The sequence below is a fragment of the Martes martes genome (genome assembly GCF_963455335.1).
Source record: "Martes martes genome assembly, chromosome: 17".
NCBI lineage: Eukaryota > Metazoa > Chordata > Mammalia > Carnivora > Mustelidae > Martes > Martes martes.
Window position 1 is genome coordinate 56,605,299 of NC_137905.1, and position 68,982 is coordinate 56,674,280.

At 47.8% G+C, this 68,982-nt stretch overlaps 2 protein-coding genes and 1 pseudogene across 3 annotated transcripts; all 3 read left to right on the forward strand.

Annotated features, from left to right (window-relative positions):
* Positions 1-616: 616 nt before the first annotated feature.
* Positions 617-23,499, forward strand: LOC308358442 (immunoglobulin superfamily member 1-like; the record flags this gene model as incomplete). Its single annotated transcript, XM_080828621.1, is given in 19 exon segments — positions 617-650; positions 806-841; positions 1,019-1,306; positions 1,451-1,753; positions 1,976-2,272; positions 2,485-2,787; positions 3,116-3,166; positions 4,028-4,156; positions 4,858-4,910; positions 5,906-6,027; positions 13,537-13,705; positions 19,575-19,641; positions 19,644-19,691; positions 19,869-20,156; positions 20,300-20,602; positions 20,825-21,121; positions 21,333-21,635; positions 23,168-23,215; positions 23,306-23,499. Coding segments are annotated over 19 exon segments (3,333 nt in total).
* A 132-nt stretch (positions 23,500-23,631) lies between these two features.
* On the forward strand, positions 23,632-35,335 carry LOC308358443 (leukocyte immunoglobulin-like receptor subfamily A member 6; annotated as a pseudogene). Its single transcript has 4 exons — positions 23,632-23,695; positions 33,721-34,014; positions 34,160-34,460; positions 35,181-35,335. The product of its transcript is annotated as a leukocyte immunoglobulin-like receptor subfamily A member 6 (transcript).
* A 1,374-nt stretch (positions 35,336-36,709) lies between these two features.
* On the forward strand, positions 36,710-60,437 carry LOC308358444 (leukocyte immunoglobulin-like receptor subfamily A member 6; the record flags this gene model as incomplete). The annotated part of the gene is made up of 8 exons (XM_080828622.1): positions 36,710-36,842; positions 56,340-56,417; positions 56,574-56,609; positions 56,790-57,077; positions 57,223-57,525; positions 57,748-58,044; positions 58,259-58,561; positions 60,301-60,437. 8 exons carry the CDS (start codon positions 36,710-36,712, stop codon positions 60,435-60,437), a joined length of 1,575 nt encoding a protein of 524 aa, XP_080684748.1.
* Between the last annotated feature and the right edge of the window lie 8,545 nt (positions 60,438-68,982).

Genomic DNA, 68,982 nt, shown 5'->3' on the forward strand with positions numbered 1-68,982 from the left:
GCCTTCGGCTCAGGTCATGATCCCAGGGTCCTGGGATCAAGCCCCACATCGGGCTCTCTGCTCAGCAGGGAGGCTGCTTCCTCCTCTCTCTCTCTGCCTGCCTCTCCGCCTCCTTGTGGTCTCTCTCTGTCAAAAAAACAAAACAAAAAAAACGCAACAGGAAAATAATACACCAGACAGTCCTTTTTTGATGGGGCTTCTTTTTTGCTTTTAGTTTTCTGTTTTGCTAATCTGAACTCCACAAACTAGTTCGAATCAGACTAGTCCAGTCTAGTGTTTCTGGACCAGACAAAATGCAAACATTCAATAAAACCTGTTGAAGCTTGGTCCACAAGGGGAGTATCGGGCCAGGAAGACAGGTGTTCGTGGGTCGGGAGGAGCCTCAGACGTGGTCAGAAACATCTGCAAAGCCATTGCCTGCCCCAGCCTCAGCCCTGGGGAAATGACAGCCAGGCTGTTCCCCTTCCTGTGGGGCAGCTGACGTGACAAACCCGTGATGCGGAGGGCTGGCCTCCAAGGGCTGGCCTCCAAGACACCCACACTGTGTGTGTCTGTCTGTCCTGCGGTCACAGTGGGCCCTCCGTCTGCACAGTCGGAACCAGAGAGAGGAGACGCCATGACCCCCACCCTCACGGCCCTGTTCTGTCTCGGTGAGATCTGAGGAGGGGAGGGGACTCCCTGGTCTGGGAGGGACCCGCCCCACAGCCAAACCCTGGTCTGTCAGAGGCCCCAGGCTCAGAAGGCTCACGGGAGGAGGGGATCTGCTAGGATTCGGGGCACACCTCTCACAGGGACTCTCTTCCAGGGCTGAGTGTGGACCCCAGGACCCGAGCGCAGGCAGGTGAGTCTGTCACCAGAGGTCCCAGTCCCTCCAAATGGGGACAGGGGTCACCCACCAGGCAGTAGGGGATGGAGAAAAGCACCTCTGGACTGACCGAGGGGAATGTCTGGGGGTTTGGGGCTGAGCTGGGACCAGGGGGTGGGGAAGGTCTGTGTTCCAGCCTCTGCTTCCTTCCAGGGACCCTCCACAAACCCACCATCTGGGCTGAGCCAGGCTCTGTGATGCCCTGGGGGACATCTGTGACCATCTGGTGTCAGGGGAGCCTGGAGGCCCAGGAGTACCGCCTGCATAAAGAGGGAGAGTCAAGTGCCTGGGACACACAGAAGCCACTGGAGCCCAGGGACAAGGCCAAGTTCACCATCACGTACATGACAGATAGATATCCAGGAAGATATCGCTGTAACTACCTCAGTCCCACTGGCTGGTCAGAGCCCAGTGACCCCCTGGAGCTGGTGTTGGTGACAGGTGCGAGCCCACTCAGGGTCCCAGCCCCAGGCTCTGCCCTCAGGAAGGGGGTGGGCTCTCAGGGGTCTCCCTCACACAGCCCAGCCTGGGGATAATGTGGGGGGTCTGAGCTCCATTTAACACCAGCCCCTCCTCCTCTCCTAGGATCCCAGGGCAAACCCAGGCTCTCAGCCCTGCCCAGCCCTGTCGTGACCTCGGGAGGGAACGTGACCCTCCAGTGTGCCTCACGGACAGGATCCCACAGGTTTGTCCTGATGAAGGAAGGAGAGCGCCAGCCCTCCTGGACCCTGGACTCCCAGAGAGACCCCCGTGGGGGGACCCAGGCCCTGTTCCCTGTGGGCCCCGTGACCCCCAGCCTCAGGTGGTCGTTCAGATGCTACGGCTATTACAGCAACACCCCCCAGGTGTGGTCGGACCCCAGTGATCCCCTGGAGCTGCTGGTCTCAGGTGAGAAAGTCTGACTGTTGCCCCATCCGTGTTTTGAGGCACCAGACAGTTAACGGGGACTCTGCTCCCAGGGGAACCCCAATGAGAGGGTGGGTGAGGGGACCACGGGGACTCACAGGTCAGAGTCATTGGGGGTGATGGACAGTGAGACCCGGGATCAGGATGGGAGAAGGGAGGTTTGAAGAGAAGCAGCCCCTGACTTCCATGGCTGGTCTCTCCCAGGTGTGTCGGGGAAGCCCTCCCTCCTGACCCAGCAGGGCTCTGTAATGACCTCTGGACAGAGCCTGACCCTCCAGTGTCGCTCTGATGTCCGCTACGACAGATTCACTCTGTCCAAGGAGGGGGCACCTGACCTTGTACGGCGGATTGGCCGGCAGCTACAGGCTGGACTCTCTGGGGCAGACTTCCCCCTGGGTCCTATGAGACCCTCCCACGGGGGCCGGTACACCTGCTACGGTGGACACACCCTCTCCTCCAAGTGGTCGGCCCCCAGTGACCCCCTGGACATCCTGCTTGCAGGTAAGGGCTCACGGCATCAGTGAGGACCCCAGACTCTGCACAGGTCCTGCCAGGGGAGCCCCAGGTGGTGGCCAGGACCAGGGGTGTGGGGTCCCCAGGGAGAGAGAGACAGAGAGAGACAGGGGATGGGAAGGGACAGACTCGGAGGACACAGACAGACTCAGTTCTGAACAAGGGCTGGACAGCCCCTCACCCGCCCTTCCTCTCTCTAGGACAGCTGCCCTACACCCCCTCCCTCTCGGTGCAGCCGGGACCCATGGTGGCCCCAGGAGAGAATGTGACCCTGCTGTGTCAGTCACGGAGCTCTGTGGACACTTTCCTTCTCTACAAGGAGGGGGCAGCCGATTCCCCCCTGCGTCTTAGAGCACAGTACCGAGCTGGGCAGCACCAGGCTGAATTCCCCATGAGTCCTGTGACCTCAGCCCACAGGGGGACCTACAGGTGCTACAGCTCCGTCAGCAGCTCCCCCTACCTGTTGTCCCACCCCAGTAACCCCCTGGAGCTCCTGGTCTCAGGTGAGGGTCGCTGACCCTGTCCCCTCTGTGTCCCAACATGTCTTCAGGGCCCTGTGTCCAGGAGGTCTCTGGTCTAGGATGGGAGTGAGGGGCTCCAAGGGAGAGTCCGCAGAGGGGTCCACCCCGCACAGTGCAGGAGGGAAACAGAGTCTTCCCACCCTTGCCCGTTCCTTGCCCACAGCACCACAGCCCACAGCACCACCACACACAGCTCCATTGTCCCAGTGGAGGAGCTTGGGGGTCAGGGCACATGAGGAGGAAATGTGTGAGCAGAGACAGGGTCTCAGGGGAAGCTCCATCACCCCCCACACCCCTGTATTTTCCCCAGGACCCTCTATGGACCCCGGCCCCCCGACCACAGGGCCAGGCTCAGCAGATGGTGAGTCACAGGGGCCGCTGTCCAGGGGATTTTCTTCTAGGCTCTCAGAGATGCCAGGGGGATGAAAGGGCTCCGGGGCTCTGAGGCTTGTGGGGGGCGGGGGTGCCCAGTGGGAGAGGAGCAGCCAGATGCAGTGGGGAGCACGGCAGGCCCCGCACCTCACCCTTACTGACCCCAGGAGGCTCTGAGGGTGAGGGTCTCTGTCAGCCTTGGTGGGTGGGTCCATGGGGAGCTCTGAGCTGCCCCCTCAGTTCAGGGTCCTCTGGAGGTGCTGGCTGGCACATGCCCCTCCCCTATGTGGGCCTCAGTTTCCCCAAGTGTAAAGGAGAGAGTCATGGACCAGAGTAGATTTCCCAGCAAACCATGACTCCGGTCCTGGGAGAGGAGGGCTCACGGGGAAGACCCCCAGGTCGTGATCTACGGGGAGTTCTGTCCCTTTGCAGCAAAGACAGTGACATTGTAGGGGGAGGGGAGGGATGACAATGGCTGGGGGCATTCAGGTAATAAGGGGAATCTGGAAGGACCCTCCGCTCCAGAAGAAGATGCTGGGACAGGCCGGGCCCCAGATGAGGCGCCCAGAGCCCTGAGCTGGTGTCCTCACAGGGGACAGCATGAGGAGAACACAGGGAACCCACAGTTGGGTTCCAGTCCCAGCCCTGCCGCCTCCACGCTGGGCGACCTGAGACAGGTGAATGACCTCTCTGTGCCTCAGTTTTCTATCTGTGGAGTGGGCGGGAGGGGCAGCAGTCGTCTGCTGGGTGATCGTTGACGGGGTCAGAGCTGAGTGCACAGAACCGAGCAGGTGCCGGGCACACAGTAGGCGCTCAGGTAAATGGCATCACTGGCTCGTTCATGGTGCAGCTCCTGCCCGAGGTCCCCACTGGTACCTGTACGTCCTCATCGGGGCCTCGGTGGCCTTCGTCCTGCTGCTCGGTCTCCTCGTCTTCCTCCTGGTCCGACACCGGCGTCGGGTCAAAGGCAGGAAGCCAGGTGAGAAGGGAAGGGGGTGACAGGTCCCAGGGGCAGTGGCTGCCCCGTGGGCCGAGAGGGTGGGCTCAGGGCAGCGGCCAGAGAGAAACCAGAGTGGTGGGAAAGGCCAGCATAGAAGGACACCTGTGCAGAATCTCAACTCAGAGAATCTAGAAAGAAACCCCCAGGTCAGCCCCCACGAGCCAGTTGAAGGTACTTCCCTCCATTGAAACTGGGGAGATGGAGAAACACACAAACAGTATGTGTGAAGGGCGCCTTTCCCTGCAATCACATGGTTGGCGGAGGGGTGGGGGTCGTACCCTCCCAGCCCAGAGGGAGACTGATCCCCAACGTCCTTCAGGGCCTACAGACCCGGAGCCCAAGGACAGAGGCCTGCACGACAGGTAACTCCTGCCCGCAGTCCCCCAGACTCCCACCCACCTGCCCCCACTATGCCCCCCTAACACCTTGTCTCCTCCCCAGCTCCAGCCCAGCCGCTGCCGCCCAGGAGGAGAGCCTCTGTGAGAGGAAGGGGGCCGCCCTGGGTTGGGCTGGGAGGGTCTTGGGTAGGGGTTGAGGACTGAATTCCCACATGCCCCTCAGCCCACTGCGGAATCCTCGGGATGGCAGATGCCCTATCTGGGAGCAGGGCGGGGTCTGTAGCGCTGAGAGGAGGGCTCAGGGGACCTTGCCAAGAGACACACCCCATTCTGTCCCAGCAGACGCGGCCATGCAAGACATTCAGCCTGAGGAGGGGGTGGAGCTGGACCATCGGGTGAGACCCCCGCTCTCGTGCAGACCCCAGGGCCCTTGTGGTGCCAAACTGATCCAGTGGACACTTCCTTGTCCTCACACCACCCAGTCTCAGTAGTGTCCCTCAGAGGCCCTCACGCTCCTTGGGCACCCTTGGTCAGTCCACTGTGACCTCATGGGGCCTCCTCTGTGCTCCCCTTGTGTGGCTCCCCAAACACTGTCTGACTTTTGGTTGTTGGGGTGCATGCCCACGTCTCAGGAGGTAGCATGAAGAAATGATTCTCCCACTGGTCACTAAGCCCCTTCATTCATTCAACCAGCAAAAGACATAGGGAGCCCACCTAGTGCCAGGCCCCACCTAGTGCTGCCGGCATAGCTCTGAGCAAATCTGACCCACCCTCTGTGAGCTTGCCTTGTGGGTGGTAGACAATATGCACAGAAGTGGGCAGCATCCTTGAGGGCAACATGTGGCCAAGGAAAATAAAACAAGGGGAGGGAGCAGCAGGTGCAAAGGTCCTGAGGCAGCAACATGCTTTATCAGGAGCATGGCCCATGCAGCTGCAACCAAATGAGCAAGAAACACTGTCTGGAAGAGAACCAGAGCCAGAGTAAGAACCACACTCCCCAAGGCTCGGGAAGCCCCTGGAGAGTTCACCAGGAAAGTGACCTAATGGGCAGGAAAGTTCTGAAGCTTCGCTCTGGCAACCATGGGGAAAATTGTCTGAGGTGGTCGAGGGGAATCAAGGAGACAAACCTCCCCCTCACTGTCTGTCCGCAGCAGAACACACAAGATGAAGACCCCCAGGGAACAACGTACGCCCAGGTGAGCCGGTCAAGATCAAGACTCAGGTGGGGACTGGCCACGTCTCCTTCCCCCGTGTCGGAGGGACTGTTGGACTCGAAGGACAGACAAGCAGAGGAAGACGGACAGCTGGACTGTCAGGTGGGTCCCTTCTTCTCCAAGCCTCCAGACTCCCCCTCCTCAATCACAAGCCTCCCCTCTCTTCCCCACTGCAGGTTGCTGCATCTGACACTCCCCAGGATGTGACCTACGCCCAGCTGAACTGCTTGACCCTCAGACAGGAGACAGGTGCATCCCCTCCTTCCCAACCAGGGGAACCCCCAGCAGAGCCCAGCGTGTATGCTGCTCTGGCCATCCACTAGCCCAGGAGGGGCCCAGACCCCACACTCTGGGGAGGGGGACCACAGGGACCTTGGAAGGCACAGGAACCACCCACAGTGGGGGCCACCTAATGACGACCCCAGCCAGCCTGGACTCCTCACATGGACCAGTAAGAACTGCTGGGACCCTCTGGGAGTCACTGATTCTGCCATCAAAGATAGTAATACCCCTACGCTTTGGAAATCAAAGCAACAGGCTTCCCAATTACCCATGAATGGAATGAGAAAATCCAAAAGGAAACGAGAGAATGTTACACTGAAGGACAGTGTAAATGCTACACATCAAACCGCTGAAATGGGAAAAGAAGAACCGAGACGCCATCGATTAGAACAGAAAAGCCCAAAATAATTAATGACAGAACCTATTCTATCCAGAATTTGGAAAGAGAATAGCAAGTTATTCAAACAAAAGTAAAGACAAGACCTAGCTAGTAATGAGGACAAATTTAAAAATAGAGAAAAATCAATGAAGCTGAAAGTGCTCCTTTTTGTAAGCAATGGTCACATTTATAAATCCCAGCCACGAAAGCAAGAGGAGAGAGAGAGAGGGGGAGGAGGTACCATTAGCATTATGAGGATGGCGTCCCATCCTACAGACTTTATTTTTTTTTTCCTACAGACTTTAAATTTAGAATGGAACATTTTTAACTCTTTTATGCTGATATATGAGACAATGTAGATGAAATGGATAAAATTCTCAAAATAGAAGCTACTAAAATGATGGAAAAGTAGTAAATATGTATCACCTTATGAATACATTGAATGCATTGACTGTGATCAAACCATCCCCCAACTGAAGTATGTGGAAACAGAGAAATGGAGAGCAGAGGGGTGGCTGGCGGGGCTGCAGTGTGGAAATGGGGAGGTGTTGGTCAGGATTATAGGTAGAAGATGAACAAGGTCTCTACAGTTATAAGACCACAAGTTCTGGGGATCTCATGTACCACATCATGACCACAGCTCATAACACCGTATCCTATTCTTGAATGTTGCAAAGAGAGTAGATCTAAATGTTCTCACCACATACAAAAAAGGCAGATACAGTATGGCATGGAAGTGTGAGCTAATGGCATGGCGCGATAATCATTTTGTTATATTTGTGTCTGTTGAGGAAGCTTCATTGGCAATTTCCTCCAAACACTGATGCCCTTAGGAAACACACACACTCTCGTACCTGCATGAATAGAATGCATACATGCACACATGCATATTCACATGCACACACATACATGCAAACACTCACACACACGCATACACTCAAACACACACATGCATACACACAATGAAACTATACGTGCCCTTCCTGAGAATAAAAAAGAAGCAGTATTGTATCAGGCTAAGAAGAAATAGAAACCACTACCAGGCATGGGAATTCCAGACTGGAAAGGCACAGAAAGTTCCCTCACATAAACTCCGATGTGAATCTCTAAACAAAACGTTCACAGATGAGAGTCAGCAATGTATAAAAAGGACATTACATGATGACGGCACTGGATTTGGAGGGAGGGGAAGGCAGAGTAGCTGAAAATTTTAAAACTCAACCAATATAATGCAATACATTATCAGTATAAGTTAAAAATGACCTTCTCACAAACCAGAGGGGAGGGAGATCGGGAGATGGGTGAACAGGTGTACAAACTTCCAGTTACATAATAAAGGTTCCCCAGGGGTGTAAAATACAGCTTAGGGAATATAATCCATTATATTGTAATAATTTTTTGTATGATACATGATAACTGCACATCTTATAGTGAGCACTGCATAATGTATATAAATGTTGGCTCATTATGTTGGACTAATATATGTCAACTATAATTAAAAACTTAGCACTGGGTGTTGTACATAAACAATGAATCTTGGAACACTGAAAAGATAAAATAAAATTTTTTAAAAACCCTATGGAATTGAAGAAGACACAAAAAGATGGAAGACCATTCCATGCTCTTGGATCGGAAGAATAAACATTGTTAAAATGTCTATACTGCCTAGAGCAATCTATATTTTTAATGCCATTCCAATCAAAATTCCACCGGTATTTTTCAAAGAGCTGGAGCAAATAATCCTAAAATTTGTATGGAATCAGAAGAGACACCGAATTGCTAAGGAAATGTTGAAAGACAAAAATAAAACTGGCGGCATCACGTTACCTGATTTCAAGCTTTACTACAAAGCTGTGATCACCAAGATAGCATGGTACTGGCATAAAAACAGACACATAGACCAGTGGAACAGAGTAGAGAGCCCAGATATGGACCCTCAACTCTATGGTCAAATCATCTTCGACAAAACAGGAAAAAATATCCAGTGGAAAAAAGACAGTCTCTTCAATAAATGGTGCTGGGAAAACTGGACAGCTATATGCAGAAGAATGAAACTCGACCATTCTCTTACACCATACACAAAGATAAACTCGAAATGGATAAAAGACCTCAACGTGAGACAGGAATCCATCAGAATCCTCGAGGAGAACATAGGGAGTAACCTCTTTGATATCAGCCACAGCAACTTCTTTCAAGATATGTCCCCAAAGGCAAAGGAAACAAAAGTGAAAATGAACTTTTGGGACTTCATCAAGATCAAAGCTTCTGCACAGCAAAGGAAACAGTCAACAAAACAAAGAGGAAACCCACGGAATGGGAGAAGATATTTGCAAATGACAATACAGACAAACGGTTGATATCCAGGATCTATAAAGAACTCCTCAAACTCAACGCACACAAAACAGACAATCATATTAAAAAATGGGCAGAAGGCATGAACAGACACTTCTCCAATGAAGACATACAAATGGCTATCAGACACATGAAAAAATGTTCATCATCACTAGCCATCAGGGAGATTCAAATTAAAACCACATTGAGATATCACCTTACACCAGTTAGAATGGCCAAGATTAGCAAGACAGGAAACAACGTGTGTTGGAGAGGATGTGGAGAAAGGGGAACCCTCTTACACGGTTGGTGGGAATGCAAGTTGGTGCAGCTACTTTGGAGAACAGTGTGGATTCCTCAAGAAATTAAAAATAGAGCTTCCCTATGACCCTACAATTGCACTACTGGGTATTGACCCCAAAGATACAGATGGAGTGAAAAGAAGAGCCATCTGTACCCCAATGTTTATAGCAGCAATGGCCACGGTCGCCAAACTGTGGAAAGAACCAAGATGCCCTTCAATGGATGAATGGATAAGGAAGATGTGGTTCATATACACTATGGAGTATTATGCCTCCATCAGAAAGGATGAATACCCAACTTTTGCAGCGACATGGATGGGACTGGAAGAGATTATGCTGAGTGAAATAAGTCAAACAGAGAGAGTCAAGTATCATATGGTTTCACTTATTTGTGGAGCATAACAAATAATATAGAGGACAAGGGTAGATGGAGAGGAGAAGGGAGTTGAGGGAAATTGGGAGGGGAGGTGAGCCATGAGAGACTATGGACTCTGAAAAACAACCTGAGGGTTTTGAAGGGGCGGGGGGTGGGAGGTTGGGGGAACCAGGTGGTGGGTGTTAGGGAGGGCACGGATTGCATGGAGCACTGGGGGTGGTGCAAAAACAATGAATACTGTTACACTGAAAAGAAATTTAAAAAAAGAAAAGAAAAAAGCCCCTATGGAATAAGAAGAATTAAAACATAAGAAATAATTTTAGCAGATGCAGACAAAGCTTTTGATAAAACACACCAGCATTTCATAATGAAAACAAAAACTCAGCAGAAATAAAAAGGTGTTTTCTTCCATTTGTGAAGGCATGATTAGCAATTAGTATCTGGATATCATCTTTTAAGGTGGGAACCCCCTTACACCATAGGTGGGAATGCAAGCTGGTGCAACCACTTTGGAAAACAGTATGGAGGTTCCCAAAAAAGTTAAAAATAGAGCTACCCTACCACCCAGCAATTGCACTACAGGGTATTTACCCTGAAGATACAGATGTAGTGAGAAGAAGGGCCATATGCACCCCAATGTTCATAGCATCGATATTCACAATAGCCAAACTGAGGAAGGAACTGAGATGCCCTTCAACAGAGGAATGGATTAAGAAGATGTGGTTCATATACACAATGGAATATTACTCAGCCATCAGAAAGGATGAATACCTACCAGTTACATAAGCATGGATGGGACTGGAGGGGATTATGCTGAGTGAAATAAGTCAAGCAGAGAAAGGCAATTATCATATGGTTTCACTGATATGAGGAACATAAAGGATAGCATGGAGGACGTTAGGAGAAGGAAGAGGAAAATAAAGGTGGTGGTGGGAATCAGAGGGTGAGATAAACCATGAGAGACTCTGGACTCTGGGAAACAAACTGAGGGTTTCAGAGGGTAGGGGTTTGGGGTAATGGGTTAGCCTGGTGATGGGTATTGAGGACAGCATGTGTTGCAGCGAGCACAGGACTGTATGTATATGCAAACAATGAATCATGGAACACTCTATCAAAAACAAATGAAGTACTGTACAGTGACCAACATGACATAATAAAAAAATTATATATAAATATAAAAAATATATGTATATATGCATATATAAATAATATGAATGTGAGAACTTAAATTCCTTCCCTCTGTGATGGGGAATGATCCAAGTATGTTTCTTTTGAGCATTTGCATTCAGCACAGCAATCAATTCGTAATTGGAGGTACCAACTAATTAAATGAAACAAAAAAAAAGGATAAGCACTGAAATGGGTAGAATAATACTTGTATTGCCCCAAAATTTCACAGTTTTGAACATAACTAATGAATCACTGAACATTGTATAAAAAACTAATGATGTACTATACCTTGACTAATTGAATTTATATTAAAAATAAATAAAATAAAAAATAATATAAAGATGAATTGCCCAAATTGAAAAGGAGAGGAGGAGATGAACCATGAGAGACTGTGGACTCCCAGAAACAAACTGAGGGTTTTGGAGGGGAGGAGATGGGGGGTTAGGTAAGCCTGGTGGTGGGTACTAAGGAGGGCATTAATTGCATGGCGCACCGGGTGTGGTGCATAAACAATGAATCTTGGAACACTAAAAAAAAAAAAAAACTAAATTAAAAAAAAAAAACCAAAAATGAAAAGGAGTTTTCCAGATTCACTATGTACATGGTCAATATTTAGAAGTCAATTGCATTTAGAATTCTGGTTGTGAATGAAGATGATGTAAATGAATGTTTCCCTATTCCTTGACTTTATACCTGTTAGACTCTATTTGTACTTCTGACTCCAGAATTTTAAGATAATCTATTTATATTGTTTAAAGACACCAAGTTTGTGGTCATTTGTGACAGCAGCAGTTGGAAGCTAATTCAATGACTTCAATATTCCTTGGATTAGTGTTTGTGTTGTACATTTTTCTTTCTCCTACTTTGTTATTTAATTTATTTTTTTAAAGATAGGGTAATTCATGTTTTTTAAAAAGATTTAATTAATTTATTTGACAGACAGAGATCGCAAGTAGGCAGAGAGGCAGGCAGAGAGAGAAAGGAAGGGAAACAGGCTCCCTGCTGTGCAGAGAGCCTGATATGGGGCTTGATATGGGGCTCAATCCCAGGACCCTGGGATCATGACCTGAGCCAAATGCAGAGGCTTTAACCCACTGAGCCACCCAGCCACCCCTCTCCTACTTTTCTTAATGTGGTTGAATATACAGAACATAAAATTTACCATTTTACCCATTACTAAGATATATAATTCAGTGGCATGAACTACATTACCAAGTTAGACAATCATCACCGCTATCCATTTCTAGAACATTCTTAATATCCCAATGGAGAGCCCCTACCCATTACATAATTACTCACATGTGCTTTTGCCATCAGCCCCTGTCAATCTCTGCTCCAATTCCTGTCTCTTGGATTTGCCTATTCAGGTCACATAAATGGAGTCACACAAGATGTGACGTCTCTGTCTGAATTTTTTTTTTTACTTAGCATAGTGTTTTTGAGGTTCATCCACATTGTTCATTCTTTTACTTTTAACCTATTTACATCATTACATTTGAAGTGAATTTCTTATAGACACAAATAGTAGAGTCTTGCTTAGAGTTGTTTTTCTTTTTTTTTTCCCAGATAAAATATTTATTTTATTTGTCATCTTTTATATTTAGAGTGCATATTTTAGAATGATTTTGCAAGAGGGTAAATAATATATAGATTACTTCATACAAAATATTTTGACATTTTGGTAATAGCCTAAAAAATGCCTATATAAATGTATACATATACAAATGCCTACAGAAATGTAAAATATCCATGGTGCAGCTTTCATTTCAGTTCATTTATCCAAATTTAATTTGTATATTCATTATTTACATCATTTTGAAAAGGTAATGTATATTTTGCTGTAACAAAAATATTTGGATTCTATTTTTCCTTTCCTGCAGTACTTTCTTTTTTTTTTCTTTTTTTTCACATTTTTTTTAAAATTTATTTTCACCATAACAGTATTCATTGTTTTTTCACCACACCCAGTGCTCCATGCAATCTGTGCCCTCCCTAATACCCACCACCTGGTTCCCCCAACCTCCCACCCCCCGCCCCTTCAAAACCCTCAGGTTGTTTTTCAGAGTCTGTAGTCTCTCATGGTTCACCTCCCCTTCCAATTTCCCTCAACTCCCTTCTCCTCTCCATCTACCCTTGTCCTCTATATTATTTGTTATGCTCCACAAATAAGTGAAACCATATGATACTTGACTCTCTCTGTTTGACTTATTTCACTCAGCATAATCTCTTCCAGTCCTGTCCATGTTGCTACAAAAGTTGGGTATTCATCCTTTCTGATGGAGGCATAATACTCCATAGTGTATATGGACCACATCTTCCTTATCCATTCATCCGTTGAAGGGCATCTTGGTTCTTTGCGCTATAGTTGTTTTTCTTGAACCCATCCTACAATCTTTCTCTTTTAAGTGTTGTGTTTAGACCGCTTACATATAATGTAAATACTGAGGAGTTGTTATTAGATCACCGTTTTATTTTTGCTTCTCCCCTCTTTTGTTTGTCCTACTATTTTCATTATCTGCCTTTTCTTGGCTTTAAGAAATCTTTTCAGGAATCCAATTGAATATCCTTATTGGAGTTTTAACTATACCTCTTGGGTGCTGTTACATGGTAATCTAGATATTATCATGTGCATACCTAATGTAACACAGTCAAGTTAGAATTAGTATTTTACCTCTTCAAGTAAAATGTAGGAACCATAAAACATCTAAATGACTGTATCCTCAAACCTTTACATTGTAGTAGTCATATGTATGACACTTTCAGGATGTGTCAGACCCTGTGGGACAAGGCACAGATGGGTAGGCCCTCCCCAGAAAACTTCCTTCAGCCCAAGAACCCCACTCGGCAGCTGGGGGACACAGAAGAGCGGGGCTGATAATGACCAACGTGGGAGGGCCCTTGGGGTTACAAGTGTGGAAATGAGAGGAGAAGGGCACCCTTACAACTCTCCCTCTGATTCCTTTCTAGGGGCCTCCCCAAACCCTTCATCTGGGCTGATCTCAGCCCCATGGCCACCAAGGGGAGCCCTGTGACCATCGGGGGACAGGTGACACTGCAGGCTGATGTCTACACTCTGTATAAAGAGAGGGTCTCTGAAACCTTCTTCATGAAGACCTCCCAGGATTCCAGCACCAAGGCCAGTTTCTCCTTTGCATCCATGAACTCACATGATTCCGGGTGATACCAGTGTGTATATCAGAGCAGGAATAGCTGGCCACAGCAGGGTGACCTTCTGTCCCTGGTGGTGACAGGTAAGGGCAGGAGCTAGCCCCCTCCCACTGGCATGCCTTCTTCAAGCATAAGGGATGAGACTGTGGCCTCAGGAGGATCTCATGCTCACAGTCCACACCAGGGATAGGTGGGTAATAGCACACTACGTCCTTCTGCCTCAGGAGTGTAGACTACAGCTCTTTTTGTTCATTTCCTACCAATCACTCTATCTAGATGGCAAACTGAATGAGTAATGGGATTTATGTTAATTGTGGTAATCCCTCCTCCTAGACAGATTGCAGAGACCCCACCATGTCACTCTTTAAAATAAAAATGCCCAGATTGAAGAATAGCACGTGCTGTGGAAATATATAATCCCAAGTCAGGGACCAGAAGGAGTTGGCTGATGTGCGGGTATGAACAGGCAGACCCTGCTTTTCACTCCTCCACCTTCCTGATTCTCAGGACAAAATGAAGCCTCACATGTTTATTTTTGCCTCCTCATTAGATGGAAGGTGAGACGCTGGAGATGCTCACCTCAAGGGATTGAGATGGTATTAGTTAGTTTCAGGAACTCCCTCTAGATGAGGGGAAGGAATACTTAGGCATTCCTATGTCTCCTCAACCACAGGCTCTATATCTGACTCTCCGGTGTAGCTGATACCCTCAGACAATCACAAAACAAGTCAGACTCCAAGAGAGGTGAGTGAGGAGGAATTGTGGGTTATGTGCCTGGGGTCAGAGGGTCACATCCTGTCAAAGGTGCTGTTGACCCCAGTGGACATGCAGGGATCCCTGGGTGATTTCAGTCTGCCCTGACCACTGCAATCTCTAGCCTCAAACAGCCAGGATTACACAGTGGAGAATCTCATCCAGATGGGCATGTCTGCTGTGATCCTGATGGTTCTTGGGTGCTGCTCTTTCAAGCACCGCAGTCACAGAAGACCCCAAGATGCAGCCAGGAGATAAATCTAAGAGAGAAGACTGACCATTCAGCAAGGTAGATCCTCACCACTGAGTGGGGTAAATTCTGGAAGAAGATCTGCAGCATCACACTGAAGGAACCGTGTGTTGAGAACGTCTGGAGGAGTAAAAATGGTTTGCATGTAGGAAATGTGTGGAGAGAACATTTCTTGCTTGTAGAGGACTTCTGTGCCATTAAGCTGGTAATTTCCTCTCTACCAATATTGATTATCCCTGACTGGTCCCTGCCTTTCTCACTCCCATGACATGAGACTGCATTCATGTTCCAGGTGTGGACCCACACCTACACACGCCCTCACAGGCTGGTCCACCTCTCTCTATATATACACATTCTCCTTTTTGTTAACCACATCCTTTGAAGTGTACTTCTGTTCCTTACAGAACACAAAATCTGGTTTTGAATCACTGAATAGATGGGGTAAAAATAGGGTCTACTTGGAAACAGATGATGGAAGACCATTCCCTAAACCCTCTCTGGACTCATAGAGCTCTTCTCTGTTTGTCTGATGAGACCTGGCAGAGTTTTCCAGAAATACCATCCGCTTGAGGGAACTCAGGGGTGTTTGAAGGGACAGCCTGGTGGTGAGCTGCTACACTGACTCTAAGAAATAATCCATTTTTAAAAAGTTGTCCTTCATGGCATTTCACCTTTTCTTTACTGTAAATACACCCATCATGGCCAATATCAAGTACCTCCATGAAGGCACTGTGTGCCCAGGTAGGAGTCATGGATACACTGTCCTTCACATGTGAGTGTGATCCAGCTACTGGCACACCTCACTGGTGGCCCCAACATGCTTGTATGCCTTCTCCTATTTTACTTTTCCCCTTTTGTTTCTAAGTAGACTCCAGGCCCAGCATGGAGCCCAACACAGGTCCTGTAACACGAACCTGAGATCAAGACCTGAGCCAAGATTATGAGTTGGATGTTTAATGGACTGAGCCACCCAGTGACCCCTCCTTCTATTTTAACCATTTATTTTATTTATTTGAGAGAGATAGAGAGAGAGAGTAGGGGGAGGGGACGATGGTGAAGCAGAGGGGAAGGGAGAGAGTCTCAACCTGACTCACCTCTGGGCATGTTCACCGACACAGGGCTCAATCTCAAGTCACTGAGATCATGATCTGAACCAAAACCAAGAGTCAGACACGTCACTGAATCACCCACCAATGTGCCCCTTGTTCTGGTGCCCAGAGTCTCCTTGGACTTGGGAATGTGGGCCCTGCTGACCCTTTTGCCTTTCTCCCTTCACAATCCCATGGATGAGTAAGCATTCTTCACTCATCATTCCTTACGTGTGTTTTCCCCAAATCTCTATTTTTCTTCTGCTCAAAAGTCAGCTTCCATCAACTTCCTTCACTCCGCCAGAAGATATGGAAACATAGATTTCCTGGACACTTCCATGAACACCAGCACCTGCCTGTTTTGTCTCCATCTGTAAAACACCTGACTATTGGCCAATGCAACTGTTGCCTGACACCCTCCCCACTCTTCTCCTTCTGGAACTCACAGTACCCAGTGTCCCTCCTGTTCTCCAGCTATCTGCATGCTTTCCTCTCAGTCTGTCTGTTTTGCACCCGACAAAGCGTCCTCAGCATTGTCTTCCAGTTTCGCGTTCTGCCCTTCAGCTGTCTTCTCATAGATGAAACAAGTACTTGCATTCTGTTGTATCAAGGACTTACTTATTTATTTATTTTTATTATGTCCACTTAGCCAATATATAGTACTACATGTTGGCTATGTTTTTTTTTTTAATTTTTATTTCTTTTCAGTGTAACAGTATTCATTGTTTTTGCACCACACCCAGTGCTCCATGCAATCCGTGCCCTCCCTAATACCCACCACCTGGTTCCCCCAACCTCCCACCCCCGCCCCTTCAAAACCCTCAGGTTGTTTTTCAGAGTCCACAGTCTCTCATGGTTCACCTCCCCTTCCAATTTTCCTCAACTCCCTTGCTTCTCAGATGTCCTCGCCGGGGTGGGAATTCACTGCCCCTTGCCAGTGGGCTAGGCTCAGGGTAAGCTGGTCCTCTGTGTGCCTTTTTTCCCCTGAAGGCTTTCTGTGGCTCTTTAGAGGATCAAAATAAAAATGGCTGTGCCCCGATCTGCAGCCCAGAGCTGAAAAGACTGTGGTCCCCTCCCTTTAGTGAACCCCCTGGGATAAAAGGTCCTGACTTTTATGTGTGCCAAACTCAGCAGACTCCTGCAGTGCACGCCCACAGTGATCCTTCTGGAGAACGTCGAGGGTCCCACGATACTGCCCTTTGTAGGGTACCGGAACTGAGAGCAGTCACCGTATGGAGCACACAAGTTCTGCTCCTCCTTGGGGAAGGCAGAGGTTGGCGCTGTACTGTCCTTTACTGGGCTGTCACCCTCAGAGCTGTTGCCCAGTTGGGAGTGGACCCATTTTGCCCATCCCGGAGGATGGTGGAATGTCCCCATGTCCCAGTCCTCTGCAGGGTGCCCAGGCTGAGAGCAGTCCCCCCAGTTGGCACAGCTCGGGGTTTATGGTGAATCAAGCTGAGAGTCCTCTCCCCACCCCCCCAGGCTCACTGACCATAACCAGTTTCCCTGCTCCACTCCTTGGGAACTCTACCAGCTCAGGCACTACGTTATTTTTGAGGCTCCTGGGATCCAGAGACCACACTGACCCACCTAGAAGTCTGCCTGTTTCATCCCAAGAGCCCCTTTCAGGCAGCCATATCTCTCACTGGAGGAGATTTCTAAGGGTTCATATTTTGCCCTCGGGGCTATAACACTTTTTGGTGGAGGACACATGGAGGCTCCTGCCCCCCCTCCATTTGTCTTTGGTTTCTCCCCTCAGATTCACGTCTCTGGACATCCCACCTTGCAAAAAGCGCTCACTTCTCTACTTGTAGAGTTCCAGGTATGTTTTTTGCTTGGATCTCAGGTTGAATTCATGGTGTGCAGAATGGATTGATAGTTATGTAGCTAAATTCAAGGGACCGGATGAGACGGGGCCCCCCACTCTCCCACCATCTTGTCTCTTCCCTTCAATATTTCACGTTCTTAGTGCAAAATGAGTTTCCCACATTCCTGCTGCTCCACGGCCTGGACGATGACGGACCACTCTGCACACAGTCTTCCATAACACTGCTTACATATCGGGGTCACTCTCTGATGTCCACTCCTGTTGGACACTCACCTCCCACACCCCTGAGTTCCAGAGACAGTTGCTTCCAGAGCTGCCCTGATTTCAGGACTGTAAGGGGTGGATGGTCCCTGTCACCCTGCCCTGTAGCATCCTCTCTCCGAACTTAACGTCTGAGCAGGGATGCGTCCATCAGGGATGGCTCCCATGGGAACTGCACACCCACCCATGGGCAGACGCCAGTGGAGGGTGGGTCCACGGGACAGAACCATTCCACACACACACAGAGGGGATGTGGCTCAGGCTGACCTCTGGGCTGGGTCAGAGGGCAGAGACATGCCAGCACCCACCCCACACATGGTGGAGGGTCACGCTGATTCCACAGTCACCCAGAAACTCGACACCCTTCCTGCCTGTGAGAATGTGGCAACTCTTCTGGCCACACAGAGGCAGAAATCATATTTGAGCACCCTCAGCTGGATCCCAGGCTCTGCTGGTCACTCAGCTTTCGTCTCTGTTCTGCTGGGGTCCGTCTCAATTCCAGAAACTCTTGTTTCTTATTTCCTGCAAAACGCTATTGTAAACCATTTCAGAAACATCACCAGTAGCATTTCTCATCTGTAGGGATGCACAGGGTCTCTCGGGGACAGGCATCTCTGGTCCACCCTGATTGTGGGGTCTGACACATGGACCTCTTGTGTCTCAGCCACACCCCTCTTAATCAGGTCAGGAAACTGTCAATGACTGATCACAACCACGAGGCAGGTCCCCCTGACCCCACAACCACTTTGAGTGGGGTTCAGGACAGCATGCTACCTGGTGATGTGCACAAGGTCACCAGGGCAGTGGACACGGCAGTAGTATTCACACGAGAATCAGCTTTCTTCCCCAAATCACAGCACTCACCCATGAACTGCCCCCTACAGCTCTCAGAAAGGACCACAGTGTGGGAAGGATGTCTCTGCCCCTGGATCAAGGGACAGAGGAGCCAGCAGGGGACTCAGAGGTGTGCCCCCTGGAAGGGAAAGTGGACAGACTCAGAGGAAAATAGAGAAGTCCACCAGGCTGTGCAGAAAGAAAGCCCATGCTCCAGGGCCAGGAGAGGGGCTGTGTTTCCTTCCGTATTTGCCCCTATTCCTCCTCTAGCCTCATTGCCACCATGATTTCATCCTGAGCCGAGCAGATGTGTCACAGGTGTGTCGGTGCTGACATGACCTCTGCAGGGCAGCAGGAACCGCATTCTTTGCAGCATTCCTGGGGTCTGGGGACCCTCTCCATGGAGGGGACCCCGGATGTGCTGAGGAAGAAGGCGACCCATGGGGCAGGCTCTGGGAGGGAAGGACCTGCCCTGGTCTCCTCACCTGGATGCGGCACCTCAGGAAGCCATGGGGTCCACCCGCTGCACCGTCATGGACACCAGAGCCAGGCTGGGCTGGGGTAGGGGCTGTTCCCCTTCCTGTGGGACTGCAGACGTGACAACCATGTGACAGGCAGGACAGGCCTCCATGTGGCCACACCCTGTGGTTTTGTCTGTCCCACAGTCACAGTGGGGCCTCCGTCTGCACAGCCTGAACCAGAGAGAGGAGACGCCATGACCCCCACCCTCACGGCCCTGTTCTGTCTCGGTGAGATCTGAGGAGGGGAGGGGACTCCCTGGTCTGGGAGGGACCCGCCCCACAGCCAAACCCTGGTCTGTCAGAGGCCCCAGGCTCAGAAGGCTCACGGGAGGAGGGGATCTGCTAGGATTCAGGGCAAACCTCTCACAGGGACTCTCTTCCAGGGCTGAGTGTGGACCCCAGGACCCGAGCGCAGGCAGGTGAGTCTGTCACCAGAGGTCCCAGTCCCTCCAAATGGGGACAGGGGTCACCCACCAGGCAGTAGGGGATGGAGAAAAGCACCTCTGGACTGACCGAGGGGAATGTCTGGGGGTTTGGGGCTGAGCTGGGACCAGGGGGTGGGGAAGGTCTGTGTTCCAGCCTCTGCTTCCTTCCAGGGACCCTCCCCAGACCCACCATCTGGGCTGAGCCAGGCTTTGCGATCCCCTGGGGGACATTTGTGACCATCTGGTGTCAGGGGAGCCTGGAGGCCCAGGAGTACCGCCTGCATAAAGAGGGAGAGTCAAGTGCCTGGGACAGACAGAAGCCACTGGAGCCCGGGGACAAGGCCAAGTTCTCCATCACGTACATGACAGATGGATATGCAGGAAGATATCGCTGTAACTACCTCAGTCCCACTGGCTGGTCAGAGCCCAGTGACCCCCTGGAGCTGGTGGTGGTGACAGGTGCGAGCCCACTCAGGGTCCCAGCCCCAGGCTCTGCCCTCAGAAGGGGGTGGGCTCTCAGGGGTCTCCCTCGCACAGCCCAGCCTGGGGATAATGTGGGGGGTCTGAGCTCCATTTAACACCAGCCCCTCCTCCTCTCCTAGGATCCCAGGGCAAACCCAGCCTCTCAGCCCTGCCCAGCCCTGTCGTGACCTCGGGAGGGAACGTGACCCTCCAGTGTGCCTCACGGACAGGATCCCACAGGTTTGTCCTGATGAAGGAAGGAGAGCGCCAGCCCTCCTGGACCCTGGACTCCCAGAGAGACCCCCGTGGGGGGACCCAGGCCCTGTTCCCTGTGGGCCCCGTGACCCCCAGCCTCAGGTGGTCGTTCAGATGCTACGGCTATTACAGCAACACCTCCCAGGTGTGGTCGGACCCCAGTGACCCCCTGGAGCTGCTGGTCTCAGGTGAGAAAGTCTGACTGTTGCCCCATCCGTGTTCTGAGGCACCAGACAGTTAACGGGGACTCTGCTCCCAGGGGAACCCCAATGAGAGGGTGGGTGAGGGGACCACGGGGACTCACAGGTCAGAGTCATTGGGAGTGATGGACAGTGAGACCCGGGATCAGGATGGGAGAAGGGAGGTTTGGGGAGAAGCAGCCCCTGACTTCCACGGCTGGTCTCTCCCAGGTGTGTCGGGGAAGCCCTCCCTCCTGACCCAGCAGGGCTCTGTAATGACCTCTGGACAGAGCCTGACCCTCCAGTGTCGCTCTGATGTCGGCTACGACAGATTCGCTCTGTCCAAGGAGGGGGCACCTGACCTTCTACGGCGGATTGGCCGGCAGCTACCGGCTGGGCTCTCTGGGGCAGACTTCCCCCTGGGTCCTGTGAGACCCTCCCATGGGGGCTGGTACACGTGCTACGGTGGACACACCCTCTCCTCCGAGTGGTCGGCCCCCAGTGACCCCCTGGACATCCTGCTCTCGGGTGAGATCCCACAGCGTCAGTCTGGACCCCAGATTCTGCACAGGTCCTGTCAGGGGACCCCCAGGTGGTGGTGACTGGCACCATGTGTGTGGGGTCCCCGGAGAGAGAGACAGAGAGAGAAGGGGGATGGGAAGGGACAGACTTGGAGGACACAGACAGACTCTGCAGGGCAAGGTCTGGACAGCCGCTCACCCGCCCTTTCTCTCCCTAGGACAGCTGCCCTACACCCCCTCCCTCTCGGTGCAGCCGGGACCCATGGTGGCCCCAGGAGAGAATGTGACCCTGCTGTGTCAGTCACGGAGCTCTGTGGACACTTTCCTTCTGTCCAAGGAGGGGGCAGCCCATCCCCCCCTGCGTCTTAGATCAAAGTTTCGAGCTGGGCAGCACCAGGCTGAATTCCCCATGAGTCCTGTGACCTCAGCCCACGGGGGGACCTACAGGTGCTACAGCTCCATCAGCAGCTCCCCCTACCTGTTGTCACACCCCAGTGACCCCCTGGAGCTGCTGGTCTCAGGTGAGGGGCCCTGACCCTGTCCTGTCTGAGCTCTGTCAGCTCAGGACACACGTCTCAGGAAAGCCTGACACAGTAACAAACATGGGGGTCACGGGGGCTCCACAGAGGAGGGTCCTGCCCTGGAGAGGTTGGGAAGATCCACAGTGTGCACCCGGGTCCCCCATCCTGCAGTCTCAGCAGAGTAAGGAGTAGGGGCTACGTGGGGGGTGAGTGAGGACAATCGTGAGAAGACAGCACCTCCCACTCACCTCCTGTCCCTCCATAGCAGAATCTGATGGTGGTGTCAGCCTCATGGGACACTCTCCTGGACAGAAGCCTCCCCACCTGCGGGCACAGCTCTGCTGACCTGTCATGTTCACCTGGGGGCCTACATGCCCCTCGGTGCACACCTGAGACCCAGGAGGGGCCAAGCCTGGGTCACGGGAGTCCCCAGGGAGGCTGCACCCTGTGTCCATGTGCACTGGTGTCCTCTCTCCTTTTTGTGTGGACGCTGGTCCAGTGTTCCTGTGTCTGCTTCTCACACCTTCTAGAGCAGCACCTGCAGATGATGATGAAGGGAACTCAGGTGACAGGGACGCCAGACTCAGAAACCAGTCCTCCTTCTCCTGTGTGCATTGGGGTTAGACTGCATTCACCCGGTCCTTGTGGGGCACAAGCTCTGGGCACTCCCCAGTCTTAGCACGTTTTCAATGAGTCTCATTTATTTTTTTGTTCATTTATTTATTATTTATTTGTTTATTTACTTATGTAGCTCTTCTTCCCATCTCGATCCACACTGCATGCAGGCAATAACGGTGTTCCTATGACCCAGTGACTGACCATCACCTTTTGTGGTTACATATTTATATGCCTGTTTTAGATGTGTGCACACAGATCTCTCTCTCCCTCTCTCTCTCTCTCTGTGTGTGTGTGTGTGTGTGTGTGTGTGTGTGTGTGTGTGTCTGGCACTGTGGGTATCTGTAAGTACATGAAGAATGAGTTAATGAACATAGCCAAGGAGGGATACTGTAAGTACAGAATAAAGTGCAGACCCTGAGGGAAGGGAGCTGGTTGACATGGAGAGACAGGGACCCGGCCCCAGACATCATCCCTTCTGTGCTCCTGACAGTCAGGAGCCCCTGGCACCAGCCCCTCGTCCATGGATGCTGCTGGTCCTCAGCTACTGAATAAATGGGAACTGTCATCTGCAAGGACATGTATCCAGGAGGTCTTGTGTCCCAGAGAGAATAGAGAACATGCGAGGACATGATGATTTCTGTGCTGGAGGCCATTTTTCTCTGCAACCCTGAGCTGTGGGGTACAGCCAGAATCTATCCCAAGTGACTCAGAAGGAATTTCTGAAATGAAAGAGAACAAGGAGGCTGAAGGAATCCAGTGAAGAGAGCAGAGGAAAGCCCCCTAGTGCAGAGAAGGGCTGGTTCCGGAACTGTACAAAAACTACATAGTGACAGGCTGAGGGATAGAGACACAGAGCAGAGGACAGGCTGGTCGGGGGTTTCAGGTTCCTTCCATCTGCTTCGGTCTTCCTGCAGAAGCAGCTGGCACTGTGAGTCCACCCCAAAACACCTCAGACCCCAGCAGTGGTGAATAGGAGGAAGTCCCAGTGATGGTTCTGGTGTGGAGGGGTGGGGTCCTGTCTGGGGAAGCAGGTCCCCTGGGTGGACATGCAGGATATGGGGGATTTGGGTCCACCCTGACCTCTGCAACCTCTCTGTCCTCATTCCTAGCCTCGGACCCCAGAGATTACACGGTGGAGAATCTGACCCGCATGGGCGTGGCTGCCTTGATCCTGGTGGTCCTCGGGATTCTGCTGCTGGAGGCTCAGCACAGCCAGAGAAGGACCCCAGATGCAGCCAGGAGCTAAACACGAAGGGGAACAAAGCCACCATTCCATGTGGCAGAGCTGTGGGCATGCATCCCAGGTGCCCAGAGGGATCTAGAGGAAAGCCTGCAGCTCGCGCTCCCTGATCCGTCTGCTGACAACATCGAGGGGAGCATGGTTCAGGTGCAGGACGTGTCTGGGCTGCTCCCTGTCCAGGACTCGTCCCCTGTGACCTGTGGTGATTTCCCTCCCACATTGTTGGACATCCTTGACTGCCCCCGTCTTTCCTCATCCCTGTGATTTGAGGGTTCGTCCCACACAGCAGGGCTGGTTCATACCCTCCTACAGCAGCAACTCTGGTCCACCTTCGTGGGATTCATCTTCCTTCACTTTCCATTTCCACCTTCCCTGACGTCCACGACTGTCCTCCGTCCCGTCAGCCCAAAACACAGACTCTGTTTTCATAATAAATAATTTGGTGAAAGTCAGATGAATCTGAAACCATTCCCTAAAGCCTCACTGGACTCATAGGGCTCTCTTCTCATGAGGACATCTGGGAGAGTTTTCTAGGAATACCATCAGTCTGAGTGAGCTCAGGAATGTTTGCAGTGAGAGCCTGGTGGGGAGCTGCTACACTGATTCCAAGAAATAAATGTTTTTCTTTTTAAAAAGTGTGATTCTTTTGTTGTGCAGAATGATTTTATTTTGATTAAGTTCCAAAAGTTCATTTTTGCTTTTTTTCACTTGCCTTTGGAGACATGTCTTGAAAGAAGTTACTGTGGTCAGTGTCAAAGAGGTTACCACTTATGTTTTTCTCTAGGATTTTGGTGGATTTCTGTCTGACGTTTTGGTCTTTCATTCATTTTGAGTTGGTGTATGGTGTAAGGGAAGGGTCCAGTTTCGTTCTTCCATATGTAGCTGTCTAGTTTCCCCAGCACCATGTATTGAAAAGACTTTCTTTTTTCATTGGATATTTTTTCCTGATTTGTCAAAGATTAGTTGACCATAGAGTTCAGGGTCCATTTCCCAGGTGTCTATTCTCTTCCATTGGCCTACGTCTCTGTTTTTGTGCCAGTACCACGCAGTCTTGGTGATCACAGCTTTGTTGTAAAGCTTGAAATCAGGCAACATGATGCCCCCAGCTTTTTCATTTTCAACTCTCCCTTGGCAATTTGGGGTCTTTTTGGTTCCATACAAATTTTAGGATTGTTTGTTCCAGCTCTTTGAAAAATGTCAATGACATTTTTTTTAAGTACAAAATAAATTTTATTATTATTATTATTATTATTATTATTTTAATTTTTAATTTCTTTTCAGCATAACAGTATTCATTGTTTTTTCACCACACTCAGTGCTCCATGTAATCTGTGCCCTCCCTAATACCCACCACCTGGTTCCTCCAACCTCCCAGCTCCCGCCCCTTCAAAACCCTCAGGCTGTTTTTCAGAGTCCATAGTCTCTCATTGTTTACCTCCCCTTCCAATTTCCCTCAACTCCCTTCTCCTCATTTTAATAGGAGATGGCATTTAATAGGGATGGCATTGAAAGGGTAGATTGCTCTAGGTAGCATAGACCTTTTTTTTAAAGATTTTATTTATTTATTTGACAGAGAGAGAGAGAGATCACAAGTAGGCAGAGAGGCAGGCAGAGAGAGAGGGAGAGAGAGAGGGAGAAGCAGGCTCCCCACTGAGCAGAGAGCCCAATATGGGGCTTGATCTCAGGACCCTGAGATCGTGACCTGAGCTGAAGGCAGAGGCTTAACCCACTGAACCACCCAGGCACCCCTAGGTAGTATAGACATTTTAACACTGTTTATTCTTCCAACCCATGAGCATGGAAAGTTTTTCCATCTTTTTGTGTTTTCCTTAATTTCTTTCATAAGTGTTCTGTAGTTTCTTGAGTATAGATCCTTTACCTCTTTGATTGGGTTTATTCCTAAGTATCTGATCAGTTTTGGTGCTAATGTGAATGGAATTGATTCCTTAATTTCTCTTTCTACAGTTATACTGTTAATATATAGAAAAGCAACTTTTTTCCATGCATTGATTTTTTATCCTGCCACATTGCTGAATTGTTGTATGAGTTCTAGTAATTTGGGGGTGGAGTCTGGGGTTTTCCACATAAAGTATCATGTCATCTGCGAAGAGGGAGAGTTTGACTTCTTTGCCAATTTGGATGCATTTATATCTTTCTGTTGTCTGATTGCTAAGGCTAGTACTTCTAGCACTATGTTGAACAATAGTGGTGAGAGTGGGCACCCCTGTTGTGTTCCTGACCTTAAGGGAAAAGCTCTCAGTTTTGCCCATCCAGGGTGATATTTGCTGTGTGCTTTTCATAGTTGTTTTTTATGACATCGAGGAATGTTCCCTCTATCCCTATACTCTGAAGAGTTTTAATCAGTAAAGGACACTTTATTTTGTCGAACGCTTTTTCTGCATCAGTTGAGAGGATCTTATGGTTCTTGTCTTCATCAAGATAAAAAATCTTCTGCACAGCAAAGGAAACAGTCAACAAAACAAAGAGGCAACCCGCGGAATGGGATAAGATATTTGCAAATGACATTACAGTTAAAGGGCTGATATCCAAGATCTATAAAGAACTCCTCAAACTAAACACCCCCAAAACACATAATCAAGTCAAAAAATGGGCAGAGGACATGAACAGACACATCTACAAAGAAAACATACAAATGGGTAACAGACACATGAAAAATGTTCAACATCACTAGCCATCAGGGAAACACAAATAAAAACCACAATGAGATACCACCTTATGCCAGTTAGAATGGCAAAAAGTGACAAAACAGGAAACAACAAATGTTAGCAAGGATGTGGAGCAAGGGGATCCCTCTTACACTGTTGGAGGGAATGCAAGCTGGTACAGCCACTCTAGAAAACAGTATTGATGGTCCTCTAGATGTTAAAAAAAGAGCTACCCTACAACCCAGCAGGTGCACTGCTGGGTATTTACCCTAAAGATATAGATGTAGTGAAAAGAAGGGCCATATGCACCCCAACGTTTGCAGCAGCAATGTCCACAATAGCCAAACTGAGGAAGGAACTGAGATGCCCTTCAACGGACAAATGGATAAGGAAGATGTGGTTCATATATACAATGGAGTATTACTCAGCCATCAGAAAGGATGCATACCCACCATTTACATCAGCTTGGATGGGACTGGAGGGGATTATGCTGAGTGAAATAAGTCAAGCAGAGAAAGACAATTGGCATACGGTTTCTCTCATATGTGGAACATAAGGAATAGAATGGAGAACATTAGGAGAAGGAAGAGACAAATAAGGGTGGGGGGGTGAAAATCAGAGGGGGAGACAAACCGTGAGAGACTCTGGATTCCGGGATAGAAACTGAGGGTTTCAGAGGGGAGGAGGTTGGGGTGATGGATTAGCCTGGTGATGGGTACTGAGGAGGGCATGTGTTGCAGTGAGCACTGGATGTTATATGAATGAATGAATCATGGAACACCACATAAAAATCAAAAAAAGACAGTCTCTTCAATAAATGGTGCTGGGAAAACTGGACAGCCATATGTAGAAGAATGAAACTCGACCATTCTCTTACACCATACACAAAGATAAACTCAAAATGGATAAAAGACCTCAACGTGAGACAGGAATCCATCAGAATCCTAGAAGAAAACATAGGCAGTAACCTCTTTGATATCAGCCACAGCAACTTCTTTCAAGATATGTCTCCAAAGGCGAAGGAAACAAAAGTGAAAATGAACTTTTGGGACTTCATCAAGATCAAAAGCTTCTGCACAGCAAAAGAAACAGTCAACAAAACAAAGAGGAAACCCACGGAATGGGAGAAGATATTCTCAAATGACAGTACAGACAAAAGGTTGATATCTAGGATCTATAAAGAACTCCTCAAACTCAACACACACAAAACAGACAATCATATTAAAAAATGGGCAGAAGATATGAACAGACACTTCTCCAATGAAGACATACAAATGGCTACCAGACACATGAAAAAATGTTCATCATCACTAGCCATCAGGGAGATTCAAATCAAAACCACATTGAGATACCACCTGACACCAGTTAGAATGGCCAAAATTAGCAAGACAGGAAATAACGTGTGTTGGAGAGGATGTGGAGAAAGGGGAACCCTCTTACACTGTTGGTGGGAATGCAAGTTGGTGCAGCTACTTTGGAGAACAGTGTGGAGATTCCTCAGGAAATTAAAAATAGAGCTGCCCTATGACCCTGCAATTGCACTACTGGGTATTGACCCCAAAGATACAGATGGAGTGAAAAGAAGGGCCATCTGTACCCCAATGTTTATAGCAGCAATGGCCACGGTCACCAAACTGTGGAAAGAACCAAGATGCCCTTCAACGGATGAATGGATAAGGAAGATATTGTCCATATACACTATGGAGTATGATGCCTCCATCAGAAAGGACGAATCCCCAACTTTTGTAGTAACATGGACGGGACTGGAAGAGATTATGCTGAGTGAAATAAGTCAAACAGAGAGAGTCAAGTATCATATGGTTTCACTTATTTGTGGAGCATAACAAATAATATAGAGGACAAGGGTAGATGGAGAGGAGAAGGGAGTTGAGGGAAATTGGGAGGGGAGGTGAACCATGAGAGACTATGGACTCTGAAAAACAACCTGAGGGTTTTGAAGGGGTGGGGGGTGGGAGGTTGGGGGAGCCAGGTGGTGGGTATTAGGGAGGGCACAGATTGCATGGAGCACTGGGTATGGTGAAAAAACAATGAATACTGTTATGCTGAGAAAAAATAAAAAATTTAATTTAAAAAAATCAAATGAAGTACTGTACAGTGACTAACATGACATAATAAAAATTATATATATATATAACATATATATTTATGTTATTCCAAAGATACACACACACACACACACACACACACACTGAAATGGGTAGAATAATACTCATATTGCTCCAAAATTTCACAGATTTGAGCACAACTAATGAATCACTGAACATTGTATAAAAAACTAATTATGTACTATACTTTGGATAATTGAGTTTAAATGAAAAATAATTGAAAAAAATAAATAAAATAAAAAATAAAGGTGTATTGCCCAAATTGAAAAGGAGAGGGGGAGGTGAACCACGGGAGACTGTGGACTCCCACAAACAGAGGGTTTTGGAAGGGAGGGGGTGGGGGATGGGTGAGCCTGGTGGTGGGTATTAAGGAGGGTACCTATTGCACGGAGCACAGGGTGTGGTGCATAAACAATGAATCTTGGAACACCGAAAAAATAAAATTAAATTTTAAAAAAACAATGAAAAGGAGTTTTCCAGATTCACTAAATACATGGTCAATGTTTAGAAGTCAATTGCATTCAGAATTCTGGTTCTGAATGAAGATGAAATAAGTGAATGTTTCCCTATTCCTTGACTTTATACCTGTTAGACTCTATTTGTACTTCTGACCTCCAGAACTTTAAGATAATCTATTTATGTTGTTTTAAGACACCAAGTTTGTGGTTATTTATGACAGCAGCAGTTGGAAGCTAATTCAATGACTTCAATATTCTTTCGATTAGTGTTCGTGTTGTACATTTTTCTTTCTTCTACTTTTTTAATGTGGTTGAATATACAGAACATAAAATTTACCATTTTAGCCATTACTAAGATATATAATTCAGTGGCATGAAGTACATTACCAAGTTAGACAATCATCACCCCTATCCATTTCTAGAACATTCTTAATATCCCAGTGGAAAGTCCCTACCCATTACATAATTATTCACATGTGCTTTTGCCACCAGCCCCTGTCGATCTCTGCTCCACTTCCTGTCTCTTGAATTTGCCTGTTTAGGTCATATAAATGGAGTCACACAAGATGTGACCTCTGTGTCTGGATTCTTTTACTTAGCATAGTGTTTTTGAGGTTCATCCACATTGTTCATTCTTTTTACTTTTAACCTATTTACATCATTACATTTGAAGTGAATTTCTTAGAGACACAAATAGTAGAGTCTTGCTATAGTTGTTTTTCTTGAACCCATCGTACAATCTTTCTCTTTTAAGTGCAGTGTTTAGACCACTTACATATAATGTAAATACTGATGAGTTGTTATTAGATCACCACTTTATTTTTGCTCTCCTCTCTTTTGTTTGTCCCACTATTTCCATTATCTCTCTTTTCTTGGCTTTAAGAAATCTTTTTAGAATTCTAGTTGAATATCTCTATTGGGGTTTTAACTATACCTCCGGGGTGCTGTTATGTGGTAATCTAGGTATTATCATGTGCATACCTAACGTAACACAGCCAAGTTAGAATTAGTATTTTACTTCTTCAGGTGAAATGTAAGAACCTTAAAACATCTAAATGACGGTATCCCCACCCTTTTACATTGTAGGGTCATGTGTATTGTATCTAAGGACACTTTCAGGATGTGACAGGCCCCGTGGGACCAGGCACAGGTGGGTGAGCCCTCCCCAGAAATACAGCTTCAGCCCAACAACCCCACTGAGCAGCTGGGGGATGCAGAGGGGCAGGGCTGATAATGACCAATATGGAAGGGCCCTTGGGGTTACAAGTGGGGAAATGAGAGGAGAAGGGCACCCTTGCAACTCTCCATCTGATTCCTTTCTAGGGGGCCTCCCCAAACCCTTCATCTGGGCTGATCTGAGCCCCATGGCCACCAAGGGGAGCCCTGTGACCATCTGGGGTCAGGCATCTCTACAGGCTGATGTCTATTCTCTGTATAAAGAGAGGGTCTCTGAAGCCTTCTTCATGAAGACCTCACAGGATTCCAGCACCAAGGCCAGTTTCTCCTTTGCATCCATGAACTCATATGATTCAGGGTGATACCAGTGTGTATATCAGAGCAGGAATAGCTGGTCACAGCAGGGTGACCTCCTGTCCCTGGTGGTGACAGGTAAGGGCAGGAGCTGGCCCCCTACCCCAGGCACACCTTCTTCAAGCTGAAGGGAAGAGACTGTGGCCTCAGGAGGATCTCATGCTCACAGTCCACACCAGGGATAGGTGGGTAATGGCCCTCTTTAGCACACTACGTCCTTCTACCTCAGGAGTGTAGAGTACAACTCTTTTTGTTCATTTCCTACCAATCACCCTATCTAGATGGCAAACTGAATGAGTAATGGGATTTATGTTAATTGTGGTAATCCCTCCTCCTAGACACATTGCATGGTGGGTTGCGGAGACACCACCATGTCATTCCTTAAAATAATGTATGGCCAGATTGAAGAATAGCATGTGCTGTGGAAATATATAATCCCAAGTCAGGGACCAGAAGGAGTTGGCTGATGTGTGGGTATGAAAAGGCGGACCCTGCTTTTCACTCCTCCACCTTCCTGATTCTCAGGACAAAATGAAGCCTCACGTGTTTATTTTTGCCTCCTCATTACATGGAAGGTGAGACACTGGAGATGCTCACCTCAAGGGATTGAGATGGTATTAGTTAGTTTCAGGAACTCCCTAGAGATGAGGGAAGGAATACTTAGGCATTCCTATGTCTCCTCACCAAAGGCTCTATATCTGACTCTCCGGTGTAGCTGATACCCTCAGACCATCACAAAACAAGTCAGACTCCAAGAGAGGTGAGTGAGGAGGAATTGTGGGTTATGTGCCTGGGGTCAGAGGGTCACATCCTGTCAAAGATGCAGTTGACCCCAGTGGACATGCAGGGATCCCTGGGTGATTTTAGTCTGCCCTGACCACTGCAATCTCTAGCCTCAGACAGCCAGGATTACACAATGGAGAATCTCGTCCAGATGGGCATGTCTGCTGTGATCCTGATGGCTCTTGGGGTGCTTCTTTCAAGCACGGCAGTCAGGGAAAACCCCACGACGCAGCCAGGAGATAAATCTAAGAGAGAGAAGACTGACCCTTCAGTATGGTAGATCCTCACCACTGAGTGGGGTAAATTCTGGAAGAAAATCTGCAGCATTACACTGAGGGAACTGTGTGTTGAGAACGTCCAGAGAAGTAAAAATGGTTTGCATGTAGGAAATGTGTGGAGAGAACATTTCTTGCTTGTAGAGGACTTTTGTACCATTAACCTGGTAATTTCTTGTCTACTGATATTGATTGTCCCTGACCAGTCCCTGCCTTTCTCACTCCCATGACATGAGACTGCATTCATGTTGCAGGTGTGGACCCACACATACACTACCCTCACAGGCGGGTCCACCTCCCTATATATACACATTCTCCTTCATTTTTACTAACCACATCCTTTGAAGTATACTTCTGTTCCTTACAGAACACAAAATCTGGTTTTGAATCACTGAATAGATGGGGTAAAAATAGGGTCTACTTGGAAACAGATGATGGAAGACTGTTCCCTAAACCCTCTCTGGACTCATAGAGCTCTTCTCTGCTCGTCTGATGATAGCTGACAGAGTTTTCCAGAAATACCATCCGCTTGAGGGAACTCAGGGATGTTTGAAGGGACAGCCTGGTGGTGAGCTGCTACACTGGCTCTAAGAAATAATCAGTTTTTAAAAAGCTGTCCTTTGTGGCATTTCACACTGGCCGGGGGTGCACTGGATGGAACCACTCCACACACGTACACAGAGGATGTGGCTCAGTGCTGACCTCTGGGCTGGGTCAGTGGGCATAGACATGTCAGTGCTCACTCCACACAAGGTGGAAGGGTCACTACTTCCGCAGTCATCGAGAAACTGAATATCCTTCCTGCCTGCGCAGACCTGGCGACCCACCTGACCTCAGAGAGGCAGAAATCAAGTTTGACCACCCCCAACTTGACCCCAGGCACTGGTGGTCACTCAGCTTTGGCCTCTGTTCTATTGAAGTCCCTCGAATTCCAGAAATTTTTGTTTCTCTTCCCTGAAATAGGCTGTTGTCAATAATTTCAGAAACATAAATAGCATTTCTGAGTGCTAACAGCTCATGGGGTGTCTTGAGAGATGCATCACTGGTCCACCTTCACTGTGGGATCTGACACAGTGACCTCTTCAGTCTTAACCACACTCCTCTTAATCAGGTCAGGAATCTAACAAGATTCATCCCATCCACATTCTAGTTCCCTCTGGCCCCACAACCACTCTGAGAGTGGGGTTCAGGACAGCATGCTACACACCAGGTCACTGTGCTAGGATCACCTAGGCAGTGGACACTGGAGTACAAATGACATGAGAATCAGCTTTGTCTCCCATATCAGAGCACTCACCCACGTATTGTTCCCTACAGCTTACAGGCAAGATCCCAGGGTGGGGAGCACGACTCTGCCCCTGCAACAAGGGGCACCGAGGAGCCAGGAGGGACTCACGCAGGCATGTTCCCATGAATGCGGTGTGGACCATGAAACAAAAAATAGAGAAGTCCTTGGAGGCTGTGACAAAAAGGAAGCCCACACTCTGGGGCCAGGAGAGGGGCCGTGTTTCCTTCCCTAATTGCCCGTATTTCTCCTCTTGGCTCATTGCCACCGTGACCTCGACCTGAGCCATTCAGAGAGGTCACATGAGTGTCTGTGATGACGTGAGCTCCCCAGCACAGCAGCAACCCATGTCCCCTGCAGCATCTCTGAGTCTGGGGACCCGTCCATGGTGAGGACCAGGGGTGTGCTGGAGATGAAGGAGACCCATGCGGGAGGCTCTGGGAGGGAAGGACCTGCCCTGGTCCCCTCACCTGGATGGGTCATCACAGGAAGCCTCCTGTTCACTTGCTGCACCATCATGGACACCAGAGACAGCTGGGCCTGAGAAGGGGCTGTTCCCCTTCCTGTGGGACTGCTGATGTGACAACCTTATGACGGGCAGGACAGGCCTCTGTGAGACCACACGCTGTGTGTCTGTCTGTCCTGTGGTCACAGTGGTCCCTCCGTCTGCACAGCTGGAACCAGAGAGAGGAGACGCCATGACCCCCACCCTCACAGTCCTGCTCTGTCTTGGCAAGATCTGAGGAGGGAAAGGGACGTCCTAGACTGGGAGGGACCCACCCCACAGCCAGGCCCTGGTCTGTAGGAGGCCCCAGGCTCAGGAGGCTCAAGGGGAGGAGGGGTTCACCTAGGATTCGGGGCAAACCTCTCACAGTGACTCTGTTTCAGGGCTGAGGGTGGGCCCCAGGACCCGAGCACAGGCAGATGAGTCTGTCCCTAGGGATTCCAGTCCCACCTCCTTACTGGGCACAGGGGTCACCCACCAGGCAGCAGGGGATGGAGAACAGCAGCTCTGGGCTGACAAAGGGGAATGTCTGGAGTTTGGGGTTGAGCTGGGACCTGGGGGTGGGGAAGGTCTGTGTCCCAGCCTCTGTTTCCTTCCAGGGACCTGCCCCAAACCCACCATCTGACACATGACTGAGCCAGGCTCTGTGATGCCCTGGGGGACACCTGTGGCCATTTGGTGTCAGGGGAGCCTGGAGGCCCAGGAGTACCGCCTGCATAAAGAGGGAGAGTCAAGTGCCTGGGACAGACAGAAGCTGCTGGAGCCCGGGGACAAGGCCAAGTTCTCCATAACACACATAAGAGATGTATATGCAGGAAGATATCACTGTAGCTACCTCAGGCCCACCGACTGGTCAGAGTACAGTGACCCCCTGGAGCTGGTGGTGATGACAGGTGCGAGCCCACTCAGGGTCCCAGCCCCAGGCTCTGCCCTCAGGAAGGGGGGTCAGCTTTCAGGTGTTTTCCTCTCACAGCCCAGCCTGGGGATAATGTGGGAGATCTGAGCACCATTTAACAACACGCCCTCCTCCTCTCCTAGGATCTCAGGGCAAACCCAGCCTCTCAGCCCTGCCTAGCCCTGTTGTGGCCTCAGGAGGGAATGTGACCCTCCAGTGTGCCTTGTGGATGAGATTCAACAGATTAGTCCCGATGAAGGAAGAAGGCCAGCCCTCCTGCACCCTGAACTCCCAGCCAGCCCCCCATGGGGAGACCCAGGCCCTGTTCCCTGTGGACCCCGTGACCCCCCAGTCTCAGGTGGACGTGCAGATGATATGGCTATTACAACAACACTCCCAAGGTGTGGTCGGACCCCAATGACGCCCTGGACCTGCTGGTCTCAGGTGAGAAAGTCTCATTGTTCCCCATCTGTGTTTTGAGGCACTAGACAGGTTAACGGGGACTCTGCTCCCAGGGGAGCCCCAATGAGAGGGTGGGTGAGGGAACCATGGGGACTCACAGGTCAGAGTCACCAGGGATGATGGACAGTGAGGCCCAGGAGTTAGGACGGGAGAAGGGAGGTTTGGGGAGAAGCAGCCCCTGCCATCCACGGCTGGTCTCTCCCAGGTGTGTCGGGGAAGCCCTCCCTCCTGGCCCAGTAGGGCCCTGTTGTGACCTTTGGACAGAGCTTGACCCTCCAGTGTGGCGCTGATGTCAGTTATGACAGATTCCCTCTGTCCAAGGAGGGGGAACGTGGCCCTCCATGGTGGCTTGGCCAGAAGCCCCAGGCTGGGCTCTTTGCGGCAGACTTCCCCCTGTGAGACCCTCCCACAGGGGCCAGTACATGTGCTACGGTGGACACACCCAAGTGATCAGCCCCCAGTGGCTCCCTGGACATCTTTCTTTCAGGTGAGGGTTCATGGCGTTAGTCTGGACCCCAGACTCTGCACAGGTTCTGCTGGGTGATCCTCAGGTAGTGGTGGCCAGGACCAGGGGTGTGGGGTCCCCAGGGAGAGAGAGACTGCGAGAGACAGGGGATGGGAAGGGACAGACTCGGAGGACACAGACAGACGCAGTTCAGAACAAGGGCTGGGCAGCCCCTCACCCACCCTTCCTCTCTCTAGGACAGTTCCCCTGCACACCCTCCCTCTCGGTGCAGCCGGGACCCACGGTGGCCCCAGGAGAGAATGTGACCCTGCTGTGTCCGTCATGGAGCTCTGTGGACACTTTCCTTCTCTACAAGGAGGGGGCAGCCCATCCTCTGCTGCGTCTTAGATAAAAGTTCCGAGCTGGGCGGCACCAGGCTGAATTCCCCATGAGTCCTGTGACCTCCGCCTGAGGGGACCTACAGGGTCTACGGCTCCACCAGCACCTCCCCTACTTACAGCCAGTGACCCCCTGGAGCTCCTGGTCTCAGGTGAGGGTCGCTGACCCTGTTCCCTCTGTGTCCCAACATAGTCTTCAGGGCCCTGTGTCCAGGAGGGTTCTGGTCTAGGATGGGAGTGAGGGTCTCCAAGGGAGTGTCCGCAGAGGGTCCACCCCTCACAGTGCAGGAGGGAAACAGGGTCCTCCCACCCTTGCCCATCCCTCGCCTCCAGCACCAGAATTCTCACTGTGGAGGAGGACCTTTGGGGTCACAGGACACATCAGGAGGAAGAGTGTGAGCAGTGACAGGGTGTCAGGGGAAGCTCCAGCCCCCCACACACTCCTGTCTTTTCCTCAAGACCCTCTATGAAGCCCAAGCCCTCGACCATGGCTCAGCTGACTGTGAGTCACAGGGGCTGCTGTCCATCGGCTCTTCTTCTAGGCTTTCAGAGATGCCAGGGGGACCTCGGGGCTCCAGGGGATCCGAGGCTGGTGGAGGGGGGCTGGGGTGGTCATGGCAGAGGGAGGGGGAGGGGCCCAGTGGGGGAGGAGCAGCCAGGTGCAGTGGGGAGTCCTGCAGGCCCCCTGCCTCACCCTTGCTGACCCCAGGAGGCTCTGAGGGTGAGTGAGGGTCTCTGTTAGCCTTGGTTGGTAGGTCCATGGGGAACGGGGTCTGAGCTGCCCCCTCAGTTCAAGGGCCTCCAGAGGCGCTGGCTGGCACATGCCCCTCCCCTGTGTGGGCCTCAGTTTCCCCAAGTGTAAAGGAGAGAGTCGTGGACCAGAGTAGATTTCCCATCAGACCATGACTCCGATCCTGGGAGAGGAGGGCTCACGGGGAAGCCACCCAGGTAGTGATCTATGGGTCCTTTCACAGCAATGACAGTGACGTTGTACGGGGAGGGGAGGGAGGACAATGGCTGGGGGCATTCAGGTAATAAGGGGAATCTGGAAGGACCCTCCGCTCCAGAAGAAGATGCAGAGACAGGCTGTGCCCCAGATGAGGAGGCCAGAACTCTGAGCTGGTGTCTGCACAGGCGACAGCAGGAGGAGAACACAGGAAACCCACAGTGGGTTCCAGTCCCAGCCCTGCCCACCTCCATGCTGGGCACCCTGAGACACATGAATGACCTCTCTGTGTCTCAGTTTTCTGTCTGTGGGGTGCGCGGGAGGGACAGCAGTCATCTGCTGGGTGATCGTTGATGGGGTCAGAGCTGAATGCACAGAACCGAGCAGGTGCCGGGCACACAGTAGGCGCTCACGTAAATGGCATCACTGGCTCATTCATGGTATGGCTTGTGCACAAGATCCCCACTGGTACCTGTACATCCTCATCGCAGCCTCGGTGTCCTTTGTCCTGCTGCTCGGCTTCCTCGTCCTCTTCCCGGTTCAACACTGGCATCAGGGCAAAGGCAGGAAGCCAAGTGAGAAGGGAAGGGGGTGACGGACTCCAGGAGTGGTGGTGGCCCCGTGGCTCAAACAAGGATGGGCTCAGGGCAGTGGACAGAGGGAAACCAGAGTGGTGGGAATGGCCGGCGCAGGAGGACACCTGTGCAGAATCTCAACCCAGAGAACCTAGAAAGAAACCCCCAGGTCAGCCCCCACGTGCCGGTTGAAGGTTTTTCCCTCTTTCATTCTGGGGAGATGGAGAAACCACAGAGAGTACGTGTGAAGGGTGTCTTTCCCTGGAATCACATGGTTGGGGGGGCTGTTGTACCCTCCCAGCCCAGAGGCAGACTGATTCCCAAAGTCCTGCAGGGGCTGCAGACCCAGAGCCCAAGGACAGAGGCCTGCACTATAGGTAGCTCCTGCCCGCAGTCCCCCAGACTCCCACCCACCTGCCCCCACTATGCCCCCCTAACACCCTGTCTCCTCCCCAGCTCCAGCCCAGCCACTGCCACCCAGGAGGAGAGCCTCTGTGAGAGGAAGGGGGCCGCCCTGGGGGTGGCCTAGGAGGGTCCAGGTTGGGGATGAGGATTGAATTCCCAGGTGACCTATGCCCAGCTGTACCCCTTGATCCTCAGACAGGAGAGAAGTGCATCCCCTCCTTCCCAATCAGGGGAGCCCCCAGCAGAGCCCAGCGTGTATGTGGCACTGGCCATCCACTAGCCCAGGAGGGGCCCAGACCCAACACTCCAGGGAGGGGGACCACAGGGACCCTGGAAGGCACAGGAGCTGCCTACCGTGGGTGCCACCTAATGACCCTACCCAGCCTGGACTCCTCACATAGACCAGTGAGAACTCCTGGGACCCTCTGGGAGTCACTGATTCTCCCATCAAAGATAGTACTACCTTCTAATATTATGTTGAACAAAAGTGGTGAGAGTGGGCATCCTTGTCGTGTTCCTGATCTCAACGGGAAGGCTGCAAGCTTTTTCCCATTGAGGATGATATTTGCTGTGGGTCTTTCATAGATAGATCTGATGAAGTTCAGGAATGTTCCCTCTATCCCTATACTTGGAAGCATTTTAATCAGGAACGGATGCTGGATTTTGTCAAATGCTTTTTCTGCATCAATTGAGAGGACCATGTGGTTCTCTCTTCTCTTATTGATTTGTTCTATCCAGGATCTATAAAGAACTCCTCAAACTCAACACACACAAAACAGACAATCATATTAAAAAATGGGCAGAAGACATGAAGAGACACTTCTCCAATGAAGACATACAAATGGCTATCAGACACATGAAAAAATGTTCATCATCACTAGCCATCAGGGAGATTCAAATTAAAACCACATTGAGATACCACCTTACACCAGTTAGAATGGCCAAAATTAACAAGACAGGAAACAATGTGTGTTGGAGAGGATGTGGAGAAAGGGGAGCCCTTTTACACTGTTGGTGGGAATGCAAGTTGTTGCAGCCACTTTGGAGAACAGTGTGGAGATTCCTCAGGAAATTAAAAATAGAGCTGCCCTATGACCCTGCAATTGCACTACTGGGTATTGACCCCAAAGATACAGATGGAGTGAAAAGAAGGGCCATCTGTACCCCAATGTTTATAGCAGCAATGGCCACGGTCACCAAACTGTGGAAAGAACCAAGATGCCCTTCAACGGATGAATGGATAAGGAAGATGTGGTCCATATACACTATGGAGTATGATGCCTCCATCAGAAAGGACGAATCCCCAACTTTTGTAGCAACATGGACAGGACTGGAAGAGATTATGCTGAGTGAAATAAGTCAAACAGAGAGAGTCAAGTATCATATGGTTTTGTTTATTTGTGGAGCATAACAAATAATATAGAGGACAAGGGTAGATGGAGAGGAGAAGGGAGTTGAGGGAAATTGGAAGGGGAGGTGAACCATGAGAGACTATGGACTCTGAAAAACAACCTGAGGGTTTTGAAGGGGTGGGGGGTGGGAGGTTGGGGGAACCAGGTGGTGGGTATTAGGGAGAGCATGGATTGCATGGAGCACTGGGTGTGGTGAAAAAACAATGAATACTGTTATGCTGAAAATAAATAAAAATTTTAATTAAAAAAAATTTAAAAAAAAGATAGTACTACCCCTACGCTTTGGAAATCAAAGCAACAGGCTTCCCAATTACTCATGAATGAAATGAGAAAATCCAAATGGAAATGAGAGAATGTTACACTGAAGGACAGTGTAAATGTTACACATCAAACCGGTGAAATGGGAAAATAAGAACCGAGACCCAATTGATTAGAAAAGAAAAGCCCAAAATAATTAATGACAGAACCTATTCTATCTAGAATTTGGAAAGAGAATAGCAAGTTTTTCCAAACAAAGGTAGGAGGAGGAAAATAATAAAGAAAAGACCTTTACCTCTTTGGTTAGGTTTATTCCCAGGTATCTTATGGTTCTTGGTGCTATAGTAAATGGAATCGATTCTCTAATTTCCCTTTCTGTGTTTTCATTGTTAGTGTATAAGAAAGCCACTGATTTCTGTACATTGACTTTGTATCCTGCCACGATACTGAATAGCTGTATGAGTTCTAGTAGTTTCGGGGTGGATTCCATTTACTTGCCAAGTATAGATTGCCTAGAGCAATGGCATTAAAAGTATAGATTGCCTAGAGCAATCTATATTGCCATTCCGATCAAAATTCCACCGGTATTTTTCAAAGAGCTGGAGCAAATAATCCTAAAATTTGTATGGAATCAGAAGAGATCCCATATTGCTAAGGAAATGTTGAAAAAACAAAACTGGCGGCATCATGTTACCTGATTTCAAGCTTTACTACAAATCTGTGATCACCAAGACAGCATGGTACTGGCATAAAAACAGACACATAGACCAGTGGAACAGAGTAGAGAGCCCAGATATGGACCCTCAACTCTATGGTCAAATCATCTTCGACAAAGCAGGAAAAAATATCCAGTGGAAAAAGACAGTCTCTTCAATAAATGGTGGTGGGAAAATTGGACAGCTATATGTAGAAGAATGAAACTCGACCATTCTCTTACACCGTACACAAAGATAAACTCGAAATGGATAAAAGACCTCAATGTGAGACAGGAATCCATCAGAATCCTAGAGGAGAACATAGGCAGGAATCTCTTCGATATCAGCCACAGCAGCTTCTTTCAAGATATGTCTCCAAAGGCAAAGGAAACAAAAGCAAAAATGAACTTTTGGGACTTCATCAAGATTAAAAGCTTCTGCACAGCAAAGGAAACAGTCAACAAAACAAAGAGGCAACCCACGGAATGGGAGAAGATATTTGCAAATGACACTACAGACAAAAGGTTGATATCCAGGATCTATAAAGAACTTCTCAAACTCAGCACACACAAAACAGATAATCACGTCAAAAAATGGGCAGAAGATATGAACAGACACTTCTCCAATGAAGACATACAAATGGCTACCAGACACATGAAAAAATGTTCATCATCACTAGCCATCAGGGAGATTCAAATCAAAACCACATTGAGATACCATCTTACACCAGTTAGAATGGCCAAAATTAGCAAGACAGGAAACAACGTGTGTTGGAGAGGATGTGGAGAAAGGGGAACCCTCTTACACGGTTGGTGGGAATGCAAACTGGTGCAGCCACTTTGGAGAACAGTGTGGAGATTCCTCAAGAAATTAAAAATAGAGCTTCCCTATAACCCTGCAATTGCACTACTGGGTATTTACCCCAAAGGTACAGATGGAGTGAAAAGAAGGGCCATCCGTACCCCAATGTTTATAGCAGCAATGGCCACGGTCGTCAAACTGTGGAAAGAACCAAGATGCCCTTCAGCGGATGACTGGATAAGGAAGATGTGGTCCATATACACTATGGAGTATTATGCCTCCATCAGAAAGGACGAATACCCAACTTTTGTAGCAACATGGATGGGACTGGAAGAGATTATGCTGAGTGAAATAAGTCAAGCAGAGAGAGTCAAGTATCATATGGTTTCACTTATTGGTGGAGCATAACAAATAACACGGAGGACAATGGGGAGATGGAGAGGAGAAGGGAGTTGAGGGAAATTGGAAGGGGAGGTGAACCATGAGAGACTATGGACTCTGAAAAACAACCTGAGGGTTTTGAAGGGGTGGGGGGTGGGAGGTTGGGGGAACCAGGTGGTGGGTATTATGGAGGGCACGGATTGCATGGAGCACTGGGTGTGGCGCAAAAACAATGAATTCTGTTACACTGAAAAGAAATTAAATTAAAAAAAAATAAAGAAAAGACCTAGCTAGTAATGAGGACAAATTAAAAAGCAGAGAAAAGTCAATAAAGCTGAAAGTGTTCCTTTTTGTAAGCAATGGTCACATTTATAAATCCCAGCCACAAAACCTAGAAAAAAGACAGAGAGAGAGGGAGGAGGTACACATGACCATTATTAGGATGGCATTCTATCCTACAGACTTTAAATTTAGAATGGAACATTATTAACTCTTTTTTGCTGATGTATGAGACAATGTAGATGAAATGGATAAAATTCTCAAAATAGAAGCTACTAAATTGATGGAGAAGAAGAAAATTTGTATCAGTTTATGAATACATTGAATGCATTGACTGTGATCAAACCATCCCCCAACTGAAGTATGTGGAAACAGAGAAGTGGGGAGCAGAGGGGTGGCTGGTGGGGCTGCAGTGTGCAAATGGGGAGGTGTTGGTCAGGATTATAGGTAGAAGATGAACAAGGTCTCTAAAGTTATAAGACCACAAGTTCTGGCGATCTCATGTACCACATCATGACCACAGCTCATAACCCTGTATCTTATTCTTGAATGTTGCAAAGAAAGTAGATCTAAATGTTCTCACCACATACAAGAAAGGCAGCTGTGGTTTGGCTTGGAAGTGTGAGCTAACGGCATGGCAATAATCATTTTGTAATATACATTTGTGTCTGTTGAGGAAGTTTCAATGGCAATTACCTCCAAAAAATTTCCTCCAAATACTTATGCCCTTAGGAAGCACACACACTCTCGCACCCACATGGATACAATGCATACATGCACACATGCATACTCACATGCACACGCATACACTCAAACACACACAAGCATACACACAATAAAATTATACAGGCCCTTTCTGAGAATAAAAAAAGAAGCAAAATTGCATTAGGCTAAGAAGAAACAGACACCAAAACCAGGCAAGGAAATTACACAATGGAAAGGCACAGAAAGTTCCTTCACATAAACTCCAATGTGAATCTCTAAACAAAACCCTCACAGATGAGATTCAGCAATGTATAAAAAGGACACTACATGATGGCCACACTCAATTTGGGGGAAGGGAAGACAGAGTAGCTGAAAATTTAAAAACTCATATCAATATAATGCAATATATAAACAGTATAAGTAACAAATGACTTTCTCACAAACCAGAGGGGAGAGGGATGGGGAGATGGGTGAAACAGGTGTATAAATTTCCAGTTACATAATAAATGAGCCCTGGGGATGAAAATTACAGTTTAGAGAATATAATCAGTAACTTTGTAATCATTTTTTGTGTGACACATGATAAGTGGATATCTTATAGTGAACACTGCCTAATGTATATAATTGTTAATTCATTATGTTGGACACCTAAAATTAATATCATATGTTAACTATAATTCAAAATTTTAAAATGGTGTACTATATGTTGGCTAATTGAACATAATAATAAAAATTTAAAAATTAAGAAATAATCTCAACAGATGCAGACAAAGCTTTTGATAAAACACACCAACAATTCATAATGCACACAAAAGCTCATCAGAAATAAAAAGGATTTTCCAACAATTCATGAAGGCATGGTTAGCAATCAGCACCTGGCCTTCATCTTTAAAGGTGAGAACTTGAAGTCCTTCTCTCTGTGATGGGGATGATCCAAGTATGTTTTTTATGACTGTTTGTATTCAGCACAGCATTCAGTTCATTCATTGGAGGTACCAACCAATCCTTACACCAGGTAGCACGGCAAAAGTTAACAAGACAGGGAACAACAAATGTTGGTGAGGATGTGGAGAAAGAGGAACCCTCCTACACTGTTGGTGGGAAGGCAAATTTGTTCAGCCACTTTAGGAAACAGTGTGGAGGTTCCTCAAAAAATTAAAAATAGAGCTACCCTATGACCCAGCAATGGCACTACTGGGTATTTACCCCAAAGATACAGATGTAGTGAAAAGAAGGGCCATATTCATCCCAATGTTCATAGCAGCAATGTCCACAATAGCCAAACTGAGGAAGGAACTGAGATACCCTTCAACAGAGGAATGGATTAAGAAGATGTGGTTCATATATACAATGGAATATTACTCAGCCATCAGAAAGGATGAATACCTACCAGTTACATCAGCATGGATGGGACCGGAGGGGATTATGCTGAGTGAAATAAGTCAAGCAGAGAAAGACAATTATCATATGGTTTCAGTCATACAAAGAGCGTAAGGAATAGCATGGAGGACATTAGGAGAAGGAAGGGGAAAATAAAGGTGGTGGTGGGAAAGAGATTGGAAGACAAACCATGACAGACTCTGGATTCCGGGAATCAAACTGAGGGTTTCAGAGGGGAGGAGGTTGGGGTGATGGGTTAGGCTGGTGATGGGGGAGGAGGGCATGTGTTGCAGTGAGCACTGAATGTTATATGCAAACAATGAATCATAGAACACCACATAAAAAACAAATGAAGTACTGTACAGTGACTAACATGACATAATAAAAAAATTATATATATAAACTTGAAGTTCTTCTCTCTGTGAAGGGGAATGATCCAAGTATGTTTCTTTTGAGCATTTGTATTCAGCACAGCAATCAATTCCTAATTGGAGGTACCAACTAATTAAATGAAACAAAACAAAGGGAGAAGCACTGAGATGGATAGAATAATACTTGTATTGCTCCAAAATTTCACAGTTTTGAGCATAACTAATGAATCACTGAATATTGTATAAAAAACTAATAATGTAACGTGATGCCGCCAGTTTTATTTTTGTTTTTCAACATTTCCTTAGCGATTCGGGGTCTCTTCTGATTCCATACAAATTTTAGGATTATTTGCTCCAGCTCTTTGAAAAATACTGGTGGAATTTTGATCGGAATGGCATCAAAAGTATAGATTGCTCTGGGCAGTATAGACATTTTAACAATGTTTATTCTTCTGATCCAAGAGCATGGAATGGTCTTGCATCTTTTTGTGTCTTCTTCAACTTCCTTTAGGAATGTTCTGTAGTTCCCCGAGTACAGATCCTTAACCTCTTTGGTTAGGTTTATTCCCAGGTATCTTATGGTTCTTGGTGCTATAGTAAATGGAATCGATTCTCTAATTTCCCTTTCTGTATTTTCATTTTTAGTGTATAAGAAAGCCACTGATTTCTGTACATTGACTTAGTATCTTGCCACGTTACTGAATTGCTGTATGAGTTCTAGTAGTTTGGGGGTGGAGTCTTTCGGGTTTTCCATATAAAGAATCATGTTATGCTGAGTGAAATAAGTCAAACAGAGAGAGTCAAGTATTATGTGGTTTCACTCATTTGTGGAGCATAACAAATAATATAGAGGACAAGGGTAGATGGAGAGGGGAAGGGAGTTGAGGGAAATTGGAAGGGGAGGTGAACCATGAGAGACTATGGACTCTGAAAAACAATCTGAGGGTTTTGGAGGGGCGGCGGGGTGGGAGATTGGGGGAACCAGGTGGTGGGTATTAGGGAGGGCACAGATTGCATGGAGCACTGGGTGTGGTGAAAAAACAATGAACACTGTTACGCTGAAAATAAATAAAAAATTTAATAAAAAAAAAGAATCATGTCATCTGCGAAGAGAGAGAGTTTGACTTCTTCATTGCCAATTTGGATACATTTTATTTCTCTTTGTTGTCTGATTGCTCTTGCTAGGACTTCTAATACTATGTTGAACAAGACTGGTGAGAGTGGGCACCCTTGTCGTGTTCCTGATCTCAACGGGAAGGCTGCAAGCTTTTTCCCATTGAGGATGATATTTGCTGTGGGTTTTTCATACATAGATTTTATGAAGTTCAGGAATGTTCCCTCTATCCCTATACTTTGAAGCGTTTTAATCAGGAACGGATGCTGGATTTTGTCAAAAGATTTTTCTGCGTCAACTGAGAGGATCATGTGGTTCTTCTCTCTTCTCTTATTGATTTGTTCTATCACATTGATTGATTTGCGAATGTTGAACCATCCTTGTAACCCAGGGATGAATCCCACCTGGTCATGGTGGATAATCTTTTTTTTTTTTAATTTTTTTAAAATTTATTTATTTGTTAGAGAGAGAGAGAATGAGCACAGGCAGACAGAGTGGCAGGCAGAGGCAGAGGGAGAAGCAGGCTCCCCGTGGAGCAAGGAGCCCGATGTGGGACTCGATCCCAGGACACCGGGATCATGACCTGAGCCGAAGGCAGCCGCTTAACCAATTGAGCCACCCAGGCGTCCCGATGGTGGATAATCTTTTTAATGTGCTGTTGGATCCTATTTGCTAGGATCTTGTTGAGAATCTTGGCATCCATATTCATCAGTGATATTGGTCTGAAATTCTCCTTTTTCGTAGGGTCTTTGCCTGGTTTGGGGATCAGGGTAATGCTGGTTTCATAAAAAGAGTCTGGAAGTTTCCTTCTGCTTCAATTTTTTGAAACAGCTTCAGGAGAATAGGTGTTATTTCTTCTTTGAAAGTTTGATAGAATTCCGCAGGGAATCCGTCAGGTCCTGGGCTCTTGTTTTTTGGGAGGTTTTTGATCACTGCTTCAATCTCGTTACTAGATATCGGTCTATTCAGGTTGTCAATTTCTTCCTGGCTCAATTTTGGGAGTTTATAGTTTTCCAGGAATGCATCCATTTCATCTAGGTTGCTTAGCTTATTGGCATATAACTGTTGATAATAACTTCTGATGATTGTTTCTACTTCCTTGGTGTTAGCTGTGATCTCTCCCTTTTCATTCATAATTTTATTAATTTGGGATTTTGCTCTTTTCTTTTAGATTAGTGTGGCCAGTGGTTTATCAATCTTATTGATTCTTTCAAAAAACCAGCTTCTAGTTTCATTGATACGTTCTACTGTATCTCTGGTTTCTACCTCATTGATCTCTGCTCTAATCTTGATTATTTCCCTTCTTACGTGTGGAGTTGGTTTGATTTGTTGTTGATTTTCCAGTTCTTTAAGGTGTAGAGACAGCTGGTGTATTCTGGATTTTTCAATTTTTTTGAGGGAGGATTGGATGGCTCTGTATTTCCCCCTTAGGACCGCCTTTGCTGTATCCCATAGGTTTTGGAGTGAAGTGTCTTCATTCTCATTGGTTTCCATGAATTGTTTAAGTTCTTCTTTGATCTCCTGGTTGATCCAAGCATTCTTTTTTTTCCCCTGTTGTATTTTCTTTATTTTATTTTTTATTTTTTATTTATTTTCAGCGTAACAGTATTCGTTGTTTTTTCACCACACCCAGTGCTCCATGCAATACGTGCCCTCCCTAATAGGTGGTGATCCAAGCATTCTTAAGCAAGGTGGTCTTTAGCTTCCAGGTGTTTGAGTTCCTTCTGAACTTTTCCTTGTGATTGAGCTCCAATTTCAAAGCATTGTGACCTGAGAATATGCAGGGAATAATCTCAGTCTTTTGGTATTGGTTGAGCTCTAATTTGTGACCACCAAGACAGCATGGTACTGGCATAAAAACAGACACATAGACCAGTGGAACAGAGTAGAGAGCCCAGATATGGACCCTCAACTCTGTGGTCAAATAATCTTTGACAAAACAGGAAAAAATATCCAGTGGAAAAAAGACAGTCTCTTCAATAAATGGTGCTGGGAAAACTGGACAGCTATATGTAGAAGAATGAAACTCGACCATTCTCTTACACCGTACACAAAGATAAACTCAAAATGGATAAAAGACCTCAACGTGAGACAGGAATCCATCAGAATCCTAGAGGAAAACATAGGCAGTAACCTCTTTGATATCAGCCACAGCAACTTCTTTCAAGATATGCCTCCAAAGGCAAAGGAAACAAAAGTGAAAATGAACTTTTGGGACTTCATCAAGATCAAAGCTTCTGCACAGCAAAGGAAACAGTCAACAAAACAAAGAGGCAACCCATGGAATGGGAGAAGATATTTGCAAATGACAGTACAGACAAAAGGCTGATATCCAGGATCTATAAAGAACTCCTCAAACTCAACACACACAAAACAGACAATCATATTTAAAAATGGGCAGAAGATATGAACAGACACTTCTCCAATGAAGACATACAAATGGCTATCAGACACATGAAAAAATGTGCATCATCACTAGCCATCAGGGAGATTCAAATCAAAACCACATTGAGAGGGGCACCTGGGTGGCTCAGTGGGTTAAAGCCTCTGCCTTCAGCTCAGGTCATGATCCCAGGGTCCTGGGATTGAGCCCCACATCGGGCTCTCTGCTCCACGGAGAGCCTGTTTCCTCCTCTCTCTCTGCCTGCCTCTCTGCCTACTTCTGATCTCTATATGTCAAATAAAATAAAATTAAAAAAAAAACCACATTGAGATACCACCTTACACCAGTTAGAATGGCCAAAATTAGCAAGACAGGAAACAACGTGTGTTGGAGAGGATGTGGAGAAAGGGGAACCCTCTTACACTGTTGGTGGGAATGCAAGTTGGTGCAGCCACTTTGGAGAACAGTGTGGAGATTCCTCAAGAAGTTAAAAATAGAGCTTCCCTATGACCCTGCAATTGCACTACTGGGTATTGACCCCAAAGATACAGATGGAGTGAAAAGAAGGGCCATCTGTACCCCAATGTTTATAGCAGCAATGGCCATGGTCGCCAAACTGTGGAAAGAACCAAGATGCCCTTCAACGGACGAATGGATAAGGAAGATGTGGTCCATATACACTATGGAGTATGATGCCTCCATCAGAAAGGACGAACACCCAACTTTTGTAGCAACATGGACAGGACTGGAAGAGATTATGCTGAGTGAAATAAGTCAAACAGAGAGAGTCAAGTATCATATGGTTTCACTTATTTGTGGAGCATAACAAATAATATAGAGGACAAGGTAGATGGAGAGGAGAAGGGAGTTGAGGGAAATTGGAAGGGGAGGTGAACCATGAGAGACTATGGACTCTGAAAAACAACCTGAGGGTTTTGAAGGGGCGGGGGGTGGGAGGTTGGGGGAACCAGGTGGTGGGTATTAGGGAGGGCACGGATTGCATGGAGCACTGGGTGTGGTGAAAAAACAATGAATACTGTTACGCTGAAAATAAATAAAAAATTTAATTAAAAAAAAAGATGTATTGCCCAAATTGAAAAGGAGAGGGGGAGATGAACCATGAGAGACCGTGGACTCTGAGAAACAAACCGAGGGTTTTGGAGGGGAGGGAGGTGGGGGGTTAGATGAGCCTGGTGGTGGGTATTAAGGAGGGCACATATTGCATGGAGCACTTGGTGTGGTGCATAATCAATGAATCTTGGAAAACTGAAAAAATAAAATTAAATTTAAAAAAAAACAAAAAAAAAGGAGTTTTCCAGATTCACTATGTACATGGTCAATATTTAGAAGTCAATTGCATTCAGAATTCTGGTTCTGAATGAAGATGAAATAAGTGAATGTTTCCCTATTCCTTGACTTTTTTTTTAATTAAATTTTTTATTTATTTTCAGCGTAACAGTATTCATTGTTTTTTCACCACACCCAGTGCTCCATGCAATCTGTGCCCTCCCTAATACCCACCACCTGGTTCCCCCACCATCCCACCCCCGCCCCTTCAAAACCCTCAGGTTGTTTTTCAGAGTCCATAGTCTCTCATGGTTCACATCCCCTTCCAATTTCCCTCAACTGCCTTCTCATCACGTTACCTGATTTCAAGCTTTACTACAAAGCTGTGATCACCAAGACAGCATGGTGCTGGCATAAAAACAGACACATGGACCAGTGGAACAGAGTAGAGAGCCCAGATATGGACCCTCAACTCTATGGTCAAATAATCTTTGACAAAACAGGAAAAAATATCCAGTGGAAAAAAGACAGTCTCTTCAATAAATGGTGCTGGGAAAACTGGACAGCTATATGTAGAAGAATGAAACTTGACCATTCTCTTACACCGTACACAAAGATAAACTCAAAATGGATAAAAGACCTCAACGTGAGACAGGAATCCATCAGAATCCTAGAGGAAAACATAGGCAGTAACCTCTTTGATATCAGCCACAGCAACTTCTTTCAAGATATGTCTCCAAAGGCGAAGGAACAAAGGCAAAGATGAACTTTTGGGACTTCATCAAGATCAAAAGCTTCTGCATAGCAAAAGAAACAGTCAACAAAACAAAGAGGCAACCCACGGAATGGGAGAAGATATTTGCAAATGACAGTACAGATAAAAGGTTGATATCCAGGATCTATAAAGAACTCCTCAAACTCAACACACACAAAACAGACAATCATATTAAAAAAATGGGCAGAAGATATGAACAGACACTTCTCCAATGAAGACATACAAATGGCTACCAGACACATGAAAAAATATTCATCATCACTAGCCATCAGGGAGATTCAAATCAAAACCCTCTTACACTGTTGGTGGGAATGCAAACTGGTGCAGCCACTTTGGAGAACAGTGTGGAGATTCCTCAGGAAATTAAAAATAGAGCTGCCCTATGACCCTGCAATTGCACTACTGGGTATTTACCCCAAAGATACAGATGGAGTGACCTCCAGAATTTTAAGATAATCTATTTATGTTGTTTTAAGACACCAAGTTTGTGGTCATTTGTGACAGCAGCAGTTGGAAGCTAATTCAATGACTTCAATATTCTTTGGATTAGTGTTCGTGTTGTACATTTTTCTTTCTTCTACTTTTTTAATGTGGTTGAATATAAAGAACATAAAATTTACCATTTTAACCATTATTAAGATATATAATTCAGTGGCATGAAGTACATTACCAAGTTAGACAATCATCACCCCTATCCATTTCTAGAACATTCTTAATATCCCAATGGAAAGTCCCTACCCATTACATAATTATTCACATGTGCTTTTGCCACCAGCTCCTGTCAATCTCTGCTCCACTTCCTGTCTCTTGAATTTGCCTATTCAGGTCATATAAATGGAGTCACACAAGATGTGACCTCTGTGTCTGGATTCTTTTACTTAGCATAGTGTTTTCGAGGTTCATCCACATTGTTCATTCTTTTTACTTTTAACCTATTTTCATCATTACATTTGAAGTGAATTTCTTATAGATGCAAATAGTAGAGTCTTGCTTATAGTTGTTTTTCTTGAACCCATCTTACAGTCTTTCTCTTTTTCTTTAAATATTTTTATTTATTTATTTATTTATTTATTTATTTTTTAAATTTATTTTCAGCATAACAGTATTCATTGTTTTTTCACCACACCCAGTGCTCCATGCAATCTGTGCCCTCCCTAATACCCACCACCTGGTTCCCCCTCCCTCCCACCCCCCACCCCTTCAAAACCCTCAGGTTGTTTTTCAGAGTCCATAGTGTCTCATGGTTCACCTCCCCTTCCAATTTCCCTCAACTCCCTTCTCCTCTCCATCCACCCTTGTCCTCTATATTATTTGTTATGCTCCACAAATAAACAAAACCATATGATACTTGACTCTCTCTGCTTGACTTATTTCACTCAGCATAATCTCTTCCAGTCCTGTCCATGTTGCTACAAAAGTTGGGTATTCGTCCTTTCTGATGGAGGCATCATACTCCATAGTGTATATGGACCACATCTTCCTTATCCATTCATCCGTTGAAGGGCATCTTGGTTCTTTCCACAGTTTGGCGACCATGGCCATTGCTGCTATAAACATTGGGGTACAGATGGCCCTTCTTTTCACTCCATCTGTATCTTTGGGGTCAATACCCAGTAGTGCAATTGCAGGGTCATAGGGAAGCTCTATTTTTAATTTCCTGAGGAATCTCCACACTGTTCTCCAAAGTGGCTGCACCAGTTTGCATTCCCACCAACAGTGTAAGAAGATTTTATTTATTTATTTGACAGAAAGATAGGGATCGCAAGTAGGCAGAGAGACAGGCAGAGAGCGGGGGGAAGCAGGCTCCCCGCTGAGTGAGAGCCTGACGCAGGACTCATTCCCAGGACCCTGAGATCATGACCTGAGCTGAAGGCAGAGGCCCAACCCACTGAGCCACCCAGGCACCCAGGCACCCCACAATCTTTCTCTTTTGAGTGTTGTGTTTAGACTGCTTACATATATGCAAATACTGATGAGGTTGTTATTAGATCACCACTTTATTTTTGCTTCTACCCTCTTTTGTTTGTCCCACTATTTCCATTATTTGCCTTTTCTTGGCTTTAAGAAATCTTTTTAGGATTCCAATTGAATATCCCTATTGGGGTTTTAACTATACCTCTTGGGTGCTGTTACACAGTAATCTAGATATTATCATGTGCATCTGTAACTTCACACAATCAAGTTAGAATTAGTATTTTATCTCTTCAAGTAAAGTGTAGGAACCTTAAAACATCTAAATGACTGTATCCTCACCCTTTTACATTGTAGTAGTCATATGTATTGTATCTAAAGACGTTTTCAGGATGTGTCGGACCCCATGGGACCAAGCACAGGTGGGTGAGCCCTCCCCAGAAAACTTCCTTCAGCCCAAGAACCCCACTTGGCAGCTGGGGGACACAGAAGGGCAGGGCTGATAATGACCAATGTGGGAGGGCCCTTGGGGTTACAAGTGTGGAAATGAGAGGAGAAGGGCACCCTTGCAACTCTCCATCTGATTCCTTTCTAGGGGCCTCCCCAAACCCTTCTTCTGGGCTGATCTGAGCCCCATGGCCACCAAGGGGAGCCCTGTGACCATCTGGGGTCAGGCGACACTGCAGGCTGATGTCTACTCTCTGTATTAAGACAGGGTCTCTAAAGCCTTCTTCATGAAGACCTCCCAGGATTCCAGCACCAAGGCCAGTTTCTCCTTTGCATCCATGAACTCACATGATTCCGGGTGATACCAGTGTGTATATCAGAGCAGGAATAGCTGGCCACAGCAGGGTGACCTCCTGTCCCTGGTGGTGACAGATAAGGGCAGGAGCTGGCCCCCTAGCCCTGGCACATCTTCTTCAAGCTGAAGGAAAGAGACTGTGGCCTCAGGAGGATCTCATGCTCACAGTCCACACCAGGGAAAGGTTGGTGATGACCTTCTTTAGCACACTACATCCTTCTACCTCAGGAGTGTAGAGTACAACTCTTTTTGATCATTTCCTACCAATCACTCTATCTAGATGGCAAACTGAATGAGTAATGGGATTTATGTTAATTGTGGTAATCCCTCCTCCTAGACACATTGCATGGTGGGTTGCGGAGACCCCACCATGTCATTCCTTAAAATAATGTATGGCCAGATTGAAGAATAGCGTGTGCTGTGGAAATATATAATCCCAAGTCAGGGACCAGAAGGAGTTGGCTGATGTGTGGGTATGAAAAGGCGGACCCTGCTTTTCACTCCTCCACCTTCCTGATTCTCAGGACAAAATGAAGCCTCACGTGTTTATTTTTGCCTCCTCATTAGATGGAAGGTGAGATACTGGAGATGTTCACCTCAAGGGATTGAGATGGTATTAGTTAGTTTCAGGAACTCCCTCTAGATGAGGGAAGGGAATACTTAGGCATTCCTATGTCTCTTCAACCACAGGCTCTATATTTGACTCTCTGGTGTAGCTGATACCCTCAGACCATCACAAAACAAGTCAGACTCCAAGAGAGGTGAGTGAGGAGGAATTGTGGGTTATGTGCCTGGGGTCAGAGGGTCACATCCTGTCAAAGGTGCCGTTGACCCCAGTGGACATGCAGGGATCCCTGGGTGATTTCAGTCTGCCCTGACCACTGCAATCTCTAGCCTCAAACAGCCAGGATTACACAGTGGAGAATCTCATCCAGATGGGCATGTCTGCTGTGATCCTGATGGTTCTTGGGTGCTGCTCTTTCAAGCACCGCAGTCACGGAAGACCCCAAGATGCAGCCAGGAGATAAATCTAAGAGAGAAGACTGACCATTCAGCAAGGTAGATCCTCACCACTGAGTGGGGTAAATTCTGGGAGAAAATTGGGAGCATTACACTGAAGGAACTGTGTGTTGAGAACGTCCAGAGGAGTAAAAATGGTTTGCATGTAGGAAATGTGTGGAGAGAACATTTCTTGCTTGTAGAGGACTTCTGTGCCATTAAGCTGGTAATTTCCTCTCTACCAATATTGATTATCCCTGACAGTTCCCTGCCTTTCTCACTCCCATGACATGAGACTGCATTCATGTTCCAGGTGTGGACCCACACCTACACACGCCCTCACAGGCTGGTCTACTTCTATATATATACACATTCTCCTTCATTTTTATTAACCACATCCTTTGAAGTATACTTCTGTTCCTTACAGAACACAAAATATGGTTTTGAATCACTGAATAGATGGGGTAAAAATAGGGTCTACTTGGAAACAGATGATGGAAGACTGTTCCCTAAACCCTCTCTGGACTCATAGAAGTCTTCTCTGCTCATCTGATGAGACCTGGTAGAGTTTTCCAGAAATACCATCCGTTTGAGGGAACTCAGGGGTGTTTGAAGGGACAGCCTGGTGGTGAGCTGCTACACTGGCTCTAAGAAATAATCATTTTATAAAAAGTTGTCCTTCATGGCATTTCACCTTTTCTTTACTGTAAATATGCCCATCATGACCAATATCAAGGACCTCCATGAAGGCACTGTGTGCCCAGGTAGGAGTCATGGATACACTGTCCTTCACATGTGAGTGTGACCCAGCTACCGGCACACCTCACTGGTGACCCCAACATGCATGTATACCTCCTTCTATTTTATTTTTCCCATTTCTTTTCTAAGTAGACTCCAGGTCCAGCATGGAGCCCAACACAGGTCCTGTAACACGAACCTGAGATCAAGACCTGAGCCAAGATCATGAGTTGGATGGCCACCCAGTGGCCCCTCCTTCTATTTTAAACATTTATTTTATTTATTTGAGAGAGATAGAGAGAGAGAGTAGGGGAAGGGGACAATGATGAAGCAGAGGGAGAGGGAGAGAGTCTCAACCTGACTCACCTCTGGGCATGTTCACCAACACAGAACTCAATCTCAAGTCACGGAGATCATGATCTGAACCAAAACCAAGAGTCAGACACGTCACTGAATCACCCACCAATGTGCCCCTTGTTCTGACGCCCAGAGTCTCCTTGGACTTGGGAATGTGGGCCCTGCTGACCCTTTTGCCTTTCTCCCTTCACAATCCCATGGATGAGTAAGCATTCTTCACTCATCATTCCTTACAGGTGTTCTTCCCAAATCTCTATTTTTCTTCTGCTCAAAAGTCAGCTTCCATCAACTTCCTTCACTCCACCAGAAGATATGGAAACAGATTTCATGGACATTTCCATGAACACCAGCACCTGCCTGTTTTGTCTCCATCTGTAAAATACCTGACTATTGGCCAATGCAACGGTTGCCTGACACCCTCCCCACTCTTCTCCTTCTGGAACTCACAGTACCCAGTGTCCCTCCTGTTCTCCAGTTATCTGCATGCTTTCCTCTCAGTCTGTCTGTTTTGCACCCGACAAAGCGTCCTCAGCATTGTCTTCCAGTTTCACGTTCTGCTCTTCAGCTGTGTCTTCTCATAGATGAAACAAGTACTTGCATTCTGTTGTGTCAAGGACTTATTTATTTATTTATTTTTATTATGTCCACTTAGCCAATATATAGTACTACATGTTGGCTACATTTTTATTATTATTATTATTTTTACCTCCAGAGTATTTGACTAATTCATTTCCAATTTCTATCTTCTTCCACAATATAACTTCTGTTATTGCTTCAAAAATCCAATGTTCATGTTTTCCATATTTCATGTACTTAAAGGAAAACAAGTTTCCCATATTCTGACTGTTTCACTGGACTATGATTGACAACTCTGTGCACAGTCTTCCTGAGCACTCCCTATCACATTGGGGCCACTCTCTGATGTCCATTCCTATTGGATACTCACTTCCCACACTCCTGAGTTCCAGAGATAGTTGCTCCCACAGCTTTCAGAAGCTTTGGACTGTAAGGGGTAGATGGTCACAGCCCCAATTACCCCCTGGCATCCATCTTCCAGCTCAGAACTAGATCCTGGGTGTGTCAGGCAGGGATGGCTCCCATGGGAGCCACACACTCATACATGGGCAAGACACCACTGGGGGTGGTGCACTGGATGGAACCATTCCACACACATACACAGAGGACATGGCTCAGTGCTGACTTCTGGGCTGGGTCAGTGGGCATAGACATGTCAGTGCCCACTCCATACAAGGTGGAAGGGTCACTACTTCCAGTCAGCCAGAAACTGGATTCCCTTCCTGCCTGTGAAGACCTGGCCACCCACCTGACCACAGAGTGGCAGAAATCAAATTTGACCACCCCCAGCTTGACCCCAGGCACTGGTGGTCACTCAGCTTTGGCCTCTGTTCTCTTAAAGTCCCCCGAATTCCAGATATTTTTGTTTCTCTTTTCGGAAATAGGCTGTTGTCAATAACTTCAGAAACATAAATAGCATTTCTGAGTATAACAACACATGGGGTCTCTTGAAGGGGTGCATCACTGGTCCACCTTCACTATGGGATCTGACACATGGACCTCTTTGGTCTTAAATACACCCCTCTTAATCAGGTCAGGAATCTAACAAGATTCATCCCATCCACAGTCTAGGTCCCACTGACCCCCACAACCACTCTGAGAGTGGGGTTCAGGACAGCATGCTACAGACCAGGTCACTGTGCTCATAGTCACCTGGGCAGTGGACACTGGAGTAGTAATTACATGAGAATCAGCTTTGTCTCTCATATAAGAGCACTCACCCAAGTATTGTTCCCCACAGCTTATAGGCAAGACCCCAGGGTGGGGAGGACGTCTCTGCCCCCGCAACGAGGGGTGCCGAGGAGCCAGGTGGGACTCACACAGGCATGCTCCCATGAATGTGGTGTGGACCATGTCACAGGAAAATAGAGAAGTCCTTGGAGGCTGTGACAAAAGGAAAGCCCACACTCCAGGACCAGAATGGGGGCTGTGTTTCCTTCCCTAATTGCCCATATTTCTCCTCTGGGCTCATTGCCACCGTGACCTCGACCTGAGCCATTCAGACACATAACACAAGTGTCTGTGTTGACATGAGCTCCCCAGCACAGCAGGACAGGTGCTGTCCCCTGCAGCATCTCTGAGTCTGGGGACCCGTCCATAGTAAGGACCCAGGGCTGTACTGAGGATGACGGAGACCCCATGGGGGAGGTTCTGGGAGGGAAGGACTTGCCCTGGTCCCCCCACCTGGACGGGGCATCTCAGGAAGCCTCAGGGTCCCCCTGCTGCACCATCATGGACACTACAGCCAGTCTGGCCCGGGGAGGGGCTGTTCCCCTTCCTGTGGCACTGCTGATGTGACAACCCTGTGACGGGCAGGACTGGCCTCTGTGAGGCCACACCCTGTGTGTCTGTCTGTCCTGTGGTCACAGTGGGCTCTCCGTCTGCACAGCTGCTACCAGAGAGAGGAGACACCATGACCCCCACCCTCACGACCCTGTTCTGTCTCGGTGAGATCTGAGGAGGGGAGGGGACTCCCTGGTCTGGGAGGGACCCACCCCACAGCCAGGCCCTGGTCTGTCCGAGGTCCCAGGCACAGGAGGCTCATGGGGAGGAGGGGATCTGCTAGGATTCAGGGCAAACCTCTCACAGGGACTCTCTTCCAGGGCTGAGTGTGGGCTCCAGGACCCAAGTACAGACAAGTGAGTCTACCCCAGGGTTCCCAGTCCCACCTCCTCACTGGGGACAGGGGCCACCCACCAGGAAGCGGGAGATGGAGACCAACAGCTCTGGGCTGACAGAGTGGGATGTCTGGGGGTTTGGGGCTGAGCTGGGACCTGTGGGTGGGGAAGGTCTGTGTCCCAGCCTCTGTTTCCTTCCAGGGACCCTCCACAAACCCACTATCTGGGCTGAGCCAGGCTCTGTGATGCCCTGGGGGACACCTGTGACCATCTGGTGTCAGGGGGGCCTGGAGGCCCAGGAGTACCGCCTGCACAAAGAGGGGGACTCATGGAACTGGGACAGACAGAAGCCGCTGGAGCCCGGGGACAAGGCAAACTTCTCCATCACACACATGACAGATGTATATGCAGGAAAATATCACTGTGACTATCTCAGTCCCACCGGCTGGTCAGAGCCCAGTGACCCCCTGGAGCTGGTGGTGATGACAGGTGTGAGCCCACTTGGGGTCCCATCCCCAGGCTCTGCCCTCAGGAAGGGGGTGGGTTCTCAGGGGTCTCCCTCGCACAGCCCAGCCTGGGGATAATGGGGGGGGGTCTGAGCCCCATTTCTCAACACCCCCTCCTCCTCTCCTAGGATCGCAGGTCAAACCCAGCCTCTCAGCCCTGCCCAGCCCTTTCGTGACCTCAGGAGGGAACGTGACCCTCCAGTGTGCCTCATGGATGGGATTCCATAGGTTCGTCCTGATGAAGGAAGGAGAGCGCCAGCCCTCCTGGACCCTGAACTCTCAGGGAGCCCCCCATGGGGGGACCCAGGCCCTGTTCCCTGTGGGCCCCGTGACCCCCAGCCACAGGTGGACGTTCAGATGCTATGGCTATTACAGCAACAGCCCCCAGGTGTGGTCATACCCCAGTGACCCCCTGGAGCTGCTGGTCTCAGGTGAGAAAGTCTCATTGTTACCCCACCCGTGTTTTGAGGCACCAGACAGGTTAACGGCGACTCTGCTCCCAGGGGAGCCCCAATGAGAGGGTGGGTGACGGGACCACGGGGACTCACAGGTCAGAGTCACCGGGGGTGATGGACAGTGAGACCCGGGGGTCAGGACAGGAAAGGGAAGTTTGGGGAGACTCAGCCTCTGCCATACGGGCTGGTCTCTCTAAGGTGTGTCGGGGAAGCCCTCCCTCCTGACCCAGCAGGGCCCTGTCGTGATCTCTGGACAGAGCCTGACCCTCCAGTGTCGCTCTGATGTCGGCTACAACAGATTCGCTCTGTCCAAGGAGGGGGCACCTGACCTTCTACGGCGGATTGGCCGGCAGCTACAGGCTGGACTCTCTGGGGCAGACTTCCCCCTGGGCCCTGTGAGACCCTCCCACGGGGGCCGGTACACCTGCTATGGTAGACACACCCTCTCCTCCAAGTGGTCGGCCCCCAGTGACCCCCTGGACATCCTGCTCACAGGTGAGGGTTCACGGTGTTAGTCAGGACCCCAGACTCTGCACAGGTCCTGCCAGGGGAGCCCCAGGTCGTGGTGGCCGGGACCAGGGGCGTGGGGTCCCGGGGAGGGAGAGATAGAGAGAGACAGGGGATGGGACAGCACAGACTTGGAGGACACAGACAGACTCAGTTCAGAACAAGGTCTGGACAGCCCCTCACCTGCCCTTCCTCTCTCTAGGACAACTACTTTTCACACCCTCCCTCTCGGTGCAGCCGGGACCTACAGTGGCCCCAGGAGAGAATGTGACCCTGCTGTGTCAGTCACAGAGCTCTGTGGACACTTTCCTTCTGTCCAAGGAGGGGGCAACTGATCCTCTGCTGCGTCTTAGATCAAAGTTCCGAGCTGGGCATCACCAGGCTGAATTCCCCATGAGTCCTGTGACCTCAGCCCACGGGGGGACCTACAGGTGCTATGGCTCCACCAGCACCTCCCCCTACCTGTTGTCAAAGCCCAGTGACCCCCTGGAGCTGCTGGTCTCAGGTGAGGGGCCTTGACCCTGTCCTGTCTGAGCTCTGTCAGCTCAGGACACACGTCTCAGGAAAGCCTGACACAGTAACAAACTTGGGCGTCATGGGAGCTTCACAGAGGAGGGTCCTGCCCTGGAGAGGTTGGGAAGATCCACAGTGCGCACCTGGGGTCCCCATCCGGCAGTTTCAGCAGAGTAAGGAGTAGGGGCCACGTAGGGGGTGAGTGAGGACGAGGGTGAGTAGACAGCACCTCCCACTCACCTCCAGTCCCTCCATAGCAGAATCCAATCCGTGGTGTCAGTCCCAGAGGACACTCTCCTGGACAGAAGCCTCCCCATCTGGGAGCACTGCTCGGCTGCCCCCGTGCTCATCTGGGGGCCTCCATGCCCCTCTGTGAACACCTGAGAACCAGGAGTGTCAATCCCGGATCATGGGAGTCCCCAGGGAGGCTGCACCCCATGTCCATATGCAGCTGGTGTCCACTCTGCATTGTATGTGGACGCTGGTCCAGTGTCCCTATGTCTGCTTCTCACACCTTCTAGAGCAGCACCTGCAGATAATGATGAAGGAAACTCAGGTGACAGGGACGCCAGACTCAGAAACCAGTCCTCCTTCTCCTGTGTGCATTGGGGTTAGACAGATTCACACGGTCCTTGTGGGGCACAAGCTCTGGGCACTCCCAGGTCTTAGCATGGTTTCAATGAGTCTCAATTATCTTTTTTGTTTGTTGGTTGGTTGGTTGGTTGGTTGGTTGGTTTACTTATGTAGCTCTTCTTCCCATCTCGATCCACACTGCATGCAAGCAATAACGGTGTTCCTACAACCCAGTGACTGACCATCACCTTTCGTGGATACATATTTATATATTTGTTGTAGATATACGCACACAGATCTCTCTCTCTCTCTCTCTCTCTCTCTCTCTCTCTGTGTGTGTGTGTGTGTGTGTGTGTGTGTGTGTGTGTGTGTCTAGCACTGTGTGTATCTGTAAGTATTTGAAGAATGAATTAATGAACATAGCCAAGGAGGAATACTGTAGGTACAGAATAAAGTGCAGACCCTGAAGGAAGGGAACTGGTTGATATGGAGGGACAGGACCCGGCCCCAGACATTGGCCCCTCTGTACTCCTGACAGTCAGGAGCCCTTGGCACCAGCCCCTCACCCATGAACGCTGCTGGGACCTCGTCTACTGAATAAGTAGGAACTGTCATCTGCAGGGACATGAGCCCAGGAAGTCTTGTGTCCCAGAGAGAACAGAGAACATGCGAGGACATGATGATTTCTGTGCTGGAGGCCATTTTTCTCTGCAACACTGAGCTGGTGGGGCACAGCCAGAATCTGTCCCTAGTGACTCAGAAGCAGAGTCTGAAATCAAAGAGAACAAGGAGGCTGAAGGAATCCAGTGAGGAGAGCAGAGGAAAGCCCCCTAGTGCAGAGAAGGGCTGGTTCCAGAAGTGTACAAAAACTACATAGTGACAGGCTGAGGGATAGAGACACAGAGCAGAGGACAGGCTGGTCGAGGTCTCCAGCTCCTTCCATCTGCTTCTGTCTTCCTGCAGAAGCAGCTGGCACTGTGAGCCCACCCCAAAACACCTCAGACCCCAGCAGTGGTGAGTAGGAGGAAGTCCCAGTGATGGTTCTGGTGTGGAGGGGTGGGGTCCTGTCTGGGGAAGCAGGTCCCCTGGGTGGACATGCAGGATATGGGGGATTTGGGTCCACCCTGACCTCTGCAACCTCTCTGTCCTCATTCCTAGCCTCGGACCCCAGAGATTACACGGTGGAGAATCTGATCCGCCTGAGCGTGGCTGCCTTGATCCTGGTGGTCCTTGGGATTCTGCTGCTGGAGGCTCAGCACAGCCAGAGAAGGACCCCAGACGCGGCCAGGAGCTAAACACGAGGGGAACAAAGCCACCATTCCATGTGGCAGAGCTGTGGGCATGCATCCCAGGTGCCCAGAGGGATCTGGAGGAACGCCTGCAGCTCGTGCTCCCTGATCCGTCTGCTGACAACATCGAGGGGGAGCATGGTTCAGGTGCAGGATGTGTCTGGGCTGCTCCCTGTCCAGGACTCGTCCCCCGTGACCTGTGGTGATTTCCCTCCCACATTGTTGGACATCCTTGACTGCCCCCGTCTTTCCTCATCCCTGTGACTTGAGGGTTCGTCCCACACAGCAGGGCTGGTTCATACCTTCCTACAGCGGCAGCTCTGGTCCACCTTTGTGGGATTCATCTTCCTTCACTTTCCATTTCCACCTTCCCTGACGTCCACTACTGTCCTCCGTCCCTTCAGCCCAAAACACAGACTCTGTTTTCATAAGTAAATAAGTGGGTGAGAATCAGGTCTGCTTTGGAACAGATGAATCCAAAACCATTCCCTGAATCCTCTCTGGACTCATAGAGTTCTGTCCTCATGCAGCAACACGTGGTGGAACCTTCCAGAAACACCATCAGTTTGAGTGAGCTCAGGGGTGTTTGAGGTGAAGCCAGGTGGGAGCTGCTACGGACTCCAAGGAATAAATGGGTTTTGCTTTTTTTTTTAAAGTTGTGAATAGAGCGCTTTAGAGTTTGATTCCGTGAGGCCTCTGCCTTGGGCTCAGGTCATGACCCCAGGGTCCTGGGATGGAGTCCTGTGTTGCGGGATCCCTGCTCAGCAGGGAATCTGCTTCTCCCTCTGTCCCTCCTTCTGGCTCGTATTTGCTCTCTGTCCCTCTCTCTGTTTCTGTCTCTCTCTCTCAAAAATAAATAAATAAAATCTTTAAAATAAATAAATAAGAAAATGAATGTACAAATAAAGGTAAATTTGTGTGTAACCATCCCTCAGAACAATGTACTGACCACACGTGCTTGATCGTGCACCAGCAGGGGCCCCTGGGGAGAGGATGATACATGTCCTTGCAGCGGAGCAGCTGGGGTCGCCCGCCTGCTCAGGGCCGAACTTCTGTTACCTCCCCTTCTCCAGAGATCACCTGTAGTTAATTAGATGATTCCTTCAAATGTGTTTACTCAGCCACAAATCCTATACTGCTCAATCAGGCATATCTCGTTTATCTATGATCTGCTTCCTCCTTTGTGGATTGTTATCTCGTATCTAATGAATACGGGACTGAGGAGTTGTTCTGGGCTACAGTCTCTGCACCTGCCGACCCCTGCTCCCGCTCTCTGGAAGTGAACTTGTTTGTGCCTCGTTCTTCCCCCGAGTGCCATCGGAAGTGGGAGTTGTGATTGTGGCTTCTGCCTGTTTCTTTGCATGTTTATGTAACATAAGTTACGAAATACTTCATAATTGTATACATTTGAGCAAGCATTTAGCGTAAAAAATTGATTTGGTGCACTCACCACATCTTATGAATACATTTGTCAATCTGATACTCTTATGCAGAGTGTTTGTTATTTAGTCACCAGACAGTACATCATTAGTTTCTGTTGCAGTGTTCCATGATTCATTGTTTGTGTACAACACCCAGTGCTCCCTGCAACACGTGCCCTCCTGAATACCCATTACCGGGCTCACTCAATCCTCGCTTCCACTCTAACCCCTCAGTTTGTTTCTCAGAGTCCACAGTCTCTCGTGGTTCATCTCCCCCTCTGATTTACCCCCTTCATTTCCCCCTTCCTTCTCTCCATGTCCTCCATGCTATTCCTTATGTTCCAGATAAGAGTGAAACCACATGATCATTGACTTTTTCTGCTTGACTTATTTCACTCAGCATAATCTCCTCCAGTCCCTCCCATGTTGATACAAAAGTTGGGTATTCATCCTTTCTGATGTCTGACTGATATCCCATTCTATATATGGACCACATCTGCTTTTAATAGTGACTCTGAATTACATGGGCTTAATGCTCCAATCAAAAGACACAGGGTATCAGATTGAATAAAAAAGTAAGAGCCATCCACATGCTGTCTAGAAGAGACCAGCAGAGTTTCACTCACTTGTGGGGCATAAGGAATAACATGGAGGACATTAGGAAGCAGTAGGAAAAGAAAAAGTGAATTGAGGGAAATAGGAGGGGGAGACGAACCATGAGAGATTGTAGATTCTGAGAAACAAACTGAGGTTTTTGTAAGGGTGGTGTTGGGGGAGCCTGGTGGTGGGTATTAAGGATGGCAGGTATTGCATGGAGCACTGGGTGTGGTGCATAAACAATGAATCTTGGAACACTAAAAATATAAAATTTAATTCAGATGTTAAAAAAATTTTCAAATAATAAACAAACAAATAAATAAATAAATAAAACTTCATTGATTTCCCAGATTAAAAAAAAAAGAAAGAGAAAGAAAACATTGCTTTATTCCAAGTAAAAGAGGGGACCCAACAGTGAGGAGCTGCGAACACACCTGCTGGGGGCTCTCCTCCTCCCTCACAGAGATGAAGCCCAAGGCTACATGAGATCCCTGTCTCCTTGTGCTTGAGGATGTGGGCCCTGCCGGCCCTTTTACCTTTGTCCTTTCAAGCTCCCTTGGGTGAGTAAAGCATCCCTCATTCATGATTCCGTATAAACGCATGTCCCGAATCTCTCTGCTTTTTTCTTCTGCTCAAAATCTCCCATCAACTTCCTTTGCTTTCTCAGGAGATATGGAGACACAGATCTGAAGGACACATCCATGCATACCAGCAGGCTGCTGCTCTGTCTGTGTCTCTTTACAACACCTGACCACTGGCCCCTGGGACTGTTGCCTCATACCCTCCTTGCTGCTCTCTTTCCAGACTCACAGTATCCACCGGCCCCCTGTTCCCTGGGTATCTGCATGTTCTCATTTCAGCCTGTCTGTCTGGCATCGGACAAAACATCCTCAGCATCGTCTTCCAGTTTTGTGTTCTGCCTTTCAGCTGCATCTTCTCACAGATGGAATGATTAGTCACATAAGTTTTTATTTTTATTTTTTTCACCTCCAGAGAATTTAACTAATTCATTTCCTGATTTCTATCTTCTTTCATAATATAACTTTATTATTGCTGCAAACACTCAATGTGCTCCAATTTTTCAGTAGTTCACACTTTTAACATAAAATGAGTTTCCTACATTCCTGCCATTTCATGTCCTGGACTATGGTTGACAAGTCTGCACGCAGTGTTCCTGAGCACTCCTTATCGCATTGGGGTCACTCTCTGATGTCCATTCTTGTTGGACACTCACCTCCTACACCCCTGAGTTCCAGAGACAATTGCTTCCAGGGCTGTCCTGAAGCTCAGGACTGTAAGGGGTGGGTGGTTACAGCCCCACTGACCTCTGGCATCCACTGTCCCAACTTAGCATCTGAGCAGGGATGTGTCTTCCAGGGATGACTGCCATGGAAGCAGCACCCTCACACGTGGACAGCTGCCTGTGTGGGGTTTCACTGGAGAAAACTCTTACACACACACACACACACACACACACACAGGGGACATGACTCAGTGCTGATGTCTGGGCTGGGTCAATGGGCATAGACATGCCAGGACCCACCCCATACATGGTAGAAGGGTCACACTGTTTCCACAGTCAGTGAGACACTGGATGCCCTTCCTGCCTGTGATAATGTGGACTCCTGCTCTGGTCACACAGAGGCAGAAATCAAATTTGATGACCCCCAACTTGACCCCAGGCACTGGCGGTCACTCAGCTTTCACTTCTGTTTCTATTGTGGTCCATGTCAATTTCAGAAACTTTTGTTTCTCATTTCCTATAAATACATGTTTCTAATAATTTCAGAAACATTATAAATAGCATTTCTCAGTGTTAAGAACACATGGGGTCTCCCAAGGATATGGAGACCTAACTGCAAGCTGACAGGGTCCTTGCAGTCTAGGGAGTCTTGTCAAGGACTAGCTCTCGCAATCCCTGCAGTTCATTCACTACTTGATTGGGATCACATTAGCTCTCGCAGTCATGCTGACACAGACCTTGAGCTCCTCTGTAAATATGCTTTAGAAAAGACTCTTGCTTTGAAGCAAGGGGGTCACCTGGGACTTGTGGTCCTCCAACCTCAATCTCCCTAATAAACATTCTTGTTACTGAACTGTAAAATAGTCTCTCAGGCATGTTGGGGCTCTACTGGGTCATCAGCCTGTGGAGACCTCCTGATCGCAGCTTTCTGTCTCTTGTTTTTCTTTTTTTTTTTTTTTTTTTTTTTTTAATTTTTTATTTATTTTCAGCGTAACAGTATTCATTGTTTTTTCACCACACCCAGTGCTCCATGCAATCTGTGCCCTCCCTAATACCCACCACCTGGTTCCCCCACCCTCCCACCCCGCCTCTTCAAAACCCTCAGGTTGTTTTTCAGAGTCCATAGTCTCTCATGGTTCACCTCCCCTTCCAATTTCCCTCAACTCCCTTCTCCTCTCCATCTACCCTTGTCCTCTATATTATTTGTCATGCTCCACCAATAAGTGAAACCATATGATACTTGACTTTCTCTGCTTGACTTATTTCACTCAACATAATCTCTTCCAGTCCTGTCCATGTTGCTACAAAAGTTGGGTATTCGTCCTTTCTGATGGAGGCATAATACTCCATAGTGTATATGGACCACATCTTCCTTATCCATTCATCCGTTGAAGGGCATCTTGGTTCTTTCCACAGTTTGGCGACCGTGGCCATTGCTGCTATAAACATTGGGGTACAGATGGCCCTTCTTTTCACTACATCTGTATCTTTGGGGTAAATCCCCAGCAGTGCAATTGCAGGGTCATAGGGAAGATCTATTTTTAATTTCCTGAGGAATCTCCACACTGTTCTCCAAAGTGGCTGCACCAGTTTGCATTCCCACCAACAGTGTAAGAGGGTTCCCCTTTCTCCACATCCTCTCCAACACACGTTGTTTCCTGTCTTGCTAATTTTGGCCATTCTAACTGGTGTAAGGTGGTATCTCAATGTGGTTTTGATTTGAATCTCCCTGATGGCTAGTGATGATGAACATTTTTTCATGTGTCTGGTAGCCATTTGTATGTCTTCATTGGAGAAGTGTCTGTTCATATCTTCTGCCCATTTTTTGATATGATTATCTGTTTTGTGTGTGTTGAGTTTGAGGAGTTCTTTATAGATCCTGGATATCAACCTTTTATCTGTACTGTCATTTGCAAATATCTTCTCCCATTCCGTGGGTTGCCTCTTTGTTTTGATGACTGTTTCTTTTGCTGTGCAGAAGCTTTTTATCTTGATGAAGTCCCAGAAGTTCATCTTTGCCTTTATTTCCTTCGCCTTTGGAGACATATCTTGAAAGAAGTTGCTATGGCTGATATCAAAGAGGTTACTCCCTATGTTCTCCTCGAGGATTCTGATGGATTCCTGTCTCACGTTGAGGTCTTTTATCCATTTCGAGTTTATCTTTGTGTACGGTGTAAGAGAATGGTCAAGTTTCATTCTTTTTTTTTTTTTTTTAATTTTTTATTTATTTTCAGCGTAACAGTATTCATTGTTTTTGCACCACACCCAGTGCTCCATGCAATCTGTGCCCTCCCTAATACCCACCACCTGGTTCCTCCACCCTCCCACCCCGCCCCTTCAAAACCCTCAGGTTGTTTTTCAGAGTCCATAGTCTCTCATGGTTCACCTCCCCTTCCAATTTCCCTCAACTCCCTTCTCCTCTCCATCTATCCTTGTCCTCTATATTATTTGATATGCTCCACCAATAAGTGAAACCATATGATACTTGACTTTCTCTGTTTGACTTATTTCACTCAGCATAATCTCTTCCAGTCCTGTCCATGTTGCTACAAAAGTTGGGTATTCGTCCTTTCTGATGGAGGCATAATACTCCATAGTGTATATGGACCACATCTTCCTTATCCATTCATCCGTTGAAGGGCATCTTGGTTCTTTCCACAGTTTGGCGACCGTGGCCATTGCTGCTATAAACATTGGGGTACAGATGGCCCTTCTTTTCACTACATCTGTATCTTTGGGGTAAATCCCCAGCAGTGCAATTGCAGGGTCATAGGGAAGATCTATTTTTAATTTCCTGAGGAATCTCCACACTGTTCTCCAAAGTGGCTGCACCAGTTTGCATTCCCACCAACAGTGTAAGAGGGTTCCCCTTTCTCCACATCCTCTCCAACACACGTTGTTTCCTGTCTTGCTAATTTTGGCCATTCTAACTGGTGTAAGGTGGTATCTCAATGTGGTTTTGATTTGAATCTCCCTGATGGCTAGTGATGATGAACATTTTTTCATGTGTCTGGTAGCCATTTGTATGTCTTCATTGGAGAAGTGTCTGTTCATATCTTCTGCCCATTTTTTAATATGATTATCTGTTTTGTGTGTGTTGAGTTTGAGGAGTTCTTTATAGATCCTGGATATCAACCTTTTATCTGTACTGTCATTTGCAAATATCTTCTCCCATTCCGTGGGTTGCCTCTTTGTTTTGATGACTGTTTCTTTTGCTGTGCAGAAGCTTTTTATCTTGATGAAGTCCCAGAAGTTCATCTTTGCCTTTGTTTCCTTCGCCTTTGGAGACATATCTTGAAAGAAGTTGCTGTGGCTGATATCAAAGAGGTTACTCCCTATGTTCTCCTCGAGGATTCTGATGGATTCCTGTCTCACGTTGAGGTCTTTTATCCATTTCGAGTTTATCTTTGTGTACGGTGTAAGAGAATGGTCAAGTTTCATTCTTCTACATATAGCTGTCCAGTTTTCCCAGCACCATTTATTGAAGAGACTGTCTTTTTTCCACTGGATATTTTTTCCTGTTTTGTCAAAGATTATTTGACCATAGAGTTGAGGGTCCATATCTGGGCTCTCTACTCTGTTCCACTGGTCCATGTGTCTGTTTTTATGCCAGTACCATGCTGTCTTGGTGATCACAGCTTTGTAGTAAAGCTTGAAATCAGGTAACGTGATGCCACCAGTTTTATTTTTGTTTTTCAACATTTCCTTAGCAATTCGGGGTCTCTTCTGATTCCATACAAATTTTAGTATTATTTGCTCCAGCTCTTTGAAAAATACTGGTGGAATTTTGATTGGAATGGCATTAAAAGTATAGATTGCTCTGGGCAGTATAGACATTTTAATGATGTTTATTCTTCCCATCCAAGAGCATGGAATGGTCTTCCATCTTTTTGTGTCTTCTTCAATTTCTTTTAGGAGTGTTCTGTAGTTCCTCGAGTACAGATCTTTAACCTCTTTGGTTAGGTTTATTCTGAGGTATCTTATGGTTTTTGGTGCTATAGTAAATGGAATCGATTCTCTAATTTGCCTTTCTGTATTTTCATTGTTAGTGTATAAGAAAGCCACTGATTTCTGGACATTGACTTTGTATCCTGCTACATTACTGAATTGCTGTATGAGTTCTAGTAGTTTGGAGGTGGAGTCTTTCGGGTTTTCCATATAAAGAATCATGTCATCTGCGAAGAGAGAGAGTTTGACTTCTTCCTTGCCAATTTGGATACCTTTTATTTCTCTTTGTTGTCTGATTGCTGTTGCTAGGACTTCTAATACTATGTTGAACAAGAGTGGTGAGAGTGGGCATCCTTGTCGTGTTCCTGATCTCAATGGGAAGGCTGCAAGCTTTTTCCCATTGAGGATGATATTTGCTGTGGGTTTTTCATAGATAGATTTGATGAAGTTCAGGAATGTTCCCTCTATCCCTATACTTTGAAGCGTTTTAATCAGGAACGGATGCTGGATTTTGTCAAAAGCTTTTTCTGCATCAATGGAGAGGATCATGTGGTTCTTCTCTCTTCTCTTATTGATTTGTTCTATCACATTGATTGATTTGCGAATGTTGAACCATCCTTGTAACCCAGGGATGAATCCTACCTGGTCATGGTGGATAATCTTTTTAATGTGCTGTTGGATCCTGTTTGCTAGGATCTTGTTGAGAATCTTAGCATCCATATTCATCAGTGATATTCCCACCGTTCTCTCTCAGTCTTCCCTGGGACTTCTCACAATGATCAATGATCTAACCTGACTGTGGGGTCTGACACATGGACCTCTTTGGTCTTAACCACACCCCTCTTAATCAGGTCAGGAATCTAACAAGATTCATCCTATCCACAGTCTAGGTCCCACTGACCTCACAACCACTCTGAGGAGTAGAGTAAGGATAGCATGCTATAGACCAGGTCACTGTGCTCACAGTCACCTGGGCAGTGGACACTGGAGTAGTAATGACATGAAAATCGGCTTTGTTTCTCATATCAGAGCACTCACCCAAGTATTGTTCCCCACAGCTTATAGGCAAGACCCCAGGGTGGGGAGGATGTCTCTGTCCCTGGAACAAGGGGCAACAAAGAGCCAGGAGGGACTCACACAGGCTTGTTCCCATGAATGGGGTGTGGACCATGTCGCAGGAAAAGAGAGAAGTCCTTGGAGGCTGTGACAGAAAAAGAGTCCACACTCCAGGGCCAAGAGAGGGTCTGTGCTCCCTTCCCTATTTGCATCTATTCCTTCTCTGGGCTCATTGCCACTGATATCTCAACTTGAACCATTCAGAGACATCACACGAGTGTCTGCG